This window comes from Schistocerca nitens, chromosome 11 (assembly GCF_023898315.1).
Source record: "Schistocerca nitens isolate TAMUIC-IGC-003100 chromosome 11, iqSchNite1.1, whole genome shotgun sequence".
NCBI lineage: Eukaryota > Metazoa > Arthropoda > Insecta > Orthoptera > Acrididae > Schistocerca > Schistocerca nitens.
Window position 1 is genome coordinate 61,715,179 of NC_064624.1, and position 72,089 is coordinate 61,787,267.

Consider the following 72,089-nt stretch of genomic DNA (forward strand, 5'->3'; position numbering starts at 1 on the left):
CCAGGCTGTGAGTCTTATAGTTGCCACAATATTAGCAGCATTGTAGCTAACAAGACACACGAGCTTTTCTTGAATGGCCCATCCCCTTGTGACATGTCGCAGTTCTTCGGAGAGTTTTTCTGACGTGTGCCTTTCGTCGTATTTAAAGCACTCTAGGAGGGAAGACGCCAGCTCCACGTCTTTAACGTAGTGTGCTGTCACCGACAAATAACTCTCATTTGTGGTTGAGGTCCACCCATCAATTGTCAGCACAACCGCTTCCGCAAAATTTATTTTGACTCTCACAATTTCTTTCATCATGGTGTACTGTTGTTGTACTAGTGTATTGGAAATGGTCTTCCGAGCTGGAATTCTGTAAGCAACTTTGGAAATGTTTGCTTTCCACTATGTTGAAGGGCAAATAATCCTTTACAACAATCTCCAGAAGTGTGAAATCTATCTCCTGATTTCTTTTGTTCGAAAGAGGTTTCGAAAAATAAGTAGGTAATGTCCTGTGTTATTGATGCCTGCTGTCTGATATTGAAGTGATACTGTTATTTTCTGACACCGATTGCTGTTCGCTTCTAACAATTACTGGTGTTGGTTCTGGATTGTCCGGGTCATTTGTCCAAGAAATATCGGAAGATGCAGCAGCAGGGGGCGCTAAGCGCCTGACTGACAATGACCCTGTTGGATGCAGCACTCGAACATGACGCGCTAGATTAAATGTATTTCCTCCTTTATATGAAACACACTTAGAACAACAGCTGCACTTTGATTTCCCATCACCTAAATCGGCAAAGAAACCCCGAATTCCACTGCTTTTACGTGATCGCGAGTTGCTAGCCATAGTATAAGAGAGTGTTGGGACGAGACGACGCCACCACTCGGCTGATAACCCGAGGAGAATTCGTCGAGTGACCCCTCGGTTTCCGGGCTCGCGCCCCACCGCCAGGCCCACCGGACTCAACAGTCTCAGCAAGCTGGAGAGAGCCTTTAATCTCCCCCTCACAGCCGACACAGCTGTAAGACTAGGCGACAGTGGTAAATGGTAGAATGGCGATGTTGAACAGCTGAAAAAAAATTTTTTGTCATAGTCTCTTTCATGGTTTCAGACCACTCTTTCTCCTCTTTCGCGCTGCATCTGTCATTTTCTCACTAACGTAAAATTTCCGCTCTAGTTTCCTGTTGCACTTTCTCTGGCTCGCTCTTTGGCCGGCTTGTGTCCTAATTCATTCGCAGGACTGCAGACTTTTACTTCTGATCATTCCAAGGTGAGGTGCCACTTCCCCTTGCGCAGTTCTCATTTATGCCCTTATTTATCTAAGAGTGCTGTAATTTTTCAGGGAATCCAGCGTAACTGGACTGTCTGTGCATATTTCTCGTGCGTCGTCCTGAGTTTCTGTGCCTATATCTGGAACAAGCAGCATTTTCTAAAATATATTTTCCAGTTCCTAAAATTATTCTCTGTTCCGTGGCTCGAAATGCCTCGATAATGCCCACGCGTAGCTCATACATGTCAACAGTCACAGTTACTTTCATCATTTCCAACGGAAGATAGCGATGGATTTGCAGGTATGTGTGCAAACTGAGGAAGTAACTTAATGAACCATGATCGCTGCACCTCAGAACTCTGACGATGCTGAAATGACGGTCGAGTGGAGGATGATTAAACTTTGCTATCAGCACACAAGTGACTGGCCTTTTCCACTACTATGGACATATTCGTAAGGTACAAAGAACGAAATACAAAAGGACTGACACGTCAAAAAGAGTGAGAGGTAAACTATTTAGTGCTCGTTCCACAGTATCGAACGCGACAAAGTTCATAAGGTATGCATTTTAGAACTTCGTTTACTGGACCGTTTCTCTCTGATCGCCCTTTGTAGAAGTGTCCTTCTTATTCTACTGAACTGGATAATGCGCTATATTGCAGTATCAGTAGCTTCAGAGACATTTAAGCTTGCCTCTCCATTACTTAGTACTTACGTATTCCACTTTTTTGCGTATTGTTTCTTTCTGACTAATGTTTCAAACTTCAGTCTACTCTTCACCACTACTAAATTGTGAGCTGAGTCTAGAACTGCTCCTGGGTATGCCTTACAATCCAGTACCTGATTTCGGAACCTCTGCCTAACTGTAATGTAATGTAACTGGAATCCTCCTGTATCTCTCGGCCAGCATGGTCTCCAGACATAAACCCTATCGAACATGGCTGGGACAGATTGAAAAGGGCTGTTAATGTGCGACGTGACCCACCAACCACTCTGAGGGATCTACGCCGAATCGCTGTTGAGGAGTGGGACAATCTGGACCAACAGTGCCTTGATGAACTTGTGGATAGCATGCCACGATGAATACAGGCATGCATCATTGCAAGAGGACGTGCTACTGCGTATTAGAGATACCGTTGTGCATCGAAATCTAGACCACCACCTCTGAACGTCTCGCTGTATGGTGGAACAATATGCAATGTGTGGTTTTCATGACCAATAAAAAGGGCGGAAATGATGTTTATCTTGATTCTATTCCAGGTTTCTGTACAGGTTCTGGATCTCTCGGAACCGATTTGATGTAATACATTTTGATGTGTGTATCTACAGGCAGATAGGATTTGCAAACCTTTTTAGCATCAAATGGTAAGCACTGTCCTAACAGAAAGCCTGAAGGTAGTACTATTGGACCTCCACTTACAAAATCAATACCGTCTTCAGTTGCTCATATCTCTGTTTTAAGTATGTGGGTATTTGCAAGTAACTTGAACCCTTTATAAGCTGTTTTAAATGTGTGTTTATATCGTCGAAATTTTTTGACACTGTACCATACTGGCTCTATTCACTCAATGAGTGAATATATTTACTGTATGTATGATTGAGGGTTTGCAGAATAGTATGACGTAATTATCATACCTGTAAATATCTTGCATAATATTTGTTTTGCACTGGTGCTCTTTCAATGAAAGACAAATACACATTTTAAATAACTTTGTTTATTAACGTTTTTTACATGCACAAAAAAAAGAATTGTTGACACATTTCTTAATATTAATTCTGTCTTATATCTCTACATTATTCTTTAAATAACTGGTTCTCTTATGCTATAAATTCTGCTTCCATTGTGTTCAATCCAACAGGAGCAACGACGTATCTCCATTCTCTGTCTGTAAGCCAGGCTCTACAGTTTCAATATTTATAGGATTATAGTAGCAGCCCTTGGTGCTGCAAGCATACATATGTTTACATATTGTTCTAAATCATCTTGTATGCAACATTCACTTACATAACATACAACATCGTTTAGTAACGCTTTCACATATATTTGCCACCCTATTTGTCTGTTGCAATCCGTAGTGCACTGCATAACCAATACAACTTCACGACACTTTTATACAGGTCGATGATGGTTGCCTTATTGCTACAGGTGTTCATGTGAAGAGGAAGTTGAAAAGGATCGTAGTCTGTTGTCATCAACCTCTCAGTTTGCTTCATCGGCAAACAATGCTCGCCCTAACTCGTATCCTTTAAATTGTGTTTTACATTACGATGGACATCCTCAGTTTCTGCTATAACTTCACACTCACGATGTCATGCTAATCCTACATTTACATATTTTGAACCATAAGTTAACATGTATGTAGTGGTAAATAGTAGCATTCTGAAATGAACTGATAATATCATAGAGCTGTATGGTTTATATACCTCTCTGCAGTATAGATGACCTCGAAATCCCAAGACTTAATGCAATAACATGCAAAATTATATAGCACGACGACAGGGCAGTTAACACACTTTCTAAGCAGTGAAGACATAGTGAAAATGACACTGTGCTACGACTCTCGTCGGTAAGTTCTATTTCAGTATCCACAGTCCAGTTCACTTCAGGGTACAGAGACCAAGACCGTGGGAGAAGCATAACAAATCATTTGTAATTATTTGATGAAATTATGACATACACCTCAGGATCCAGATGTCAGTCCCTGGGTAATTACATATCCTGATGATTAAGCATGCACATAATCGAATCAGCACGTGTGAGGATAAAGTGATCTCTGGAGTTAGCATTAGATTTGATCATCATGTGACGTCACAGCAGCGGGCAGGGCATGCAGCTGCCTCAAGCGTGTTGCAACATGTGACCCTGTTTCTGTTATGATAATACTGAGGCCATTGAAACTGGAATATTTAGAAAGCGACACTGAATTGTCTGTAAAATGAAAACACTCACCCCATGCTTAAGATAAGCACATCAGCCTTCTCCACTGCTAATCAATTTCAATATCCTCTACTGATGTCTGGGGAGACCGAATCCTGTCTGCATGAATGGGTCCTTGACTAGACGCTTGTTGACTATTGATGACGGATTCCACTGAATCTTCCGTAAATGGTTGACAATCAAAGAGAACACAACGAGGTTTTCTGCTGTGCCTTGATTTCAAGTGTTGATGTTCTGCCTGTGGAGCATCTAGATGACTGGCTAGCTGAGGATTCTTCAGAATGTTCTTCCAGACCTTTAGGAGAGCTGATTTCTTAGAGCTGGGGGTGGGGTGATGCTGAGAACAGGAAGTCTTAGAGCGATTGTACTCTGAATACATCTCGTAAGGTCTGATTCAGTTTGACATCTATAGGTATCATGGTGTAATGCAGTACAACGAGACTTGGTCTCTGAATCTGTCTTCTGGTGTGCACTCTGACTGTCTTCTGCATACACGTAATGTAGATACAATTATTTTCTGTGGATTTATGTGGAGCCACTATTTCTTGATGTATACATCTAAGACTTCCATATCAGTGGATAAAGAGGTTTCAGCATCAGAAACGTTGAGGATATGAGCCACGAAGCAAATGTCATCAGCATAAATCAATTTTTTGAAGAGGTTTTGGTAAGCTGTACATGTACAGACCAAAGAGTTAGTGGACTCAGAACAGACATTTGAAGTAAACTATCATTTGTTTTAAGTACCCTGCATCTGTCATTGTCAGAATAGGTATGAAATGATTTATTGCTTAACATGTTGTTAAGTAAGTCCTTAAATTTACGACACAATCGTGAATTTCTAAAGAAGTGCTTCTCACCAAGCGGTGTCGTAAAGAGCTGATAGGGCCAAAAAGGCAGCTACACTTATTAATTTCTGCTCATACTCATTTTCGATATAAGTAACTAGAGAGAGTGTCTCTTCCTTAAATTACTTTCGCTTCTTAAGCTGGGCTAGCGCCTTTATTCTTATTATCTGAAAGCAGTTTACTATTCACATTCACCCGATAGGTACTTTCCAATTACTTACACGGTTCCAAGATATGCTATTAGATGATGGGGCTCAAGCCTACAAAATTCATAGCCACATTGTATTTACCATGATTGGCATATCATCACGCAATACTACGTAACTTTGTTAAATTTGGTAAAATCTAAGGCAATTCCCTGTTTATTGTTTCTTTTACAAGCTAACAATAGTTGATTGGCTACCTACATGTGTAATGAATGGTAAAGCAATGTGTTTTTGCGATCAAGAACATTAAAAGGTTTCGTAATTAAGTTTTAATGTTTTAATAATACACTCCTGGAAATGGAAAAAAGAACACATTGACACCGGTGTGTCAGACCCACCATACTTGCTCCGGAAACTGCGAGAGGGCTGTACAAGCAATGATCACACGCACGGCACAGCGGACACACCAGGATCCGCGGTGTTGGCCGTCGAATGGCGCTAGCTGCGCAGCATTTGTGCACCGCCGCCGTCAGTGTCAGCCAGTTTGCCGTGGCATACGGAGCTCCATCGCAGTCTTTAACACTGGTAGCATGCCGCGACAGCGTGGACGTGAACCGTATGTGCAGTTGACGGACTTTGAGCGAGGGCGTATAGTGGGCATGCGGGAGGCCGGGTGGACGTACCGCCGAATTGCTCAACACGTGGGGCGTGAGGTCTCCACAGTACATCGATGTTAACGCCAGTGGTCGGCGGAAGGTGCACGTGCCCGTCGACCTGGGACCGGACCGCAGCGACGCACGGATGCACGCCAAGACCGTAGGATCCTACGCAGTGCCGTAGGGGACCGCACCGCCACTTCCCAGCAAATTAGAGACACTGTTGCTCCTGGGGTATCGGCGAGGACCATTCGTAACCGTCTCCATGAAGCTGGGCTACGGTCCCGCACACCGTTAGGCCGTCTCCCGCTCACGCCCCAACATCGTGCAGCCCGCCTCCAGTGGTGTCGCGACAGGCGTGAATGGAGGGACGAATGGAGACGTGTCGTCTTCAGCGATGAGAGTCGCTTCTGCCTTGGTGCCAATGATGGTCGTATGCGTGTTTGGCGCCGTGCAGGTGAGCGCCACAATCAGGACTGCATACGACCGAGGCACACAGGGCCAACACCCGGCATCATGGTGTGGGGAGCGATCTCCTACACTGGCCGTACACCACTGGTTATCGTCGAGGGGACACTGAATAGTGCACGGTACATCTAAACCGTCATCGAACCCATCGTTCTACCATTCCTAGACCGGCAAGGGAACTTGCTGTTCCAACAGGACAATGCACGTCCGCATGTATCCCGTGCCACCCAACGTGCTCTAGAAGGTGTAAGTCAACTACCCTGGCCAGCAAGATCTCCGGATCTGTCCCCCATTGAGCATGTTTGGGACTGGATGAAGCGTCGTCTCACGCGGTCTGCACGTCCAGCACGAACGCTGCTCCAACTGAGGCGCCAGGTGGAAATGGCATGGCAAGCCGTTCCACAGGACTACATCCAGCATCTCTACGATCGTCTCCATGGGAGAATAGCAGCCTGCATTGCTGCGAAAGGTGGATATACACTGTACTAGTGCCGACATTGTGCATGCTCTGTTGCCTGTGTCTATGTGCCTGTGGTTCTGTCAGTGTGATCATGTGATGTATCTGACCCCAGGAATGTGTCAATAAAGTTTCCCCTTCCTGGGACAATGAATTCACGGTGTTCTTAATTCAATTTCCAGGAGTGTAGATAAGATCACTTATCTGCAGCACCTGATAAGGCAGGTCTTAATAACATGTGATTAATTTCAAGATCATTTGTCGACTACTTCAGATTGACTTTGTTAAAGAATGTCTGTTTCTGAGTTGCAGATCCCAATTACAGTCACTGTTGACAGGGGAGAGATGAACATGAAAATATTTAAGTTTAGTACAAGCAGCAATGTGCCTTACCAAACGTGTTACTCTTTGAACGGATATGCGCTTAATGATGTAGTGACGCTGTTCATCTTTAATCTGAGGCTCTTATTTGGTTTGGACACAGCGTGTAATCCTGGCGGATTGGAGGACGATGGTATTCTTACAGCTGAGTCCTGGCATTCGCCTTATGAGTGGGTTAAAACCTTCCTTTAAAAAAGCATCACCTGCGATTGTTTGTCGATCGTTATGGCATTTTGTGTCCTGTTACATTGTACTAGTAGTCTTTAATGCTTAGGAACTAATCTCTAGTATGATACGAAGGGATTTGTAACATAACCGTGTAAGTCAGAGGTAAGTGCCATGTTATATAGAAGAAACGGGAGTCATTCTGAATGGTGTAGTGGTCTATGTCTTTGTATAGTCAGTAGGATAGCTACATCATATTTAGAATTTCTGCTGTCAAGACATCACATCGGTTTTGTTTTTTGCTAATGTAGTTATGTCAGATATATATCTTACTGAAGGTAATATTACAGATAGGGATGTGGTCATGGATGTAAATGGGGTGGGAGATGTAACTGTGCGAGATCAAATTTGACAGTATTCTGAAAGTCGAAACGAGGCCCAGGGAGTAAACAGTCTTCTGGCAGTATTACAGGCAGCCTCGGGAGAGTCGGCCACGGCGGAGCTCTCCCACCTGTTGTGCCCGGCGTATGAGAGAGGCGAAGTACCCACAGACCTTAAGAAGAATGTAATGTTATCAATTCCAAAGAAAGCAGTTGCTGGTAGGTGTGAAAATTACTGAACTATCGTTTTAATAACTCGTCGTTGTAAAATACTAGCACAAATTCTTTACAGAAGAATGAAAAAAACTGGTAGACGCTGACCTCAGGGAAGATAAGTTGGGATTACCGAGAAACGTGGGAACACGCGAGGCGCAACTTGACCAAATGGAGGGTCGGTTGGTAGGACACGTTCCGAGACGTCGACAGGTAACCAATTTAGTTTTGAAGTGAAGTGTGGGTGAAAATCGTAGAGGAAGACCAGGTAGTGAATACAGTAAGGAGATTGGGATGGATGTGGGCTGTACTTGGAGATGAAGAGGCCTGCAAGTTATACAGTAGAATGGAGAGCTATTTTTAAAACCAGTCTTCACACTGAGGGGCGCAACAACATCTCTCTGTGTTATAACATCTTATTTTCCAGTTGGTGTATTTCTTCATTGTTTGTAACTGACTGTCAGAGTACCTCTGAAGATAACGTGAAGAATGCATATTTATTTAAAGTAGGGGTAGTTGAAGATCACAGGTTGGCGATGAAGGATAGATTTCGTGGATCCACTGTATTTTAATCTACTCGACTTGCTTAGTGATGGTTCCTGCTTGTTTGTGAAGGGGCTGACCAGCTCGTTAATTCTGCCGCATGTCGGGCCGTGACAACAGTACGCAGTGTCGTCTGTGTACAGGGCTGTTGTTTCGATCCTCGACCTTTAGCGATGTCAGCCGTGTTGTTGGTGTGTAGCAGTGGAGACGTGACTGTCCCACGTGGCGTCTCTGCTTCTGGCTTAATACTTGTCGAATGGTGATCACCAAGCAGCGCTTGTACTTACCTATTTCCAGCAACATTTTTAGTAAACTGTACACTTTGGGGTGGGAAGTTCAAAAGTAACGTTTCAAAGAGCAGCCCAGCATGCCACAACCAATGGAAGGCGCGTTCGCCGTGCACGAGAAAGCGTGCTGGCGTTGCGCTTGCCGTGTTGCGTTCAGCCTGCGTCGCTCTGCTGCTCAGTCCTGGGACCGGGTCGCCTGTGCTGTGGTTGCCGCTGAACCCGGCTTGTCCTTGTGCCGTTATGTTGCTCTATTCCTTGAATATTTTTAGTCTGCCTCGAAAGCTTTCCCTGTCACTGGGAGCACTGTAACCTATGATTTGGTGTTGTTTTTTGGTCTTTCGGGTTGGGAAATCATCTTGCTTCCATTTTAGAGAGACTATTTTCAGTTTCATGGGCGCGATGAAGAAACGTCTGATGTGTTTGAGGCAGGTGTCTTGTGAAAGGAGTGATTTATTTTGTTATCTTCCAGTGCCTCCAGTCTCTGAGCTGCTTTCTTTCCATTTCATATTCGTCAGTCTTATAAAGTAGTGGATGTTAAGCGGTTGCACTCGGATTTTCGAGTATTAATTCTTCGTCGGTTTCTTCCAATTTTGGATACCGTGGATGACCGTGAATGTTTTTGTAGCACTTTGAGGAACTTTTTTGAGGTCGTCAGTAATGAATGACATTCTCATCTGCTGTTAAGGATGGCTGTTCGCAAATGGTGTGCTACGACCTGTTGGAACTTTTTTCCAAAAACTACTGCTATTTTGGGACCTAATTCTTGTGATTACCTCGCGCATCATTTGGTGGGTTTCTCTTCTTATTAGGTCATTGAAAACGTTCAAGCCAATCGTAGCATATCCATTTGGTTAGTGCCGTATGGTCTATAGAATTTCCCTACTGTTTAATTTTGTTTCTTATGTACGTCAGGAGTCTTTCTCTTTGTTATGTTATTTTCTTCTTAGGGTAGTTTTAGGTATAGCAGGTTGTATTGCTTCCACTTGTGTTTGGTGATTACATTATGTTATAAGGAGTGGTTTGAATAGTTGATTCGTTAGGTTTTGTGTTAAAACGCATCAATCTGAATTTTTTGACTATCCGATTTCGTGAGTTTATGATCGTTTTAAGTTTTTTCCTAATTTTTGTGGTTCACAGCAGTAGTTCATATAATAAATGGAAGGTATTCGTTAGCTATGCAGTCGCCAAATTCAGTATAGCTTCAGAATCTGGGTAGCTATGTTGTACGTAGTATATGTTGTAAGATACAAGTGCCATAGTGACTGATAAAAGGCGGCGAGTCATTTCTGAGTCTGGCGTGATTCAAATTGGCTACAACAAGTTTAATGTTTTTCTTGTTCAATTTTTCAGAAAATATCGTAGATCTAGCACTGAGTCTCGTGTTCCTTTAGATTGGCGAAATGAGGGTATGTAATTAACGAGATCAGTTGGCAGTTCCTCGGCCGGATACATCGTTATGGTGTTTTATATCAATGAAGCATCTATCTCAGCTTCTACTACGGTCTGGTTTGGGTTAATCAGGTCGGTGACAGATACACTTATCTAGATTGATTTCTCTACCTGCTCATGAGGTATGTGCTGCGACTATAATACCAACTTCTTTTTCTCTTACTATGCCTTTAGGGAGTTTGTTTTTAGAGCAGAAACCCAGTGTGTTGACAATGCAGATAGTGGCAATATCTTTCTTAGGCTTGAATGTGAAGGTTAATTCTTGTTTCCTGGTGTCTCAGGCTAGGTTGGGCATAGGCCTCCTTGTCTATCAATATGGCGATACAGACGTGGATCCGTGTTCGCCAAAGAACGTAGTAGGAGCTTTTTAGAAACTGCTGTTATTATGTCCCTTCTTTCAAATATCATGCTGCGAAGGGCTGTAGTGATGACTCAGAGTATGTTTCCTGTTTGATTGTTTTCGTGACATTCTTGGACGAAGGCCGCGATAGTTTGATCAGTGCGCTTAATGTTTTCAGTATTGTTTGCTGAGATAGGATGTTTTGGTCTTTCGTTGCAACTCTCGTCACTATTAACGTTATCAGTGTTGCAGCTCCTGCATTTTGGTGCTTCTTGTTTCGGGTCTATTTTGCAATTAAAAATTCCATGTGCTCGACCCCGTTCTTCACATTTCAATTTATATCGCAGCTTTTCGTGGCTTATTGGAAAGTGTTGCAATATGGACGTTGCTGTTATTGAGGAGGTAGTGTTTAAATAGTCCAACCTTGTGAGGTACACAGTGCATTCTGAAATGGTGAACAAGTAGCTTGTTAGTTGGTTCTTTGTAACTATAGATGACTGGAAGGAATAGCGGGGAATTTTGATTTAGTTTCCCGGTACCTTTAGATCCCCTTCAGTTTTTTCGTTTGTTGTACCACGGTCAAAATTGGTTATCACAAAGGCGAGCGTGAGTCTGCGTGGGTTCTCTTTTGCTTTGTGTTTGGCGTGCGGTGTGATTTCTATTACTGTTGCTTCAGATCGGTAAGTAACTCAAACTGTTCTCTCGGGTTTCGATATCTGATGGTTGTGTTGTGTTATTGGCAATTTTTTTCGGATTTTTTTGTGAACGACTTGGTGGCCCAGGCAACTGTTTTAGTGCAGGTTACAACGATTTGGTGGTTTCTTTGCCACCTTCTTAGTTTATAGTTTATTGTAGGGTTTGCTAAAGTGCCATAAGTTGTGTTAGATGTGCTTTAATTCCATCTGCATCCAACCAGTTGTAAACCTTGTTCTTCGTGAGATGTATTTGGATGAGTGTAAACTATTTGTAATTGGAGTATCGTGTTTGTAGCGGCTTTGCCTGTTTACTTCGGGTTTTTTGTCTGGGTTTTCGGCGTAGTGTTGCGTTTCTGGAGATCTGGTGGAGATAGAGTTCTCTACTTCAGTCTGGTGCACTGAAAACTGTTGTTGCATATCGGAAACAGGACGATCCATAGTCCCCACGCCCTGCTTGAGAACGCTCGCAGTCAGCGTTGAGATCTGTGCCTTTAGCCTCGGCAGATGCGAGTTGGTCGTCCCTGTCTCAAAGTGTGGCGGTTGTGCAGACTGCTGATCCCAAGTCAGCATCGCTCTGACAATGCTGCATTTGACGACAGTGGCGCGAGTTACGCATGATGCACTTTGCAGGGGACATCGTCTGAGTAACACGTGTGCTGTCGAACAACTACGTACATGTAACAACAGTTCAAGCAGTTTCGGCTGCAAGAATGCTTGCCTCCAGATATATCAGAGGAAAGCCCGTAATAGGTATATCGGTTGCAGAAGGTAATGCTTGATACCCCACGAGTGAGAGGGTTGTGACAGGTGATTCCCTGACCACCCATATCTGCTCGCTGGTTCGCCTTTTTGAAGATCAGAACGTGACAGCAGCGGCTGTAAGCAGCAGCAGGGAGTGGCCAGTGGTGGGGCTTGCAGTCCTCTGCTGCTCCTGATTGGCTGAAAGGCCCACGTGTAGAAGGATTTCGTGGAGAGGCTCGGAGCTCGGGGAATCGAAAGCTGGCCGTCGGCGCCCGTGTGGCCGACGTGGCGGGTCGCGGGCGCTCTGGAGCGGAGTTCGGTGTCGCGACGCACAGTGTCCTCGAGTTTCCAAACGCGTTCTCGTTTGCGCGCATCGATTACCGCTTAAGAACTTTCCTGTCGTTATCTGCGAATGTTGCATAGTAATTAGTGTGGGCGTTTACGGCGAATTGTAGCTCAGGGAAAACTCGGTGATGTTAGCTAAGTGGCAGTGGTGCTCCGACTCAAATGACTGACTTGGCTGGGGATAATTGGATAGCGATAATCTCAGTTTGTTATCCAAATCTGGGAGTAATGTTTTTTGAGTGACCCTCTTCCTGTTGAGTTTGAACTGTGTATTTCGTACAGCCAGTCGAAAGTAATTTCCTGGACTTGGCTGTGAATGTTCCCAGTGCTGCGGTCGGAACTCGGGATCTTGCCTGGGGGTAAGTAGGTAGCACGAGGGCCGTTAACTACTGGCTTTCGAGCGATGAGGATCGATACTTTCCAGCGGGTCGAGGCTCGGCTGGCGACCACTGTGTCGGACTGACTTTACGCGTGTCCCGGTGGTGGAGGACGCTTGTCTGGGTGGGCCGCTAAGCGCCCCCAGTGCGCCCCTTGTCGGCTCTGGCCACCACCACCTAAAGAGGAGGCCGCGGCGCGCTCTTGTGGCGTCACGCAAAGCGGGCCAGGGTTGGCTTGGCGCTGCGCTGACAGAATCGAGGCGCACGGCCTGCAAATCTTCGTCAAACGGTTTTACGGAATGTGTTGAGCTGCCGGCGACCCCCTGCGGCCAGGCGGGCTGCACCCGGCACCTGCCTCCCTCGTGTCGCTGCGGCCTCTGGTTCCACTGCGTCCAGTACGAAAATCGCGGTTAACACTGCGGGTGCCTGATAAATGCAAAATTCACGAAAATCACTCCACGTAGTACTATTTATCACAGGATTTTCAGTTGGGCTGGATACTAAATTCACACAGACACTCCTTTACTTTGCTCACTCAGGTTTTATTTGAACAAATGGGAGATCGTCTATTGATTACGAATCACAACAATTTCGGCGTACTGTCTGCTTCTAGTGAAGCTACTATGGCACATGTTTTCCAGGACTCACAGTACTGGCACAAGTTCATCCTTCCACAGTACTGTTTCTGTAAATACGCCTTTAAGTAATGTTCTTCCTTGCTCAAGAGTGGCACATGGAACATTAACTTTTAACATCTGCCATAGTACCCTCACAAACCTCTAGCGTAACAAATCACCATCTTGTCTCACAAACCCAATAATGCTAATCTCATATAACTCTTTCATTCGACACTTTGCGTTCACTTCAAGCCACATTTCACACAACAAGTCATGTGTTACTTTATTACTATACCTGTTTCAGCCACTCTATGTAATCGAACCACTAATAAACTCAAGAAATCCATTTACACTTTCATGCACACACCACTTCAGTCATTGGCCCCTCTCTTTTGATTTTATAAGTATCTGAATGTCTCTTGTCATGGTACTTGAATTACAAATTATGTAAAAGTACATCTTTCACACACATATGGAAAATTTCTTTGTTTCAGACATAATATGGTATATACTAATATCATACATTATACATTAATAAAACCGACAAACTGCAAAGACAGATCCTCGAAGGAAAACGGAGAAAAAACGTCCTACGAACATGTGACCAGAAATGCACCATCGCCACGGTAGATGACACTGACGAACGGGAATTCCTCCGACAACGTGCTGCGTTTTCCTTGTACACAACAGGCCGTGTGATTGACGCAGCCTATTGTATACCCGAAGCATTTCCCAACAATTTTAGTGAGTAGCCTCAGTCATTAGAATAGGTAGACAGAGGCTACCGCTCACAAATATGCACACAGTTATAAATGAAGGAGACGTTGGGAAGGATAAGTACTCGCTGTACGATATCAGATTTAATGACATTTAATATTATTTATTTCTGGGTTTAATGCAGTGTAGTGTGGAGACAGTTATTTGCGAAAAATACTGAAGGAGGCTACAGCGAGGATTCTGAAAAGGGAGACTGTTCATTGTTTCTCCTGGCCAGATTCCTCTCGGCTGCTGAACACAGCTCTAGACCTGCAGGGATGTTAGTTGGGTTCCACCAAAGAAGTATCCTGTTCTTCAGTACGGGGAGCGTCGTTCCATTGCAAACGAAACAGACGAAGAGCACTGGTCCTTGCATCATCGTAGCTAGATGCATATAGTACACAAACTGCGCTATTCCCTGAGCCTGGTGGAACCCAATTCTAATTAGAATACCTATTCCGCTTAAAATAATGGCTTTAACTGACATAAAAAGGCATTGCTTTTTTGAGGCAAATTTCTTGTTATCAACAATTTTGAGTTGCCGCATGGAGCACCGAGTACGTAGGTACATGTATCCAAGCAGTCCTAGACAAACAAAATTGAATGCCACAGACAATGAAATCCCTGCAAGGACTACTATGCGACTGTGGATCAGGTAATATTTCCTCGTCTTTTCCAAAGCAACAGCTGCCACACATACTATACTCCACGGTATAAACACACACAGCACCTCACGACGGAATAACTGGCTTACTTCAGCAGGTAGTAGCTGGTCAGGAAGCCTGAGATGGCGAACACAAGCATACATGTGGTAGCAGAATGAGTTCAGCCAGATACAGCTGAGAAGTGTGAGGGCGCTGTCTATCAGCACTGCTGTAGGTAAGTCAGGGACGCCTGCCATACGATACACGACCTCAGAACACAGGATCTGGGTTATGCACGTGACCTGATAGGACAAGAATATCTTTCCAGGCAAGTTACGTAACTGGGGAAGGTACATGTATACTCCGGCAGTCGAAAAACGGAAAATAATATTTACCAATATAAATGAGATTTCTAAAGGCTTCAAGCTGTCGATTTTGAAATCCTTGTATTTCAAGGTGGCGTTATTTAAACTGTTTTTGTAGTTCAGTGTTTCTTCTGTTAGCTTTTGATAGAGCATTTTGTTAGTACTACGGAATAATCCAAATCCGAAACTAGCGAACGTACAATTATGGGAAGTCCGAATAGCGGAAAAGTCGCGACACTTTAGCAACAGAATAGCTCTGGAAACTGAGCAGATGGCGTCTGTAGCGTTCGACTGCAGACATGATTGATCGTCAGGACTATCGAAATAGCAGCGAGCATCGTGCACGCACTGTATCATACTAAACGGGACGTCCTGACAAATGCCGTACGAGTTGACCGCCATCCAGGCCAGCAGACAGAGGTTGACGTTTATCCTCTGCGTGTAGGCCAGGTAGCTGGTGACGGGTGTGTGGGGCGACCTCTGCACCACGTCGTCCCACAGCTGCTCGCGGCACTGCTCGCGCTGCTTCACGGCCTCCAGTGGCAGGTCTTCCAGCGGACACGTGGGGTGGTCCAGGGCGTTCACCAACAGCTGCACGCAGTCAGTGTTCACGGAGAGCGTATCGTGGCTTCTGTCCTCCAGCTGCCACTCCTCGTCTGCAAGAAAACGACAGCAAGTAGGTGGTGGCCGTACACTGCAGGCAGCTGAATCCAAAGTCTTCTCTGGATGACGAGCCTGGGCGTTGTTTACCCACATTGTCCAGGTTCAGTTACCCAGAGCTATGTAAGGCGGCATGTCAACACAAAGTAAGAGTATTAACCAAGACAGATATCATGTTACTATGCACGTCTATTTCATCTACAGGGTGTCCAAGAAGTCCCTGCATCGCTCTTAACATAGTAAAAATGAGGAAGTAAATAGGTTTTCTTGATATTCCTGCATTGGAGATGGCAAAAAACAATGTTATCAGAATTATATTTTTGTTTCAGCACTCCAGTCTTTGAGTTCCGAATCCATCTTGTAAAGGAGAGTTTAGTGGCCGACTTCTGGGTGCATGAACATCCGCAGATAGGAAAAACTATGTAACGCATGATGAGACCATTTGCCTCAGTCCCCCTCGTAAAGTAGCCACGCCTGACTGAGATAAATGTCCTGTATTTTCAGGCTGTCTCAGACCACATATTGGAAGCAATAAAAAGTGACAGGAACGTGTGTCACCCACTCTTAATCAGATGAGCAGTCTCCAATGAAAACCATTTGCAAAAGAGCTGTTCGACTTCAAGCATCTTGTTCAACAATGCACGACCATATTGAAAAAATATGAATACGAAAGGATTTAGGCCCATGTTTGTTACTGAATTATCTGACAGTGGTGTGGAGCAACGATTTGTAACCTACCGTACTTTGTTGTGGCGACTTCTGCCATGTCTCGCTCAAGAGTGTTGTTTACGTATAAATGTGCCATATACCACTATTTGATCAGGAAAAAATTGTTTTCTTGTCTAAGGAAAGTACCCATATTACCAAGAGTTGGAAAGGAACCTACCTCACCTTATGTGGGATATTGTGTATCAGAATAGCTGTTAGGACCACATTATTTTGAAGCTTTCATGAATGGGAACTTCCATTTCTCTGTACAATAGAAGTTTTCAGTATCTCAGCTCCATGACAAGGCAATCACGGATCTTGTGTGGTTGTAGAAGCAAGGAGCTTGAGTCTCGTTTTGTTGTTCAGATGTGTGGGTTTCTTAATGAACAACTTATTCTCGGATTCTATTTGGTTCTGCAGCATTTAAAGCCACATTAAAATGGTTACCACGAAATCCCAACATTACCACCTCAACAACCTTTTGAAATCGTCGTGACAAACTTTTGATCTTAGCACGCAACTAACTGAATATGAAGAATAATAAAGCCTCATGTGGCTCAACGTTGAAAGATTAATGGAAAGTTGACACAAGTGTTGAGGAAGTCTTTCTAAGCAGAATTACTAGAACGATCCGCAATGAAGCAAGGGGGACAGCGAGACACATAGATATCTGAGGAAGGTGTGATCGTCCATACACTGATCCGTTGGATACGTATTTTTTTTTTATATCTAACTACGTCCATATAGAATATACTCTTTTCACATAACTTCATAGGCGTCCTGTACAAAGAAATAGGATGCAGGCTGAATTCTCGACTTTGTGATATTTCACTTTCCTCTGTGAACTTAGTGATCCCATCACGCAGTGTAAAAAAAAGTGATGGAGCATATTTGTCACCAGTTTCTTTCGTTAGCACGAGATTGTCGAGAAAAATCAGGACAAAATACAGTGACTGACGATTTTGGGAGTTCCTTTACCACAATGAACGATTTACTGTTAATATTCTGTTTGCATACATTCAAAACCACGCAGAAAAATGTAATTACTTTGTCTCACTCGTACCTTGTGTAATGATAATAATGCAACAATAAATGCAATTGGGACATATATGCCTCAGCTGCTGAGTGGATGAATGTGGGATTTCAACTCCAGAGATTTGGGATTCAGGCATTGCTCCCGAGATTCCTTCTGTCACTTATCTCTTCTTTCACCTCTGACATTGATTTATGGAAATCGAAAATGTTGGAACTGTAGAATTGTTCGGAGACCCAATAATTAACTTTGTTCCACAATTATTAACTGGGTAAGTTAGTTCAAAAGTAGGAAGACGGCGAGTGATACCAACCTGCAGTAGGACAATGGTTCGCGAAGCACTGTGGTGACCAAACCAGGCTTCAGCTTGATGACGGCTTTACCTACTGCACTCTGAGAAGTCCTGATGGTCGTTTTCCTCGAGCACTATTCCTGTTCAGAGTACAAATCAAAGGAGAATGATACTGATATGCTACACATCATCCAATGTATATAGTTCATTGGCGTGTTGAGCGCAAGTGTATACCCAGTAAGACGAATAAGTTCTGAAAGATTCTTATACACAGGCACATTCTGTGAAAGGCCGAATGTTCGACTTTGTCGTAAACACTCCATTTTCTTTGTTATTAATTCCACTCCCACCACATTATCCTGTGGTGCACAAGCTTTGGACACTTTGCTGCTCTTCAGCCTATCGAAGTTAGGCCAGTATAGCTTTTATGGGAGAATGAATAAAATGATAGGTTTCAAAAAATAAAAGCCATAGCGTCTCTACATAAACACATGTACATTGAAGCTGATGATGGTGCTATGGTGAAGATAAGGCTCGTGCTTCTGGCAAGTCACTGGCAGTCTGTTCCCAATGACCACTACGAGAGTAATACAGTATGATGCAGGTGCCGGCCAGGAAGGGTGTAGGTATTCAAGGTGTTGGAGTGGGTTGGGAAGTATGATTGACAAGTTGATGTGGGTAGAGGGAGGTGTGAGGGAGGGATTACAGTGGTCAGGAGGCTGGAAGCGGGATCATCTACACATTGAAGAGGCGTAGACTATAGGATTATAGCTGGTTGGAGGAGTAAGTGTCTACATACTATTCTGGAACAGGAAGAACCAGCCAGCTAAAGTTCCGCTCGAATAGGATACATAAGGGTGGCAAGTGGAGGGCGCACCAGAAGCCTAGGTATCCAGAGGATAGGCGAGAAAAATTGCTTTTGTTCCCCACGTTTATGGAACGTTTACAATTTGTGACAAAGTCTGAGGAACTTCAGAAGAGAGGGCAAATATGATACAGAGTGCAAGGTGTTCTAAGACTGTAAGGAATGGTAAATTTTTGAGAGAGCTGAGATCCAAGCTATATTGGCGGAAGTAACACTGGGGAAATTAAGGTTTTTGGAAAGACGAAGGAAGAAATAAGATCAGGGGTTAACGTCCTGTTGGTGAAACAGCTATTAGAGCATAACCCAGAATTGGGAAGAATGGGGAAGCAGGACAGCTGCGTCCATCCATAGGAACCGTCGTGTCATTCACCTTAAGCTGTGTAGGGACATCGCAGAGAAACTAAATATGGTCGAAAATCAAGTTTGGAGCCAACAGCTTACCATAGCATCGCCTCGTTCGGTGGGTTTTACCCAAGCACAGAGGATGGCTGAATGATGGAATCCCCACATTGTCGAGTTTCCTGTCTTCTAAATTTGAGTTTGTTGTAGGCTGGGCATGCGTGATTATTCCAAGATATGAGAAAGTGAGAGTCCTCTGCCCATGTCATCAGAGAGGAATGGAGCAGCAGATCCACCTCCTTACTTCAAGTGCTTATCTTCCTCCACGTAATTGGGCACTGTCCTTGCATTGTGAGAGAACTGTGACTCGGAGTTATCTGTTGAGTGTACGTGACTGTAATGGATGCGTTAAGAGCTTAACATCCACATCTGACACACATGTTGTTGTGTCATGCTTTTAATAAATTTACAAGTAGATAAATGAAACAGTCGATGATCAGAACGCCTTATTGTTTGGAAAGCAATACACTTATCTTTAGCTCCTCGTGGCTGTGGCTGTGTGAGCATGTGTGATATTAATTCGGGTCCAAATACACAGGAGCTGCTGAAAACAGCCGGCCGAAGTGGCCGTGCGGTTAAAGGCGCTGCAGTCTGGAACCGCAAGACCGCTACGGTCGCAGGTTCGAATCCTGCCTCGGGCATGGATGTTTGTGATGTCCTTAGGTTAGTTAGGTTTAACTAGTTCTAAGTTCTAGGGGACTAATGACCTCAGCAGTTGAGTCCCATAGTGCTCAGAGCCATTTGAACCATTTTTTTTGCTGAAAACACTGAGCGGCATTACAGTGCAAGTGTGCACATGATGAGCACTGAACGTTTACTACAGCTGTGCCAAATATGTGTCTGTTGTTGGCCCTCGACTCTCTGTACGTGCATGCTTGGCCTAGGCTTCACTGAGTGACGTTACGCCGACACTGCACTCTGAAGGCAGAAATTCGTCGCCTCTCTGCAGTCGTCATGGAACTGTTGATACCCTCGTAGACAGAACAGAACTCAGGCTGGAATCTGGCAGAACTAGTACCAGGCACTGGCAGAGCTGGAAATACTTGTCGTGTGTGGCGCCTCGCAGCTACAGGAAGAGTGGCTTACTACTTCTTTCTCATAGGCGGTGGCGATGCTGCTTAGGTGTACAGCATCTCTGCGGTGGTCGATTGACGATTTGCTGCAGGCGATTATCGTCGACACCACATGTGTCACCTTCAACAGTGTCACAGGCGTCATCAGTGTATCATGATACACTGAGGAGAGGTAATGTAATGTAGAACACTGACACGAGGTCTGGTGATGGGAAACTTTATGCTTCAATTCCCCCTCCCATTACTGGGGAAATACCAGCAATGCAAATTTCTTCCATCACCTGGATTCGAACCAGCTTACCTTTGAAGAGAGTACCACCACACAGTCATGTTTATGTGTGCCATTGTGGAAGTTAGGGAGAGAGAAATGATTGGTGGTATTTATTGTAATAATTCCTTGGGTTTTCAACATGAGTGATTTTGACGTAGCAGAGGCTACACCGAGAGGTGAAGTTATCGAGGCAGTTGGAGATATGCTGTTGAGTAAGATTTACAGTGACAAAAGAAGCATGGTGTGCAGACAAGGAGCTATACAGGAAACATAATTCATTGGGACACCTGGCACTTGCCAGTTTCCTCCCAGAGATCCGAATGTGCGACTAGTGCGGAGTATTTCGCCAATGGAGGAGTCATCATACCACTTTTCAATTATAGGCCACATGTCCTGTGGACAGACACCAGTGGTTCCCATTACCTTCTGCGTTCTCATGCCTTTGAGCACTGCTGACTCTTCAGGGTTTTAGGAGCAGGGGAAAAAAGTGCCTTGAAGCTCTATTCGCCCTCACAATCATATTCTGCACATCAAGATGCTTCATTCGAGCCCAAACTCGATAAGATAAAGTCAGTATTGTATGAATTCATGTAAGCGATATACAAATAACTAATAAATCGCAAGTTCACACCGTGGTTGAAATACTCGAGGCTGGCGTACACACATACATTCCAGACACGACGGTCACAGGAGCTTTTAGCTCGAGAGAGGCAACTGCACCCCAGGAGGCCGGTCCCAAGCTATCTACGTCGGCCAGTGACCGCCTGTAGAGCCGACAGCGTTAGCCCGAGTGAAAGGATGATCCTGTGTTCGGCTTAAAAGCAAATTACGCTACATTGTGTGGGAGCGGCCAGCCTACGCATTCTTTACACATAGCACGCAGTTTCAGAGATTTTCACAGTGAGACAGCAAACGCCAAACACCGATACTACAGATTTCCGTTTTAGAAGAGCAATGCTGATTGGCAGACGATATTTCTGATGCCTTGAGCTGAAGGAGTAATGGAAGAGATCGAAAGATATACCCCTTCACGTCTGGCGTGCAGAGGGGCCGTTCTGTTGTCGCTCTTGGAGCGAGAACACGTAACGAGAGCGTGCGCGCTCGTACATGTATTCAAAGAGCGAGGAACAAGTCTCTCCTCAGTACTTCACTGGGAGAGCACCTCTGTCGCACGCCAATAGACTAGGGGCGAACAGGAGTCCTTGACTTCATCAAGGCGTAGGGAGAGTTTGATTGGCGAAGGTCAATCCAGATAGAACGAGAGTTATCTTATTTGTCAGCAGCGAGCGGCGCAGACAGCAGTCATGACAGCTACAGCTCTTCGACCCCCACATTTCCTCCACAACAGTACCCTTCACTGCATATCACACGTGACAGCCTCGACTGTACCTAGCAACATTCTAACCGATAATTATTAAAGTTCATTAGGTGCGGCTCTCAGCCATTCTGCCAAGTCAATAACAATCGTAAACTTTGTATAGAAATTTCATTAGCGAATCCTATCCTTAAAAGGTAAGTTCACATTCTGAAAAAAACCCGCAAATAACGTGTTCAATTCATAACTAAAAGTGCTATTGTGATTTCTCAGAATTTTTGCAAAATAAATAATAATTTTCGTTACTTTCATGTTTTTCTTACACTAACTTACACTACTCCAGTACCCAAGTGGTGGTGGTTAGTGTTTAACGTCCCGTCGACAACGAGGCCATTAGAGACGGAGCGCAAGCTCGGATTAGGGGAGGATTGGGAAGGAAATCGGCCGTGCCCTTTCAAAGGAACCATCCCGGCATTTGCCTGAAACGATTTAGGGAAATCACGGAAAACCTAAATCACGATGGCCGGAGACGGGATTGAACCGTCGTCCTCCCGAATGAGTACCCAAGTATCCCACTAGTTACGTAAGACATTTTGTGAATTTTTGTGTCATTTCCTTACAGTGGACGACTCCAGAAGGTATTTATTGCTGAAAGTTTTTCAGGCATTTCTCTTTAGAACGTTAAGACTGTCCATCTGACTTCTGTAGTAGTGTGGGGGTGGAAATTGCATCTTGCAGGGGCCAAAGGGTAAAGGGTACATATCAGATTAATCTGTTGCGCAGAATGACAGAATAGCACCACCCCACACGCTCACAAAATGTGTGGCTTTATAGTCTTGTGTTGTAAATGCCATATTTAATTCGTTTTGTGGCGTTATAGACAGGTATTTTAAACTGGGACCAAGAGATATGGTGGTCGTATTTGTGTGACATTGTATGTACCGAATTGTCGAGCAGTCATTAGATACAGTCAGTATATCTTTAAGATATGAAGCACTGAGTCTGGCTTGTTGAGGTTGTTTGGTAACGTGTGGTTGTTAGGGATGAGAGGAGAATGAATCCTTTTTCAATAGATTGTTCAGTTTGTGGAAAATGTGGCAGTGTTTTTGTTCATGTGTATCACCAATCCCAGGGTTTCTGATCTGCAGAATGAGGTGCTGGTATCAGGATATCTCACAAGCACCCATTGGCAGTACCATCTGATTGTATGTTGTAGCAATTATCTGTGCTTTGTAGAGTGTAGAGTGACTGGGACTGTGTTACGAGACTGTAACAATTTTCATTAAAGTATAGTTGTAGCATTGAGATAACATGTGAATGATGAAGATCTCGTTGGAGCTGAGGGAACAGACATATGGATGGAATGCTATGCTGCTGCTTTGTCTTGATGTTTTATGTGGCGAAACAAGGTTAGGTATAGGTTTTAAGTTGATGTTTTGGTGTGGCTGAAGATAAAGTTGGATTGCTTTTTGGAATAGGTGACTTGGATGTTAAAATGGAAGGTGACTGTGGCTGTTATCGTCATCTGTTGGACGATATGTGGACGTTGAAAGAGAGTGAATGTTGTGGGAAACAGTGGTTCTAAACTGGATGTCTTTCATGTTAGGGATGCGATACAAGAAACTGTTGGGATGATGACGGTGAGCTTGACTGACGGTGTAGAAAACTGTGGATCTGAGCTCAATATCTTTGATGGTGAGGATGCAATGCATGTAGTTGTTGGGATGCGGAATGTAAGTTTAGTGTCGTGAATAATGCGTTTACTTTATATTTATCAGATCATTCGAGTTGAGGCTGTGCAGATGATGCAGTTGTGCTAGGATTGTACATTTGGCATAGTTAACATGGGTGGTTTTAGGAACTTCCAGTATGCTGCAGTAGTTTGGGTCAGCAACTTCTGGTAATCAGTGAACGAAAAACCATTCCAAGTTTTTGTTCATTCGATGAGCTATCTGTATGCGCTGTAAATATTCATTGCACGTTATTGACATCTTCGGAAATGCCATTTTCGACTATGTTATGGTGATTTGAAAATGGGTCTCGGTCCGAAACAAGTCATCGAATGAATAAAAAATAAAAATTTGCAACTTGCACTGGTCTTGTTTGTAATTGGGATAGGCCAGGTGGTTCTGCGATACTGGGTCAGATAGTCGTCACACAGGAAGTATTTTTGACATCTGTAGTCTTGGATTTGCGATTTAGGTGATTTTACACAATGGCAGCGACAGCAAATCAGGACTCAGTTCCTGATACGTTGGTCTGTTGTGGGCAAGCATCTAGTTCTGCTGGACAGTGATGCGTAAAACAGCCGAAAGTAAAGGACCACGGTTTTAATAGTAGCGAGGGCAACTCTTTCAGACAGGGCTGTTGTAGCAGCCTGCTGGATGTCACAAGCCATCTCCAACATCGCCACGTGCTCAGAAGAGATTCGCACCCGTTTCTTCTTTCCCCCCCCCCCCCCTCCCTATCTCGACGGAACTGCCACGATCTCTCTGGATTATCATGACAACTTTCCCCTGAAGACATCTTCAATGTCGGGCTTAAAGTTAGCTTCTAGACAAACGGCTAGTTGTCCACAACTCTGTAAGCTCTTGTCGCTGCTCAATATTTAATATCTTGTCTCTACTCGCGAGGAATAGAAACATCAACTTCAGCTCACACGTTTGTTCTCGGTGTCCATTACAGTTTCAGTCATACTTATAGACTTGCTGCCGAGTGCAGCTGAGTCTAGAAACAGATGGGGTAAGAGTCTGCTTGTTTGGTAACTTGCTAACAATGCGTATTTTCGTTTATGTGCCACTATTATTCTTATGAGTGTCTGCAGTAAATTATCGGCTGCAGCCGAAATTTTGTAAAGGCCGTTCTTCGCAGTATTACAGTCCCTGGTTCTAATATACGCATATTCTTATGACAACTTACTTCTTTATCTGTTGTAACCCTTTTCGACCACCTTAGTTTCTTAATTAGTCGGTTTACTACCAATAAAAGCCCTGCAAGTTCGATTGCCTGAAGCGGTCAAGAGTGTCAACGGCAGGCATAAATAATTTTTCCGCAGAGGGAGCACAAGCTCAATGTCCCCCCTTACTCTCATTTAAGTGGAGTTACCCCCTACCGAACAAGAAGCTATCAGACAGTTACAAAGAAAGAAATGAACGATTACAGCTCGTTTCATGTCTGGTGCACGATAGATAGATGACCGAGTAAGAGATAAAGTCCAGCAACGAGAATAAAATAATAAATTTAAAAAAATATAGTGATTCGAACAAATATAGTTGTTTAGCAGACAGGTGCGATAGCTGTGTTTCCTCAGTCCTACTACAGTTCATAGTATTAACACTTCTAAGGATAATATTAATAGTGTACCTCATACAATTAACTGTTCAGTTACAAATCAAAATATTGTTCGTCAAAGAAAATTAGTAAATACGGACAGTATCGTGCTAGGATCACACATGAGAAATTTAGATCACTACACCAGTTACAGTATTGACAGAAAATTAGCTTGTCTGTAGCCGTTATGTTGCAGAAACCATTCGCCATTTTTAAAAAGCCTTAGACTAGGTCTGAAAAAACTAAATGTACAGAATTTTAGAGTGTTTATAGAAGATAAAAAGGAACACTTTTTTATATGAGGCACGTGTCGCGCACGTATGAAGGTCTTATCTGCACTGGCGTTCAGAGACGGTGTTCAAAGTGCTGTGGGATGGGCACTGTTTTAGAGGTGTTGCGTGCCTCCTACGGGAGGGAGACGAGTTGTTCAGTGTACCAGACACTGGCAGACACCCCAGGTGAGGTGGTTGCCTGTTAGGCTGAGGCTGCAAACATTATTTGTGAGACACCCACTTGTTTCGATTGTGTTAGCGCCCAGCTGGCAATTCAGTAACGTCTCTAAAACATCACACAGCCTCTGTACATCGCTGGCGTCGAAACCTTCATGGGCCACGAGCAGGTGGAGGGTACACCTGTGACATTTGTGTCACATAAAATTTGTTCTTTTTAATCTTCTGTAAACAATTCAAAATTTTGTGTACGTAGTATTTTTTTAGTCCCTGCATAATGAAGAAGTCAATAATACATCGAAATGAAGTAGTTAGCTTGTCATAGATCCAGACGGAGAGTTGCCGAGGAATCTAAAAACTGAATTTGGAAAGAGCACCAGAGATCATGCGTGGCGTGCAAAATCACGCAAAAGCTAAAACTACATATTCAGAAGGGTATTTGAATCTCATTCCTCGAACAACTGAACAGATGTCAGCGCATAACCGTGAAGTGGCCGGGTCCCAGTATTAAACTTACCTACAATCTTGAAATCATCTTCGTAGTATGAATAGATGTAGTCAGCTGCATTGTACCAGGAGACACGAAGGAAGGCGTACAGATCGTCAGCGTGACTGAACATTTGCGACGCCTCTGGCTGCCGCTCCTTGCACAGCGCACTGAAGTCGTCGTCAGAGGAGAGGCTCCACGGCTGATAGCGCAGCAGGCGTTCACTCAACAGCGGCCGCCTGTAGCACACAAGTTGCGAGGTTAAAAGTTAAAAACCTAGCATGTATAGTTTATGCAAGAACGTACAAGTATTCAGAACGGATTTCCACTCAGCAGTGGATTGGAAACTTCCTGGCAGATGAGTACTGTGTGCCACACTGGGACACAAACCTGGAACTTTTTCATTCTTTAAAGGATGCATAGTAACACAGCAAACAATCGCAAATCCATTGGTCTTTTTAGCATTTTAGCGCATCGAGATTTCATCTTTAGATTTCAGAGCACTTGAGTGAGACACCGATTATAACTATTTCTTGCAGATCATCCACTCCGTTCTGTGCTGCTTTATCGTTTTAACTGGTTTCAGACACATCAAACAGCAGAACTGCAGCGCTTCCCGCAGATACCTCTTTTCTTTAAAGAAGAATTTCGTATGCATTGCAAGAGAGTGAACATGTGATATTTATGTTAAGGATATGAATGACTTGTTCAAATTTGTTATAGATGATTTTAGACGCTGACATGTAGACATGTCTGCCATGAGCTGACGCAAAATCTTCCGCATTACCACTTAAAATGGCTCAAAAGGCCGAAACTGCAATTGTAAAACAATTTTTATAGTCAATGGCGAATATGACGCCCTTAAGAAGATAGACATCGAGCTGGGCAGGCAGGAACCGAGAGCCGCCGTCACAGCCTTACTTCCGCCAGTAGCTCAGCCGCTGCCCTCCAGCCGTCACAGAAGCTCCCCTGCACGGCTGGCGGGACCAGCGCTCCCGGAAGGATGGGCACTGCAGTGACCGGAGGCCTCGGGAGTTGCTTCCTGGACGAATCTGCGGTGGAGAGTGCAGTCACTTGAAACGTCGGGGATCCGTCACACGGCTCTGACCTGCCAGGGAGTTTCCTATGTGCATTAGGTGATGTGACATCTGCGATAATTTTCCGTAAAGACTGTAAGACAGCTGAAAGCAGAACTCTCACAGGAAGATGAGTTCAATGGACAAACGTGAGTGTACCGTCAAGCAGGTCCACTTATTCAGTCCCTTTCAGCTAATCCAACGGCTAAGGACAGCGCGATACGATGACAAGCTATTTCAAATCCGTCTTTGCAAATACCAAACTTCTGTTTTTATTTCACAATACGTGTTTTGCTTTACTCATTATACCCTTATCAGTTGTGGCATTTTTATAGTGTTTCCGCTTACGTCCGGCAGTGCGCATCCCAGCATCTCACACTTGTATGCTTGACGTGCAGAAGTACATGTCTGCTGACGTAAAACTTGACAAAATGACGCTTCACTATTGCATACAAATGTTTGTTTACTTGGCTCTGAAGCATTCGCCCGGTCTCGTTTCGTGATTGGTTGGTGCGGGTCTCTAGTTTGGCAGTGAAAATTATCATACAGAAATTGTTGGCCGTAAAACTCTGTCCCAAGGTCAGTGTTCGGTACATCGATTCGATGCATCTGTGTCAGGTACATGTTATGATGAGAATGGAGCCCTCAGAATCGGGTAAGAGACAATTTCTTCCTGATTAATCTACGACCGCATTCCCTATAGCCCATCAACGATGGAAAGTTTCCATACTGCCAGATACAATGCAGAACAATCAGAACTCCCGGTACTCCTTGTAGTATGGTCCTTGGTTACCACTGTTTACTTGACAACGACGTTGCCAATTAAAGCATGAAGCTGCATCATAATGAGTTCCGTGTGATGTCTGGGTCCCCAGTTTGACCGGAAAGCAGTCCCTCCCATAAGACATGTGGTGCCATGGTGCTAAGGCTCGCAAATCATTTCCACGTGACGTACAGCAGCACGCTGTTCTGCTTGGAGGTACACTAGCAGACCTACTCCACTGACAAGCTGGGACTCAGAACCCGTGCCGTGAAGAAAATCATCATTTCTACGCCCCAGATGGAGGATGTACGTGCATACTGACAATGATCTGAATAAACATTATACGGAGATTTGGTTGGGGAAGAATTTCGGGAAAGGGCTGCTTTTAACATAATGGAGCCGTTCATTCCATAAGCAACGAAAGAACGGATTTAAATGCAGCAAGGAAGTGAACAAACAATATCCACTGAAACAAGCTCTAAAGAAAATCTTGAAAGTTCTGGACAGTTGCGAATGTACTACACAGCTATAATGATACAACACTGACTGCCATATTCAGTTTAGGAGCAAGTGCGTTGCAACACATAGTGGCAAATCAACAGAGGACGCAATAAATACTCGCCACATGGAGCTGGAGTGTCGACAAGCGGGGCAGACCGCTGCCACGGAAGGCAATCGTCATCAATTAGGGTACAGAGGCAGGGTCAGTGTGCTATAGGCGGCTTTGGCCTGTAGTGCTGGAGCCATTACTGAAGGTATCATGCGAGTCCAGTAATGAAGTGGATTGGCGGAATTTAGAAATGGCCGACTGTAAATGGCGATACGTGAACTACAGAAGAGACACGAAATGGTGCGCTGCCTGGACTAGGAGGGCGGTACCTAAGCTGCACCACTGCTGCTGGAGCTCTGTGACCACGCCCTCCCCTCTTGCATCACCGGTTTTCGACTTTGTACAGGCATCCAACAGAAGATAAACACGCTGGGTCGTATGAATAAACAAGACGACGTTCTCTGGAGAAGATTCTCCGAGCAAAAGAACATTCTCTGAGAAAGCTCTTACGAGCAAAACATTCGAAGCCATAATCTGTGACGAGAGGGTTCCTTTTTTCTCACTACCTTTGCTCCCTGCTGAGTTCTCGGTGTGTGTGGTCTGCCGTGTCCGGCTCAGAAAGCACGCGCAGTGTCACGTTTCATTCAGCTCGCTCAAACGGGCGACATGTCTGGAACCGGCACCAGTGTGTTCAGGCAGAGTTGCACTACGTTTCATTTTGTTTATTTTATGTGCGGCAACAAATTATTAAGACAATTACGCACAGCTTCTGAAAATGCATTTTCTTGAGATGTTACCGAATTTACAACATGCGGAAAACTTTTCAGTTATAGAAGTTAGGCGAACATTATGCGAACGATATCTTAAGATTACATGACTTTTTATCTACTCCAAGCCGGAACTCTGTCACAGTTCTCTAACACGAGATAATTTTGGTTAAATACGGCGCACAACTGTCTACTCGCGTGGCAAGCACGTAAGCGCCCCACCATGCGTTCGTTACGAGTAACAGGTCGCTAGGTTTGCAATAAACCAGTTATTAATTTTTCTGGTAACCCTACTTATTTCTAACATCACACTATATAAGACTTATGCTGTGAGAAGACATGATGGTGAACGTCTGGAAAAGTCAGCGACACGGTTGTTTGGTGTAGCCCTACAGCTAAATGTTCTCGCACGTCAGTCTGAAAACTTGGGTCTACTAAATAGCAATAAAATTGTTTCAATTTTCACTTCTTTTGAGAGGTAGTCCGCAGATGATGTTCTTATTGTAAAAGCGATGTAAACTTCTACACCTCCTCAATTCAGCACTTCGTTGGGCTATATATTTCTTTTTTTGCCTCCCAAGCAATATGAATTCTGCCATCATTGTCAAAATGTAGGTAAAACTTAACAGAACTTACTCAGCCCGAAGAATGCTACAGATCTCGCTTCAATATTTTCCGGTTGTGAGAAGCTCCTCTAGTTTTGTTCACACGAAATCGGAGAACGTTCTTTGTTTTGAGCAACATCCGTCACCCTTTTACTCGCGATGAGCACATTGTCGGATGGAGTATATTCTCTGACTCGCTTTACTCAAGTGAACCTCAAAATGTCCTCCCAAAATTTCCAGTACGAAGTATATCCTCCGTTTTACTAATACGTCCCACCATACTTCGCCAGCACCTCAGCTCTCACCTGGACTCTCCCAGTGGTTCTTCGCCGATCATCTCCCACCCTTCGCCGTCGTCTTCATTGCTTCACCACTCACAGAGAGCCGTAGTCTGGCAGCTCCTTCGCCACTGCCTCCGTCAAATGCTCCACCACCGTCGCCGCCACCTGCGCCACCGTCGACTCCCTCTCCAGCAGCGTCGCTGCCTCTGTCGCCAACACCGTCGCCAGCGCCAAACCGCGGCCCGCCCCATCACCCCCACCACTGCCGGAGCCAGAAGTTCCAACCACATCCACCACCACTGCAGCTTCGTCACCGCCGTCATAAACTCCTGTCAATGTCCTTATCTTCACGCAACTGTGACCACCTATTACACCACAACCCTCATGCATGCAGTCATAAGACCAAACAAATGAAACAGAATAGATAAAACTTCACGATTCCAAATGAAACCAAGCCAAAAATGATTTCACTAAATTTACGAACATGAAACCAATAATTCCTCTCAACTATCGTCCTTTGTATCTACATCTACATACATAATCTGCAAGCCACGGTGCGATGCGTGGCGGAGGCTACCCTGTTCCACAACTAGTCGTTTCCTTTCCTGTTCCGCTCGCTGACAGAGCGAGGGACAGACGCCTGTCTATATGCCTCCTTAGGAGCCGTAATTCCTCGTATCTCGTCTTCGTGGTCCCTACCAGAAATTTATGCTGGCGTCATTAGGATCGTTCTGCAGCCAGGTTCTCTACACTTTCTCGGTTGTTTTCTTCGAAATGAGTGTCTTCTTCCCTCCAACAATTCCCTGCTGAGCTGCCGAAGAATATACGTAACACTTGCATGCTGATCGAAACTCCAGTAAGAAATATACCTGCTCCCCCTGAATTGTTTCGGTGTCTTCTTTCTATCCGACCTGGTGCAGATCCCAAACACTCGAGCAATGCTGAACAAGAAGTCGCTCTGGCGTCCTATACGGGGTCTCCCTTACACACGAATCACACTTTCACAAAACTCTCCCAATAAACCCAAGTCGACCGTTCGCCTTCCCTGCCAGAATCCTCACACGTTTATTCCATTTCATCTCGCTTCGCAACATTACGCCCAGATATTTAAACGAACTGTGGTAAGCAGGACACTTGGAATGCCGTATCCGGATATTATGGGTTCGTTTTTGCTACTCATCCGCTTTCTTCTACAGCAAGAGCCACCTGCCATTCATCACACCAACTAGAAATTTTGTCGACGTCGTCTTGTGTCAACCTGCAGTAACTCAACTCATTCCATATGCTCGTTCTTCCGTTAGCACCCCGCAATGGGACACCGTGTCAAAAGCTTTCGAGAAATCTAGAAATATGGAATCTGCCTGTTGCCCTTCATCCGTAGCTCTCAGTACATAATGCGAGAAAAGGAAAAAGTGAGTTTCACAGAAGCGATGCTTACCAAAACCGTGTTGATTTGTGCACATAAGCACCTTAGTCTAAAGAAAGTTGATTATGTTCGAACTGAGAATATGTTCAACGATTCTGCAGGAAACAGGTGTTAGGGATATTGGTCTGTAATTTTGTGGGTCCATTCTTTTACCTTTCTTGCACTTTTTTCCATTCGCTTGGTTATTAGCGCTGATCGCAAGATTCGCGGTAAATGCAAGCTAAGTAAGGGGCCAATGCCGTGCACTACTCTTTGTAAAACCAAACTGGCATTCCATCTAGGCATTGCCACTTATTTATTTTCAGCTGTTTCTCTACGCCAACGGTACTCATTACTATGGTTTCCATACGGGACTCTGTGCGATGGTCAAACGACGGCACGTTTGTACAATTCTCCTGCGTGAACGATTTCTTAAACGAGGGATTTTTAACTTTTTTTTTGTCCCGAATAGGACGAGGACACGCTCACATTTCGTGTCAGGTTCCACATCATTGTTTCCACAAATTATGAAAAGTTCGGAAGTATCTGTAACCACCAATACTTTCTCTAGTAAAAGCAGTAACATCAGTTATTGTGTCGGTTTCCTCTGCTTGTCTCTTACGTAATACGTGGCACATTTTAAGGCACAATACGAGTCAAAATATCGAAGGCTAAACGGAGTCAAAAGCTTTGTAAATCACGAGTTTCTGTAACCATGTCCTTCACTACTGTCTCTTAATGCTAGTTCTTTACTCCATTCTGAAATAAATGATCCCTGTGTTTTCTATAACTGTAATGAATACTTCCATGGATAAAAGTGAGATAAACTCCCATAAACCATAGTGAGTACGACAGACATTTGAGTGTCCACTGGTTTATACCTGAGTATCACGTGCCCTGGCCTGTCCTTGTCTTCTTCCATCTCGTAGTGCTCCACCTGTTTGCTGGAGAATTGCAAGTCCTGAACCCATCCGGTTAATTTCGTGTGCAGCATGTCTTTCACACGTTCCATGTCCTTAATCCAACCGTGGAGTTGCTGATCACTTGCGTGGTTACCCTGAGACACACAGAAAATAGTTCAAATTACTTTCATAACATCCACAAGCAGCAGCCTGTCTTAATATACAGTTACATGTAGTACTATTACATGACTCTGAAATTACTGCCAGTGCACGAGTGTAGTACATTCAGTTTTGTACAGGCATAAAAACATTAATGCACAGCAGATGCCTAGTGGGATTTTATTAAATAAATACATTTCTCAAACTGTGACATCAGATAAGAGAGGTGCAGATATTTCTTGGTAGTTGACATTACAGACGTCTGAATGTATGAATGTATACTCCCGTGACGATGTATCCAACTTAAATGTTCTGCAACTGCCAGCAGCGTCGAGTTCCTATGTGTGAAGGCACATGGGGTGGCTGGAACTCTGAGGAGATTCTATTCAAACTTTTGAACGATTTTCGAAAATAGAATGGCCAGACTGTTGACAAATCCGTCAAAACCCTACTCGTTACCAACGCTGTGAGAAATCTTAACACATGTTATGACCTTGTACAAACGCAATGATAGACATCAGCGGCTCCATATCTGAAACATTATCTGAGTTAATTGTGCACACACGAAATGTCAGTTTGACTCAAAATTTTGTAGCGTTTTGCCTGGCTGATCGCTTTTGCCGAAAATTTGCGTTTGTTGCTAGTCATCTGACACGATGTCGTCTGTATCTGAACACGTCTCGAATATTGCAGATTTGAAGGAATGTATTGACTGTCCGAGTGTTTAGATCATTTTTTCTGGACCTTTTTGGGGTACAAAGTTCCCATTTGTGTCACATCTTAAGGTCTATGCTCCTTTGGCGTTGTACAAATTCTAGGCTTGAATGCAATAAAGATATGGCCATTTAATTACACATTTTCATACTTGAAAAATCACTCACAAAAATCTATAAGGTGCTCCCTGTTGATTTACAATCATGACATTTTGGAAGAAGCCAGATTTCACAGTGCAAATAAAGGAAAAAATCTTTAACTCCATAATTGGTACCTATATAACTCTAGAAAATACTTTTCGTATTATTTTTTATCACTCTGTCTACTTGTCTGTCCATCTGTTGGGAATCTTTTTCTCTGGATCAGTTCTGGGTATCATGTTCAAATTATGTCACATACAAAGGTATACGGACCCTTGGCGGCGTAAAAATTGTAAGCTTATAACTGACTCCAGTCAACAGATACGGCCGTTTATGTCTCGTGTTTTGATAATCGAAAACTCACTCATCGAAACCTATAGGGTGCCCTCCATTGACTTGGAATCATGAGATTTGGCAACAACTAAGTTTTCCGGTGCAAGTAAAGCAAAAAATTTGAAACCTGTTAACTTGTAATTGTATCACATAAAAAGGTCGTTTTCGATTTGGACATACATTGTATTGATCACCTGTTGAAAGTATAACATACGAGCATTACTGCATCCAAAAATAAATGGTATGTTGTATTCATGATTTAGTACGTAAACAGAAATGTGTTATTAAATCTTCTCTGCATACATACATAAGCTAAGGTCCTATGCTTGCTTGTTCTCGTTTGTTTGGGCTGGGCTGAGGAAATAACGTAGAATTTTTGACCCGATCTTGGTATTCCTGGGACCAGTATCTTGCCAGTAAAGTTACAAAGTGTCGATAACAGGCAAAAATTATTGGGAATCTCGATTCCCAGAATGGGGAGTTTGTACAGAACCCTTAGTGCGTGAGTCCCTCTCGCAATTGCCCATTCTGTTTTCCTTTCTTCTATCTACCCTAGCATCACCCAGTATGTTGTTCTGGAAGGTGAGTGCTCACCACAGACATGGGTGCCGTCGGGAGAGTCTGAGGGAAGTGGGACAGAACTGCTCTTGTTCTCTGGGGGTCCCCAATCCTTTTGGGTCACACTGAAACAGGTGACAGTGGTTCCACAATAGATTATATTGAGATAGGGAACCAACACTCGAAAGTACATATTTATTGTGTTAAGGACATACACAGCAATAGATTATATTGAGATAGGGAACCAATACTCGAAAGTGCATATTTATTGTGTTAAGGACATACACAGCATACACCACCTAACAACAATGTAGCTCATAGCAATTCTTCAAAGCAACGACTGTCAGTCTGAATGAACGCATGTATTGCAATTATGCCTGCAGTTCTTCACACTCTTGCAAAGATCTCGGGTGTCCGTTGTGCACCGAACGGTAGCATCTGATAAACAGTGTACACACCTGACCACCAAACGGACCCACTGTACACAACTAGGCTCGTAGTACTCAAGCATCGCAGTGGCGCATTAACCTGTGCCGCAAGCACACCACTGACACTGCTGTCCATTGCATCAGATAGCTTGTGTCGTGTTCATGGTCAGGTGTGTTGCTGTGTACAGTGCACAATGAGTAATCAAAGGTGAAATGTGCAAGCACTGGGACAAACGGATTTTGAGCCCTATGTCTGCTTGTGGCAATCCAGTATCGTTCACAGCGCTGTACTGTCCAACTTCATACAGTTTGTATTGTTTGTGGATGAGGCCTCATTCATCCGTGATGTTTTCAAAAGCCAAACAGGCAGATCTAGAATGAGGACAACACCCACGCCACCCATATCGGAGGCCAACAGCAAAGATTCTCAGTCAAGGTATTTTAGGGCATTATCGAAGATCATTCCACTTTTATGTTAATGTTTGCAAGCATACTGAAGAATACTCACACTCATTGTAGGACTGGAAGGGCGGGGTCCTCTCTGATGGCCATTGCGATCGCTGGATCTTACAACCCTTGACTTAATTCTCTGAGATTATGCCAAGATGTAGGTGTACGAAACACCTGTAGATACAGCTGAAGACCTGCTTGCCAGGGTCCAAGCTGCCTGCCTCCTGGTACAACATTGTTGCTCACAGGCGAGGCCTCCACGACGAGTGCGGCCGCTTCATGTTTAAAGATGATTAAAGGTGCGGCTGTTGTCACACGCATCGACTCAGTCTGTGTTTCGACAAGTTTCTACACAGTTGTAACTTCTGCCCAGCTGCTCAGAACAATGAAGTGTGACATGTCTTGGAAGACAGTAGCGTGATTGGCTCGATTCCACTATCGCAGTAGCCGCCACGATACAGGAATGACCTGTGAGGATATGCTGACATACGGAACGCCGTGCTGTATCCCAACGGCCTCGTATCACTAGCAGTCGAGATGACAGGTATCTTATACGCAGGGCTGTAATGGATCGTGCAGCCATGTCCAGACGGGGACGTTTGCAAGACAACAATCATCTGCACGAACAGTTCGATGACGTTTGCAGCAGCATGGACTATCAACTCTGAGACTGTGGCTGCGGTTACCCTTGACGCTGCATCACAGACAGGAGCGCCTGCTATGGTGTAGTCAACGACGAACCTGGGTGCACGAATGACAAAAAAGTCATTTTTTCGGATGAATCCAGGCTCTGTTTACAGCATTGCGATGGTCGCATCCGTGTTTGGCGACATCGCGGTGAACGCACATTGGAAGCGTGTATTCGTCATCGCCATACTGGCGTATCACCCGGCGTGATGGTATGGCGTGCCATTGGTTACAAGTCTCGGTCACCTCTTGTTCGCACTGACGGCACTTTGAACAGTGGACGTTACGTTGCAGATGTCTTACGACCCGTGGCTCTACCTTCATTCGATCCCTGCGAAATCCTACATTTCAGCAGGACAATTCCTGACCGCATGTTGCAGGTCCTGTACGGGCCTTTCTGGATACAGAAAATGTTCGACTGCTGCCCTGGCCAGCACATTCTCCAGATCTCTCACCAATTGAAAACGTCTACTCAATGGTGGCCGAGCAACTGGATCGTCACAATACGCCAGTCACTACTCTTGATGAACTGTGGTATCGTGTTCAGGCTGCATGGGCAGCTGTACCTGTACACGCCATCAAAGCTCTGTTTGACTCAATGCCCAGACGTATCAAGGCCGTTATTACGGCCAGAGGTGGTTGTTCTGGGTACTGATTTCTCAGGATCTATGCACCGAAATTCCATGAAAATGTAATCACTGTCAGTTCTAGAATAATATATTTGTCCAATGAATACCCGTTTATCATCTGCACTTCTTCTTGGTGTAGCAATTTTAATGGCTAGTAGTGTAAGTGATTCTTATGGGTACTACTTCTTCTTTTCTAGGTGTGAGCAGGCGTTACTCGCTGTGGGATCTGAACCCAGCAGCTGATAATGATGATGACGATGATGATGATCTCTGGGGAACGACTTCGATTGTTCAGAGGCAGATATCGCTTATTCTACAGTATTAAATATTTTGTTTGTTATTTTTGAGATGCTCTAGTTTGTAGATGTTCTCAATGGGAATATCGGTGTTTAGACACGACCACCAGCTACTAGTTCTTTTGCACCTGTGTTTTCGTTTGGGTTTGTCCGTATTCTTTCAGACACATTCCCCTGCCGACGTCATACACCTCCTCTAGTACCCATGCTGGATATGCGTTTAATGACAAACATGCCCACTGATGATGAGTTGCTGGAAGTGTATTCCAGTAATGAACACAACAACAGTTTCACTTGTAAGTACTCAGAATTTATTATTATTATTATACGAATACGGATTTTTATTTCTCCTTCCTTAGATACTTATCAACTGCGTCGGTTTCTCCTTCTCGTGTGCAGAGTTATTAGGAGTTGGACGTGTTGTTGGGGGGAAGAGCATTGTCCAAGTTAGGGGGAGAGCTGTCGTGACATCATGGGGTGAGTCGATACCAGAGTGGTCATACTGAGTCACTTTTCTGAGGTGCAGGAAAGGGAGTCCTGTAAGACACTCAGCTGTATGCTCTACCTTGATTTATATTCATAAGATTTTGATCAACTTATTGTTTCCGACTTTGATAACGGTCATACAGATACACAACAAACACCAGATGTCCACTGACGTTCTAATTTCTCGTTTATGGCCGAATGTAGGAAAGCCATAAGAAGAAGACAAACATTAACACGCTGTGTGGCACATCGACAAAGAAGTCGACAGTAAATTAGGTGGTCCCCTCTTCTTGTCCATATTAGCCGAGAAACATCCAAAAAGTGTAGACCTGCTGCTAATCTCTGAAGACGATAAGCAACACAACGTTTCGATAAAATGCATGTCCCACCTACGTTCCTCTGAAATGAAAACAAAAAAGGTGCAAGATATTTTTGCTGTAGATGTCTCAAGTCGTTTACCAAGAGCATGTATCTCGCAAGATACCTGATTGACTGCTAGAGCCAGGAAATAATGGTGTGGAAATGCTTATCAAGGATAAACGGTTCTCGAAGTTTAAGAACGCCTCTCACCAACACTTCTGTCCCTTCGTCGTTTACGTCGATTTAGAGCGCCTCCTAGCTCCTGTGGTACAGTGTGAACGTGGTGCCTCTGCCTCCCGTATCACTGCCACAAAATGATGATTGTGACATGTGGCTACCCATCAAGTTCTGTGCACGTATAACTCTAAAATTAAAATCTTATGTCAAGGGAATAGTGCGACATGGTTGCTCACTGAGCTTGAAAGTCCTGTACGGGATGTTTATAACATTTATAGTGAAAACGTCCTCATGACAAGCAGGCAGCTGATCGTTATACCTGGGGACTGTGACTGGACAGAGGTGAGGAAGCTCCCTGTAGAGACAGTTGCCACGTAACGGGGAAGTCCCAGAGTGCAGCTGACAACCCATGTAACTTTAAGTACTAACTGCCACAGCACACAGCCATCTTTTCCACAATTTCAGTGAGCATGATGCCCGCTTTCTAGTTCAGCACTTTGACGAGTCTGGGTAGTAGGATGATAAGATCAGTGTCATTGCTGACACCGTTGACAAATACATGCCGCTTCAAAGAGGATCACACCACTTCCTGGATTCACAACGCTTCATGCTCACGTCTCTTTAGAAATTTGCTGAACCAACGCGTCCTGAAGATATTCGTAGCAATGGGAGCCACTTATCTCGATCATGTAGAGTTTCAGCTTGTGATGGAGAAGGGGTCTTTCCATACGAAATCTGGACTCTCTAGTAAAATAAGAGGCATTTCCATAATGAATGCAAAGAACGGGCACTTGGTGAATGAATGGCAGGACGGCATCTCTGATTTATCAGAACATGTAAAATGATGAACGCCAATGGACATCTGACCGCCAACATCTTCGAGAAGTTTTGTAGCATATGGCTGAGATTTCGTGGGATGCCATGTTAAGAAAGACACAAGCCAGCAGCGAATTCTTGACCAACGTTGAGATGCATGTCTTCCTCGAACATGCGGTCCACGAGTGACTTTGCAAATGTGTGCGCAGGTATGCCAAGGCAAATAACTTGCAAATAATCGAGGGAGAGTACAGGTTGTCTGACGATTTCAGTATCATCCTTTACCTGGATGTAAACTGTCTCTACAGGCAAACCATGCAACAAAGTCTCCCTTTTCAAGGGCTCTCATGGATGTCCAAAGGGGAAATCACAAGACTGAGGAAAGAGATCAAATATGTGGCTGCTGATGCTGTTGAGGGATATGTCCTAGAGGTAGAGCTGGACTATCCCACAAGTCTGCATGACAGACAGGGTGATTTGCACAGCCTGAAAGACTTTCACGTTCAGGTGCCTCCTCTAGGGCATTGGCGCTGCACCACAAATGCTTATCAGGAGACCTTTCGATTGAGGTTATATACTGCAATTCCAGCTGGAAGCAGGGGTGTCCTATCACGATCACAAGTGGTTCATCGGGGGTCATAGGTGTGGAAATCTGCTGCACCCAGACTATTTACTGATGTGTCTGGGTGGGTTTATTTGTTAGTAAAAAGGTAAAAAGGTGTTCCACTTGACTGGGTGTGTGTGGAATACTTTGATGAGCTGTTTGTCACAGTTCTGAGTGCATGTTTGAGATTATGAGATTATGAATGTTTCATTGCACACTGCATGCGTCCATGTGTGTGTGCGTGCGTGCGTGTGTGTGTGTGTGAGAGAGAGAGAGAGAGAGAGACAGAGTATATACGAGGGCAGTTCAATAAGTAATGCAACACATTTTTTTTCTCGGCCAATTTTAGTTGAAAAAACCGGAAATTTCTTGTGGAATATTTTCAAACATTCCCGCTTCGTCTCGTATAGTTTCTTGACTTCCGACAGGTGGCAGCGCTGTACGGAGCTGTTAAAATGGTGTCTGTAACGGATGTGCGCTGCAAACAACGGGCAGTGATCGTGTTTCTTTTGGCGGAAAACCAGGGCATCTCAGATATTCATAGGCGCTTGCAGAATGTCTACGGTGATCTGGCAGTGGACAAAAGCACGGTGAGTCGTTGGGCAAAGCGTGTGTCATCATCGCCGCAAGGTCAAGCAAGACTGTCTGATCTCCCGCGTGCGGGCCGGCCGTGCACAGCTGTGACTCCTGCAATGGCGGAGCGTGCGAACACACTCGTTCGAGATGATCGACGGATCACCATCAAACAACTCAGTGCTCAACTTGACATCTCTGTTGGTAGTGCTGTCACAATTGTTCACCAGTTGGGATATTCAAAGGTTTGTTCCCGCTGGGTCCCTCGTTGTCTAACCGAACACCATAAAGAGCAAAGGAGAACCATCTGTGCGGAATTGCTTGCTCGTCATGTGGCTGAGGGTGACAATTTCTTGTCAAAGATTGTTACAGGCGATGAAACATGGGTTCATCACTTCGAACCTGAAACAAAACGGCAATCAATGGAGTGGCGCCACACCCACTCCCCTACCAAGAAAAAGTTTAAAGCCATACCCTCAGCCGGTAAAGTCATGGTTACAGTCTTCTGGGACGCTGAAGGCGTTATTCTGTTCGATGTCCCTCCCCATGGTCAAACGATCAACTCTGAAGTGTATTGTGCTACTCTTCAGAAATTGAAGAAACGACTTCAGCGTGTTCGTAGGCACAAAAATCAGAACGAACTTTTCCTTCTTCATGACAACGCAAGCCCTCACACAAGTCTTCGCACCCGAGAGGAGCTCTCAAAACTTCAGTGGACTGTTCTTCCTCATGCACCCTACAGCCCCGATCTCGCACCGTCGGATTTCCATATGTTTGGCCCAATGAAGGACGCAATCCGTGGGACGCACTACGCGGATGATGAAGAAGTTATTGATGCAGTACGACGTTGGCTCCGACATCGACCAGTGGAATGGTACCGTGCAGGCATACAGGCCCTCATTTCAAGGTGGCGTAAGGCCGTAGCATTGAATGGAGATTACGCTGAAAAATAGTGTTGTGTAGCTAAAAGATTGGGGAATAACCTGGTGTATTTCAATGCTGAATAAAACAACCCCTGTTTCAGAAAAAAAATGTGTTGCATTACTTATTGAACTGCCCTCGTATTTCGTGTGGAACATGTACAATATGCATCCGTGTAAAGAAAGTATTTTATATGTTTATGGTGCGTGTGTGTGTGTGTGTGTGTGTGTGTGTGTGTGTGTATTGTTTTTGAGCTGCCATTGCTGTTGCTATTCTAAATATGTACACACTGAAAACATCTCTCTCTCTCTCTCTCTGAGTTACTTATAAGTGTTTAATAGACATTGGAAATTAAAAAATTACCTTATTCACAAAAGAATGTGTATATTGTAATGAATCAATTACGAAATAACAAAACTGTTACGTACATCACAAATACGAGAAAAATGAAAATTAAAAAGCTTCCGTTGTTTTCACAATACAGTTGTTCTTCTTTTTCACATTTTTTGAATGAAATACCTCCTTTATCAGTTTTATATTGATGTCAGGTGCCAGAGAAAAAAGAAATCCTTTTCGAATACAATATTTTGTAAATTTACATACATACATACATGGCCGGCCGGTTCTAGGCGGGATCGCGATTTATCGCCTCCAATTCGTATTTGCGTAAGTAGAGCTTTGCGGATGTGCGCCAGGAATACAGCACACGTTTACGTATGTGTGTGTGGGGAACGTGTGTCACGTCCTCGCTGTGACAGCATTCGGTTAGCGGTCAGCGGGCAGCTAACATCCCATTTACGGTCTGAGCCGCTTCCCACTTCCGACAGCCCGGCTGTGGGCGTCGCAACAACACAGGGCGAGGGAGGCCAGCGACCGACACGGGCCGAGTCCACACAGTAGGGGGCCCGGCGTATGTACCGACCCAAAATCACTGTAGTGGTGACACGTGGCAGCAGTCGGCTCTTACCCGTACGTCGATAAGCAGTATAGAAAACAAAAAATAAAATTCAGAATTTCCCTCGTTGTGCAGGAGCAGTGAATTGAAAGGTGCTGCACACTTTTGAATCGGCACCTTCCAAAACGTTGAATCCGTCGTCCTTGCGATGGCACCACTGCGCTTTCTGCCATCCAGACCTAATCTATGCCGGCCGGTGTGGCCGAGCGGTTCTAAGCGCTTCAGTCTGGAAGCGCGCGACTGCTACGGTTGCAGGTTCGAATCCTGCCTCTGGAATGGATGTGTGTGATGTCCTTAGGTTAGTTCGTTTTAAGTAGTTCTAAGTTCTAGGGGACTGATGACCTGATAAGTCCCATAGTGCTCAGAGCCATTTGAACTATTCTGAACATACATACATCCATACATATTTGTACACAGTATTACGTGAGAGCCCAGTTACCAGGGGCACATGGTCAAAATCGTAAGCTGCGTCGTTACCCGGGCCACAGCACGCTTTGCCATACTACTCTGCAGGGCTGTAGTGATGAACCACGAGAGGAATTATCTCGAATACGAATACCTCAAGACTGCTGCAGCTGTTTGAAGACTTAAGTTTCATTCAGAAAGCAAAGTGTGTCTTTAAATCGAAACTATCTGTACAACATTGGTTTCACGGAATGACTTTTCGCAATTACACTTTTCCTAAACAGGTGCAGTGTATGATCAACGAAGCGTAGCTGCACCGCAAATGTAATAAAGAAGTCGTCCTTTAAACATTCTCGGAACCTGTGAGGTACTAACTCTACAAAATATTGGATACGTATCAGGTAAATGGCCTTTGCTGCAGTGAAATGCATGGATGGTGGTATCGAAAACAAGATGCAATGACAGGGAATGATACGATGTTGGCAGAAACCATTCTTAATTACGGAACCCGCAACTATCAATCTTTGAAATTACCATCCAGCAAACATCCGTAATATTTATAGGAAAAAGATATAATGTACCCAGAGCCTTTTCAGTTCACTAAAACAGGTATCGCCTAATTCTCTTCTCAAAGGATCCAAAATGAGGCTCACACGATACTTTAGGGACTGGCACGTTGCTACATACCCCACAAAAAGTTACAAAAAGACACAGATCATACTGCGTCTTTTTGCTTTCCATGTATACTACTGTCAGAATCCAAACAGTCATAATGCACAGTGGCCATTCTATGTGTTAAGGTTGGGTTGTTTGGGGAAGGAGACCAGACAGCGAGGTCATCGGTCTCATCAGATTAGGGAAGGATGGGGAAGGAAGTCGGCGATGCCCTAAATCAGAATGGCCGGACACGGGATTGAACCGTCGTCCTCCCGAATGCGAGTCCAGTGTATGTGTTAAGACCACATAGCTTTTATTCTCGGTAGTGGGAAAATCACTGGTGGTAGTGTTCATAAATCATAGACAGAGAATTCAGACTCGATAATGGTTCGAGTTAGGCCACGAGACACGTGCAGAAAGGCTAACGACTAACATGAATGCTCTCAGAAAGCAGCATCCGGTTTCACGTTAGTCTGGCACAGATTTTCATTGGCCTTGACGCATTCACTAGATATTCCGCTTGTGACTGTAGTAGCACAATGCCTTTAACAAAGCCACTCGCTGACGCAACACGCGCTAACTGGTGGACCTCAACTGCAGGTTTTCGTTATTGACGCGCGTCCTCTGTGGCTGCGGCGGCTGGGGCATTCTCGTGTCACACGGACAGTGCTGGCTGGCAGTGGTGAGCACAGGGGGCCACCAATGGCGTCGAGCCACAAGTGTCAGCTGCGCTATCGTCTGGTCATGGAGTCGTGGGAAATGGTCACGTGAATGTTAAGGTGGGAAGATGTTGAACAGTTGTGTCGAAATGAATGGATTATGTGGTATGTATACAGGTTAATAAGGAGATTTGAAGTTGACGAACCTCCATGTTGGGCAGAAGTAATTTTATAGGCCTTCCATATGGAGTAGAGATTCTTAGGAAGAGAAGATGCTGATGGAGACTTGAAATGCCACACTGAGACTCTAGACCACTCTCCACTAAATATGAAGCTAACATGCTTCAGCTTGTAAAGCAGGACTGGATGCAAAGTTATCTGTGTTAAAGAAGTAGCTAGCAAATACGATAAAAGAAAGATACAGACGATTTTTTTCGATCTCTAACCATTCCGAGCTTAGCCTCCCTGTATCATAGCTCCAAAAGGCTCACAGAAGTAGAGGTCGGTTCAGAATTTTTCCAGATGGTTAGTATTAGAACTGGAGAGCCAAAGATAGCTACAGTGTGAAGAAGGTAAACTGGGAAACACTCTCCAAGAACTGACCAGGTGGTGTGTGTCATTTTCTCACCCCCTGTACGTATAGTACAGTTTATAAGAGGAGGAAAAAACTCCACTTACCATACGTTCGAATGCGAGGGGAACCAACAGCTGCGAGGCGTGCGTCGCACCGAGTGAGAGCAGCTGCGCCAAGTCCCGCCAGTAGCTGGAGTGGCGATCCTGGAAAACAGCCGCCTGGGCCTGCAGTTCTGCACAAAACGGGAGACGACAGACTGGTGAACAAGCCAGTGGATCAGATTTCCATAGGAGCACAGCTTTCCATTTCTGCCCCCACAAAGTGTATGCAGGTAGCATTTACCTTTTGAAACTAGATCAATATACAATGTGAGTAATCGTATGAGTTACAGCACGGACATCTTGACCGGACGTTACAAAGCTCATATTCCAGCGACAAATTTAAAAAGCACATCTGGCAAAGAGAGAGGAGTACCATCACACAACGTAAATCAAGTCATAAAAATTCTTGATACATTCCCTAAGGGTAGATGTATCAAAATATCTGAAGAAGTGGAAATATACAACTATTTTAAAAATGACCCACACGACTTTCCCAGCAATAAGACAGATTTAAGAAATAAGGGATCTCGAGATAAATTCCAGTAAGTTTTATGTGCTAATAATAGAAAGTAACACAAATGAGGATGTATAGTTTGGCTATTTAGTCTTGACTTACTGACAAGCATAGGACATAACGATTTGCACAGAATCGTGTCTATGCTAGTTTTATAATATGAGTAGTCTTTACAACGTTTCCCGTGAGTTGTATGATATGTAAGGAAATGAGGAAGAATTATGTCCACTCATCAACGTTTATATATTTAGCATGTATTTATTTTAACATAAGTACACTGCTGGCCACCGTAAATGCAACACCAAGAAAGACAAGAGGTAGCACAACAAAATTTATTTTGTAGGTAACATGTTGACAAACTATCAAATGATTACGTTTACAGGCGTCTGTGACATGTGGTTCCTGCCAGAATCAGTAGCCAGAGTAGCCGCCATTGTTGGAGATCACCGCTGCCACACGTCTCGGCATTGAGTCAAAGAGACGTTGGATGTGTTCCTGGGGTACAGCAGCCCAAGCAGCTTCCACACGTTGCCAAAGATCATCTGGTGTGGCAGCTGGGGATGTGATCTGGGTCACTCGTTGAGCAACCATGGACCACATGTTTTCTATCGGCGAAAGATCCGGAGAGCGAGCCGGCGAGGGAAGCAATTGAATCTGGTTATTGACGAAGAACCTTTGGACAATGCGTGCCACGTGTGGTCGCGCATTATCCTGTTGAAATATGGCTGTGGCCGAGCCCTGAAGGTAAGGAAGGACAACTGGCTCCAGCACCTCGGATATGTAGCGCCGGCTATTTAAAGTACCGGCAATGCGTACTAGAGGCGTGCGAGAGTAATATCCAATACCGCCCCATACCATAGTACCCGGTGCAAGACCAGTGTGGCGGTGCATAATGCAGCTGTCCAGCATCCTCTTTCCACGGTGTCTCCACACTCGAATCCGACCATCGTGGTGCTGCAGACAGAAGCGTGCCTCGTCAGTAAAGACAACGTCATTCCATTCTGCCGTCCACATCTGTCTGTCATCACACCATTGGCGACGGAGACGTCTGTGGTTCTGCGTCAATGGTAGACGAAGCAATGGACGTCTTGCGGACAGACCACTCTGCTGTAAACGGCGTCGAACGGTACGCGCAGACACCGTATGATGCGTTTCAGACGCAATGTGCTGTGCTACGGTTCGGGATGTCACTGAGCGATCCGTCACTGCCATGCACACAATTTGCCTATCAGCACGTGCAGTGGTGCACCGAGGTGAATGCGATCGACCACGTCGGTCCGTCGTACCCTCCTGCATCCAACGGTCACATATCCGCATTACAGTTGTTTGGTTTCGTCCAACACGACTAGCGATTTCTCTGTATGACAATCCACAATCTCGGTAAGCCACTATCCTTCCTCTGTCGAACTCGGATACTTGATCAAAAGATGTTCGCTGTTGTCTACGAGGCATAACTGATCGTCTTGTGAAACAACCACAAGGTAAACACACGTGCCGAACGTACTCTCGTCGAAATCGCCAAGCCTTAAATGGCGCTATGAGGTGGCGCCACAGGCGCGCGTGATGTGCGTCTGCGCTGAAATTCTAATCAGTTGCATATCTCATCGCTGCAAACCCATGGTGTAAATTTCACTTGATTCGGATGCTTCCTTCAGGGTGTTGCATTTACGGTGGCCAGCAGTGTAATATATTTTAGTAATTCAGTAAAAAATTGAATAAGGTGTTTTGCAAGTGTAGCTGAAAAAGCCATTCTCTGCCTAAACTTTCTATGGAAATGTATGACTACATTTGTACTGGTACAGTACCTTGCATATTAACAGTACATTTTACAATTACATGATGATACACATAATGTTCTGTAATTTGTGACAAGTATCCCATCACAAGTTTTTATCTCACTTTTTGTACTCCTTTTTCTTTTTATTTGTCCATCGGATCAATTCATGTACGAAAGTTGTGAATGCGATTTATACTTTTGTGATGTTAATGTGGTACAAAGAATACACATGTAAAATTATATATATATATATATATATATATATATATATATATATATATATATATATATATATATATGATTATTACTGCCATGTTTTTATGAGCAGCCAATTTACTGTAAGCCTTTGACGATGGATACCATATGTACTATTACGCACTATCACAATAAAGAAATGTCTTATCTTATTTCTTTACATCAAATGCTTGTATCGTAAACAGAATGCCAAATTTTGTTAACAAATGTAAACACGATATTAAGATACTCTGGTATAAAACGTTTACTGTGGCATGTACAATCACTGCTAAGGGCAAAGAAGAAACGACTTGTAAGTATGTTCCCCACCAACCGCCTCAGTTGTCGTACGAGTTGCATTCAAGTTCTAAGGCCTCCGATTTTTTTTCTAATTAACTACTCACCCGAAATCGATGAAACTGGCGTTACTTCTCGACGTAATCGCCCTGCAGACGTACACAATTCCATGGCAGCGGCGAAGGCTTCTTTAGGAGTCTGTTTTGACCACTGGACAATCGCTGAGGCAATAGCAGCACAGCTGGTGAATGTGCGGCCACGGAGAGTGTCTTTCATTGTTGGAAAAAGCCAAAAGTCACTAGGAGCCAGGTCAGGTGAGTAGGGAGCATGAGGAATCACTCCAAAGTTGTTATCACGAAGAAACTGTTGCGTAGCGTTAGCTCGATGCGCGGGTGCGTTGTCTCGGTGGAACAGCACACGCGCAGCCCTTCCCGGACGTTTTTGTTGCAGTGCAGGAAGTAAATTCTTCTTCAAAACATTTTCGTAGGATGCACCTGTTACCGTAGTGCCCTTTTGAACGCAATGGGTAAGGATTACGCCCTCGCTGTCCCAGAACATGGACACCATCATTTTTTCAGCACTGGCGGTTACCCGAAATTTTTTTGGTGGCGGTGAATCTGTGTGCTTCCATTGAGCTGACTGGCGCTTTGTTTCTAGATTGAAAAATGGCATCCACGTCTCATCCACTGTCACAACCGACGAAAAGAAAGTCCCATTCATGCTGTCGTTGCGCGTCAACATCGCTTGGCAACATGCCACACGGGCAGCCATGTGGTCGTCCGTCAGCATTCGTGGCACCCACCTGGATGACACATTTCGCATTTTCAGGTCGTCACGCAGGATTGTGTGCACAGAACCCACAGAAATGCCAACTCTGGAGACGATCTGTTCAACAGTCATTCGGCGATGCCCCAAAACAATTCTCTCCACTTTCTCGATCGTGTCGTCAGACCGGCTTGTGCGAGCCCAAGGTTGTTTCGGTTTGTTTTCACACGATGTTCTGCCTTCATTAAACTGTCGCACCCACGAACGCACTTTCGACACATCCATAACTCCATCACCACTGTCGATGAATTTCAATTGGTTTCACACCACGCAACTTCAGAAAACGAATGATTGCACGCTGTTCAGGTAAGGAAAACGTCGCCATTTTATGTATTTAAAACAGTTCTAATTCTCGCCGCTGGCGGTAAAATTCCATCTGCCGTACGGTGCTGCCATCTCTGGGACGTATTGACAATGAACGCGGCCTCATTTTAAAACAATGCGCATGTTTCTATCTCTTTCCAGTCCGGAGAAAAAAAATCGGAGGCCTTAGAACTTGATTGCACCTCGTATAAACAACATGAACAGTGATTTGAGGAGATTCATGTTATTGATGTTAACAATAAATTTACCTTATGCCATTGCTATGATCCTTACGCTCATCTAAAGTAGATGCACACTCGCAGTTAGGAGACTCAACATACAGAGACAACAGTGAGATATACACACGTCAGAAGATTTGTAACTTTTGACACCTCCAGTGGCCCAATGCAAGTGACGTACAGTTTTTAGCATTTGTTGTAATATAACTGCCTCATGCATGGGAGGATAGTGGCGTTCTATACATGCCATCTGCCCTTCATTTTTCGGTTATTGCTGTATACCTGTATAAAGGGCATAGGATCGAAAATATAGTCGTGAAAACAAATAATGTTTCAGTTATTGGCAGACACAACGTCTTTAAGAAAAATAATGCATTATTTTTATGCCTGTGCCAGATTTTTGGCATTTCGTTCTTATGCGAGCCTATTTTCAGTACAAAAAAGACATTACTACAGATGGAGAATGATGTGTGTACACAATGTTTGTTCTGTTCCTAATGTTATTGGAATTACTCATCGCAAATCGCAAAAGAGAAAGTCCAAAGAACGTGCATCTTAATGACTTTGTAAAAAAACGAATCATCGGCATGAGGGACTTGAGAGCATCGTACCGACACATTACACTGGCATCTGGCTGTAGGGCAACGACTGCAGAATGTATAGCAACGGGTTGGGAGAAGTTCACCAGCCATCACAGACAGACCGATGTAACCTGGGTTGAGATCTGTGGCTACCACTGACACCACACCACAAGCAGCACAGTGTAGGGCCAGAGTCAGCTGGGGAACTGAGCGGCGTTCTGTGGTGTTCAGTGACGGGAGTCGCTTTTGCGTGTGGCGGTCAGGTCGACGCTGCTCTGTCCTCAGGTGGCCTCGTGAGACGTCACGGGAAGCAGCGGTTGTCGAGATGCCTACCTCTGCAGCCCACTGAAACAAACGGGGGTCAGGAGGACTCGCGATCAAATCGTGTGGAAGGCATATGGAACAGTTCTTAGGAATTTCGAAAATTGTTCAGAAATTTGGAAGCCAAATTATTATTCAAACTGGTTCTCCAGATAAACAATCAGTATCTCTTGAAAATATCATTCACATAGTCCTGTATGTTCAAGGACACATAAGTGCGAGGACATCTGCACAATTACCTAAAGAGCTCTCACACTCAAGTTGCTGACAAGAATATGTACATAAGAGGGAAAAGTAGATTGAGGAAGTGCTAGATGACGATCAATTTGGTTTCAGGAAAGATAAAGACATCAGCGATGGACTTCTCAGTTGGCGATTGATGATTAAAGCGAGACTTCAGGAAAATCTAGGCATGTCCGTAGGATTTGTAGTTAGATACAATCTAATGGGTAGACTCTATGAATTAAGACTAAACCAAAGAAAGATTAAATTAATGATGTCTAGCAGAAATCAGATCAGTGTTCAACTTGTCAGAATTGTAGACGAGGATCAAGACGAACTGAAAGAATTCTGCTACCTTGAGGACAAAGTAGCCGGCTGAAGTGGCCGTGCGGTTCTAGGCGGTGCAGTCTGGAACTGCGAGACTGCTACGGTTGCAGGTTCGAATCCTGCCTCGGGCATGGATGTGTGTGTGTGATGTCCTTAGGTTAGTTAGGTTTAACTAGTTCTACGTTCTAGGGGACTAATGACCTCAGAAGTTGAGTCTCATAGTGCTCAGAGCCATTTTAACCAAGGACAAACCAACTCATAATGGAAAAATGAAAGAGAACATAAAGAGTAGAGAAGAACATTCAAAGAGGATGTTGCTGACAAGAATATGTACATAAGAGGGAAAAGTAGATTGAGGAAGTGCTAGATGACGATCAATTTGGTTTCAGGAAAGATAAAGACATCAGCGAAGGACTTCTCAGTTGGCGATTGATGATTAAAGCGAGACTTCAGGAAAATCTAGGCATGTCCGTAGGATTTGTAGTTAGATACAATCTAATGGGTAGACTCTATGAATTATGACTAAACCAAAGAAAGATTAAATTAATGATGTCTAGCAGAAATCAGATCAGTGTTCAACTTGTCAGAATTGTAGACGAGGATCAAGACGAACTGAAAGAATTCTGCTACCTTGAGGACAAAGTAGCCGGCTGAAGTGGCCGTGCGGTTCTAGGCGGTGCAGTCTGGAACTGCGAGACTGCTACGGTCGCAGGTTCGAATCCTGCCTCGGGCATGGATGTGTGTGTGTGATGTCCTTAGGTTAGTTAGGTTTAACTAGTTCTACGTTCTAGGGGACTAATGACCTCAGAAGTTGAGTCTCATAGTGCTCACAGCCATTTTAACCAAGGACAAACCAACTCATAATGGAAAAATGAAAGAGAACATAAAGAGTAGAGAAGAACATTCAAAGAGGATGTTCATGGCCAAACGAAGTCAACTAACATCAACTGTCAGTTTTGTAACAACGAAATCAAACAATCATTGATAAAATTATTTAATAGGATAGATAAAAGAATCGACTCACGAAGCAGCGGCAGAAGACACATAGAAACTGTTGTGATTGGCAAGCTTTCGGAGCCAGTGGCTCCTTCTGCAGGTAAAAGGGTTGAAACAGAAGGTAGAAGGGTTAAGGAAAAGGACTGGACAGGTCTAGGAAAAGGGGGAAAAGTCTCAGCCTCACAGGAGATGTCTGGCTCCAGCGTGTGGACAGCGGCGGTCTCAACGTCCCTGCGATCTGGCGGCTCTACGGGACCTGTTGAGTGACGTCAGCTGAACACGACACAACTGGAGAGACTCGTGGACTCTCCTTGTCGGCGAACTCAGGCCCTTGTCTAGGCTAGAGGCGGTGTGCTCTACTCCTGTGTCAGCATGATCTCTCATTATCTGACATCGAATGAAATCTGTCCTCAACCTTCATGTTTATTACTTGTAACCTTCCACATAAACATAACTAACTCGACCTTCTTTTGTAAGGAGAAAAACGTACACTTGCAAGATCTCAACAGTAGATACCAAATACCCGCCCTCTCTTAAAATAAATGGCCATACTTAAGATAATACTCATTTTAGACGTCTTGAATGCAGAGTTTTTAAAGTTCTGTAGGTGCTGGTTGCCTGCCACTGGCTCCGCCCCACTGCAGCTGCCTGACGCACGAGTGCAGAGTACTGTGCAGCGGGGTGACGTCCAGAGCCCTCAGACCCGCTTCATGTCGCAAGTGTGGGAAGACGTGCGTGGAGCCGGTCACGTCTGCCCTATGTGTTTCGAAACTTTGTTCTTCAAGTAGAACACATGTGATTTAACATGAAAAACGGGTAAGCAATATGAGCAGATAGTATTTCAATGCCATGCACATATATGGTCAACACTGTTTAGCAATATTTTAGGACATATTCTGCAGCAGTTTTTTATAAAACTCACGCACACATACACACATATCTCTGTTACGGACAGAGGCAAGGTGAAACCTGACAATATTACCTCTTCAAAGCAAGCTTCCTAAACAGTCAGTTCGTGATTTTACGTCTCCGTCGCATTGTGCCAATGAAGTTGTTTGACGAAAATGATCGTGGTGAAAGGGTATCATCATTGTCACCACCATCCTCTCATAAAGAATAGTCTAACGTCAATCAACTATTCATCTCTCCATTTAACGGGTCTTCTCTATGACTGCCGCAACTAAATCGCAAGGTACAAATAGTAACACAAATAATCGCTCATAGAGCTTCTTTTGCCTCGTGTAAGAGTTAGTCGAATAGCCACATATAACGACGCTTACCGGTCACAACTGTCGCGAGCTTTGACGTTTAAACGTGGCAATTTGACCGTCACTGTATACTGCTCCCGGAGGTGCCACACTGTCGCTTGTCGGTTCACCGGCACTATAAACGCGAACCTCTTACTCACCGTACCGTACAGTAGTTCGAGCTCCGACAATGGGCGACCGCAGCGGAGCGTGCCAGAAACAAGTGGTACACGGGCGTTAAAAAGCTATGTGGTCAGAAGGTCTTAACTGCGTACATTCATAATCATGGTCCAAATCTCCGCGCGACATAGACAGCTGGGGCTCACACCTGGCAAGTGTGCGTTTTGTATGTGAGACCAGGTTGGTGATCTCTTGTTAGATGCAATAGGTTGTGATTAGATAACTGTTTCTTTTCTTCAGTGTGATTATTATTTACTTCAGATGTTTTTACTTCTATGCACTGTTATGAGGACTGAATTTTCAAATGTGGTGCAACTCCATCATCATGTGTTCATAAGCCTCGACGAGAGTTTTTATAGGATACCTAAATGAGCACATTACACTTTATTTAACAATAACGAACTTCCAAATAATATACTCACCAGTTTTATTCCTCCACTTAAACTGAACAAGACGCCACCTCTGACATCTCATCCTGCTGACCGTGGCTCTTGTGATGCGCCGAACAGCATGTGCTGACTGGGACAGGATTGGATGCCTCAGATCATCCGTTTGCAGCGTTGTCATGTCCATGTTGTTCAGCCTTTCAAAATAAAATGGAGTCAGCTTATGTGACAGATGATATTCTGAAACTTGACTGTATTTTGTAGAATAGAATAGTGAAAACTAAACTCAACTTGCCTTTCTCCAGATTTTACGTTTCCCATTGATAGAGGTCGCCAGCCCATTAGAGGCGAATCGAGGTGTCAGACAGGAATTCTGGCGTAAATTATGGCTGGTATGCGAGTGTGCTAACATATTCTGGCGAACTGATCGTTTCTGATGAAATACAAGCATTTACATACAAACATGCAGCCAGAACTCTGATTGGACAAGCACGGCAGACCGCCTTCAAAGGCATGGAGTGGGCACTCCCCCACAACATGGCTCACCGTCTGCTCCTTGGCGCCATAGTCACGAGCAGCACTTCCACTATAATAGCACGTTTTCAAGACGCTGCCATGTCTCTCCTGTGCCGTTTGGATGAGGTTGAATCTTGGTCTTTCTTGACAAGAAAGACCATGCTGCGCTACTTGGCTCAGTTAGACTGATTTCTTATAGCACTCTGTCTTAGGAATTAGTACCTTGGTATCCTTGATTGTGAGATTAGCAGGGACAAAATTTGACAGAACGTGCAACCCCTACGTGGGAGCTGTTGTAGCAATGTCATTAATAGTCAACATGGCTCCTTAACGCTTTAGCACAATATGCAACAGCTCAATAACCAAGGCAAATTGCAGCGTTGTCTTTTTGGCTGCATTTGCTCCCCAGTTTTTTGCAGGAATGTAGTGTAGTTGATTTAGAATAGTACCAAACGACTTTCACAGGTCCGTGCAGTGCTGCATAAATGACAGTGACAGGAAGAGGGAGGCACCAAGATAATTAAGGAAGTAGCTGCAGGAAATTTTGGTCCTATCCAGGGGCACATATGACTGCCTGTGTGCCCCTGTATCATGGAGGTAGAACTCTGTGGGCTCAGTTCCGCTTGTGTTTTGCTGGAGTCTCTATCTGTAAAAGTACTCCCTCAGTTTGGTGTCAACTCGGAGGCTCGTCGACACAGTCTGTAAGTAGCCAGTTTCACTCGATGAATTTCGTCACTAGGCGACCACTACGAACAACAATAACAAACTACCTAGTACCTTGGAGTGCGAAGAAATTGCCTAAGGGGACACGTGAAACGGAACTTGGATCAGTGGAGTGGGCTTGTATTCACCGGCGAGCACAGGTTTCGAACGTCGACTGGGGATCGTCGTACAAGGCTGTGTAGGTGACCAGGCCCCGGTGCAGGTCTCTATCCATGGGTTCTGCTGTGGGGCGGGACTGTCGTATTTTGGCTTGCTATTATGGTAATATCAACAGTAGCAGGAAACAGTATAACGGGAGTAGGATTCTTTAGGAAGGTAGAGCAGAGAGTGTGCTACAGTGAACAGTTCAGTGATACAGTTACGCTTATCACAATCGACAGCAAACCAACACCATGTAGTTCAGATACTACATGCCGACGTCGGAAGCTTAAGATGAAGAGACAGAAAAAAGTATATGAAGGTATTGAAAGGGTAATACAGGACGTAAAGGGAGATGAAACTCCATTACTCATGGGAGACTGGAATGCAGTTGTAAGGGAAAACGTGGAAGAAATGGTTACTGGAGAATATGGGGTTGGGGTAGGGAATGAGAGAGAAGAAAGACTCAGTCCTGTAATAAATTTCGGATAGTAATAGCGAATACTCTTAATCGCAAGAGGAGGATGTATAATTGGAAAAGGCTGGGTGACATGGGGAACTACAGTTAGATTACATCATGGTCCGACAGAGATTCCGAAAAGATGTAGTGGATTGTAAGGCATACGCAGGAGCAGATATAGACTCATATCACAATGTAGTAATGATAAACAGTACGTTGAAGTTTAAAAGACAAGTCAGAAAGAATCTATACGCAAATGTGTCAGATACAGAAGTACTAAGGAATGACGAGATACTCTTGAAGATCTGCAAGGCCATGGATACAGCAACAAGGAATATCCCAGTAGGCAGTCCACTTGAAGAGGAATGGATATCTCTGAAAAGGACAATAATAAAAGTTGGAAAGAAAAACATAGGTACAGAGAAAGTAACTGCGAAGAAACCATGGGAAATAAAAAAAAATAACTGAAGTATTTCTTTTATTACCCATGATGAAAGAAGGAAGTTCAAAAATGTTCAGGGAAATTCAGGAGTACAGAAATGCAAGTCCTGAGGGATGAAATAGACAGGATGTGTAGGAAAGCTAAGACGAAATGGCTGCCTGAAAAATGCGAAGAAATCGAAAAAGAAATGATTGTTGGAAGGACTGAGTCAGCGCATAAGAAAGTCAAAGCAACCTTTAGTGAAATTGTTAGCAAAGGGTGGTAACATTAAGAGTGCCGTGGGAATTTTACCGTCAAAAAAGGAGGAGGAAGTGGATATATTCGAAAGAGTACATTGAAGGCCTCCACGAGGAGGGAAGATTTGTCTGATGAGATAGAAGAAGAAAGAAGAGTCGATTTAGAAGAGATAGGAGATCCAGTAATAGAATCAGAATTTAAAAGAGCTATGGAGGACAAGATCAAATAAGGCAGAAGGGATAGATAAATTTCCATCAAGATGTCTAAAATCATTGGGGGGAACTGGCGACAAAGCGACCATGTTGGTGTATAAAATGTATGAGTACGCCGACATACCATCTAGCTTTCAGAAAAATATCATCCACACAACTCCTAAGACTGCAAGAGCTGACAAGTGCGACAACTATCCAACAGTCTGCTTAACAGCTCATGCATCCAAATTGCTGACAAGAATAATATATTGGGGAATGGAAAAGAAAATTGAGGATGAGTTAGATGACTATCAATTTGGCCTTAGGAAAGAGAGGTACAAACACTGCATCAATACTATGTATTCCTCGTACTCTGATCATGTGAACCATGACTGCTTTTACGAATGGGAGTAAATCTTTGTTTCTTCTTCACGAGAAGCTCCATACCTTTATGGACTTATTGCCCTATTTATCTCTTTCTCAGATTAATGATTTCTTCTGAATGTAGTGTTTAAATGGTCGGAGCGTTCCTCCAACGACTCTGGTGACACATTATTTAAGCCAAGCCCACCAGTGTTCTCATTACTGCTCTTTTCAGTTTGTGGCAATGACTGGAATTTTTGTGAATGTATCCACATGTGTGAGTGAGGTTTTTGCAGACCTTCTGTGCCTAACATCTGTGGATTTTCTTACTAGCCCTACATTTTAAAATATTTCAACTTCTTTCTCTTTTTCTATACTGGATTTTATATTATAACTAATATCATTCGGAAAGTTTAGAAATTCTGTGTTCTTTTTGTCCATGAGGCTATATAACGAAGTATGAGTGTCATCAATATAACAAAACCAACAATAGTTATTTTTCTTGCTGGGCTGATGAGCTGTTCCTTCCAGTTTTACATATAAAACTCCTTTGTAACTGTGCTGAGTGTGTTTCCTGTAATGTTGTAATGAATACAGTTTCAGAAAACTGGATCATTTATTCGAGAGCCCCACAAACTGAGCGAAGTCAGTAATGCTTTGGTCCGCCTCAGTTATTCGGCTTCGCATCTACTGGCAGAGCTGTTGAATGTCCTTCTGAGGGACATCGTTGGAAATCATGTCCAGCTGGCAGGTTAAGTCATGAAAACCCTGAGATGGTTGGAGTGCCCTGCCCAGTATGCTCAAACGTTGTCAGTTGGGAAGAGGTTTGGCGCCCTTCCTAGTCAAGGTATGTTTGGCGAGCAATAGAAACTCTCGCTCTGAGTGTGGGCGGGCATTACCTTGTTGATATGTAAGGCCAGTATGGCTTGCCATGACGGGCAACAAAACTGGACGTGGACATATCGCTCTGCTGTGTGGGTGACTACTAAAGTGGTCCTGCTATGAAAGTGAACGGCACCCCAGACCATCACTCCCGGTTGTTGGGACTTATGGTGGGCGACAGGTTGATACCCCCCCCCCAGTCTCCAAGGCATCTCCAGACACATCTTTGCTGGACATTGGGGCTCAATTAGAAGTGAGGCTCATCATAGAAGACTGTTACAGTCAATGAGATTCCTGGCCGAAGTCGCGTCTAGAGATGCCCCAGATGGTCGTGGGATACCAATCTTACTGTCGTCCGCTATGTGGTCTGACCACCTGGATTGATGCTCAGGGGTGTCATTTGTTTTCACAGCACGACCTCTTTGGTTGTCATCTGTGGCACCCTTACAGCACACCAGTTCGCCTATGGTGTTCTACACCCTATTTTGCTGCCCTTCTAGGTTAGCCATCATTGGCTAATTTTTTTCCAAGATAACGCCCACTCACAAATAGAGAGAGTTTCTACTATTTGTCTTTGCACTTGCCAAACCCTAGCTTGGCCAATAACTTTGCCAGACCTCTTCCCAATTGAGAATAATTGGAGCAAATATGCAGGGACCTCCTACCAGGTCGAGATTCTGAGGATCTAACGCACCATTTGGACAAAATATGGCATGATGTTCCTCAGGGGGACATCCAACAACTCTGTCAATCAATGCGAAGCTGAAAAATTATTTACATCAGGATGCATTGCTTACATAAGGACGCATTATTGACTTGCTTAATCTGTGAAGCTTCTCTCTCGAATAAGTCATCCACTTGTCTGTCTGTTCATGTACGGAACATCTATTAGTTTCTGGACCTTTCAGATAGTTCCTTTTTTTTTTGCCTAAGAGTGTAATTTCTATATGTGACATCGTGCTCCCTCTACGATTTTTACCCTCCTCGCTGCCCTCCAATACTAAACTGGTGATCCCTTGATGCCTCAGAATATGTCCTGGCAACCGATCCCTTCTTCTAGTAAGCAGTGGTAGAATGTTTAAATAGGCTAATATGTGATGGGCTCAGCATGAAGCAGTCTATTTTTTGCATAAATGAACTAAACCGTTTATATGTGTTTTTTTGCTACAGAGGACTGTAGAAGACTTGCTAAGTGCTTGGCAGCCATGCTTGTCGAACAGTCCATAGCGCTAACAACTGGTCTTAATGGAATGATGGGTTTGTGAATTTTTGGTGCACCACACAATCTTGGTGGGACCAGATCTGATTTAAAAAGACATTTATAGTCTGTGGGAGAAATCGAGGAGGCTTTCACTAGCTGATGCATTTCCCAAAGTATTGCTGTTGGAGGATTGCTTTTCAACTCCCTGTACCTTCCTGGTTGTTATACAACGCCAGTTATACTGCAGTAGGTTCGTTATTTCATTAGCATTGTAGCGTTGCCCGTATCTGCTGGAAGCTCTAGAATACATAAAAATTGAAATCTCGGACAGGTTTCTTTTCACGTTTCGTTAAGGCACTGATGTCTCAGTGCTTATTGCCTCTGGTAGTGTCTCTGGTGGTGCCTCAAAATTTAGGGGACGAAGTCTTTGGCACAGAAATACGCTATGGAACGTGGTCTAATACCCATTAATGAAAATTGACCAGCAGGTTGTATTTTAATTATTTATCAGTACAAGTACATGTGTTAGTGTTTGTAGGAATTACGAAAGAAATGAGGAGAGTAGAAATGGGAGAAATCTTTAGAGAAGGGGTGGCCAAGACATCAGCTCACGGGCCATTCCCAGGCACAAGTGCATTTGGCTCATTATATACATCTCCCCAATTAACATTTCTTAAATTTTCTCTGAAGTACTCAATAAACACTGGATTGAGCAATCTTACAGTTTTATTTCATGGTTTCTGAACTGTACACCTTGCTATGTTTCCTAATTTAATCAATTGTACATCATGGGCTGATAATCCATTTATCAATGGCAAAGCATATGTTAGTTTTACACCCCCTTGCTGTACAAATACATAATCTATTAGAGCGCTACTGTCTTGAGCTACATGTGTAGGGAAATTGATAGCTGATTCTATATGTAATTAATAACACTTACAATTTTCCCATCTGAACTAGGTAGAATGTTTACATAGAAATCATCACAGATTAATAACTTCCTGTTTTTGTCTGATGGACAGCGTAATAGGTAGTCAAACTTTTTTATGAGTAGCTCCCAATCTCCTAATGGGGACCTGTACACTGTTGCTAGCATCAACACTACATTATCTAGCTGTAGTTTATATGCACAAACTTCAAAGTGCTGATCAATGCAGAATTTGCTTACTTCTCCAGATTTGTATTTATATCCCTGTTTTTGTAAACGGCAACCACTCCTTTATCCATGCTATATCTGGAAGTGTAAGATGCTAAATTATACTAATTTATACTGACACTATCCATCACCACAGTTACATGGTGTTCACACAAAGTATATCAATCTCATTGTTATTTGTGAGGTCATCTACACATACTAACAGATCATCTACTTTATTTTTTATTCCCCTGATATTCTGAGGAAGTAAGTTGATACTACCCTTAGCTCATCCCTATTTACTGTACATGGAGCTTCTTTTATTCTATTTTTTTTTAGTGTTGCCTGTTTGGACTTTGATCTTAACATAAAAAACCTGTCTACCTGGTGCCATTAACCACAGGGGTCACCCTTGTGTGACTGAGGCTCCCCCTTACAGTGTCTGCTAATAGAGAAGCTGACTTATCTTTCCCCTTCCTATTTAGGTGCAGGCCATGCGTAGTGTGTCCTCACCTACCAGTAGTGTCAACAGAAACATCGCATATGTGTGGTTTTGGCGGTATATGGAACATCACGTTCCTCCACTACTTCAGATAGCAAGCCAAAGTGTTAACACGCCTTACTGCAGTGTTTACGCAGGACCGAACATGGCGCTGAAAGACCTCCACAGACACCACATTTGTGTGGCCAGTTCATGTTCCTATTTCATCCAAGTCTCTCGCAATAGTACAGCTTGGATTCATACCGCAGGCTGTTTCCTGCTGCCCCAACTGTAATTACCTGGTCTCCCAAGCATTTGTTTTCACAAAACTTGTGACCTGGTACGCTGCACCTAATTCGTCCTGAAGCTCCTGGCCCTGACTGTTAACTAGAAGCAATAATTTTCTTTTCCTATTCTGATTTGGTCCCTACGTATCTTTTTTTCTTGAAGCTAATATTCTGCTTCAAAATACATTCAACTACATCTGGATGAGGCCCTTCCTCCACTACTTCTGATAGCAAGCCAAACTGATTTACTAACTGAATTTCGAAGTTTTTTCAACAGTTTCTCTTTTTGCTTCTTTCCCGTCCCTGTTTCTTCCCTTAGCCTACATAATTCCAAGTCCTCATTTTCTAATTCAGCCTTAAGGGCACAAATTTTTGCCTCCTTTTCAGCGACTTTTCTGTCCTTTCTACATAACGTACATTGCCATGGAGAGCGTCTTATCTACCCAGTTTCCTCGCCGCTACATTCGCCCCAATAAACCATAACCTACACAGTCTTCACACCCCCGCCTTCAGATTTCTACAGCAAACATCACATTTGCTAGACATGTTTTGACAGAAATATTTACACAAAGGAAGAGCATAACTTGGCACAAGAGCACTGATGTTATGTAACCTGTATTCATACGCAATGAAGTGCTAATGTAAATAAACTTTTCAAAATCTCAAAAACTTTATAAAGCTACGCTTGTAATTCTTTCTAGACCACAACGTATTCTTCAAACTCCGTATTTCCTTTAACACCACTGATCTTAGGGAACACGACTGTCTTTGTCAGTATGTGTCCGTTCCAGAAACGCGATTTTCTTTTTAAATGCATCTCATGAGGAATAAGTTAGCTCGCAGTGCATTACTGTGGGCAGTGAGCAGTCAAGTCCAGTTAAAATATGAAATCTGCTCTAGATTGTACATGTTTTAATTTTAGTTCCTGCATTCCTTTTTCCGTCAAAAAATTAAACTCTTGCTCCAGGTATGTCTCTCGACATAACCTACAATCTTTGCAGTACGATATGAAGTCTCCATAGGAATCGTTCAGTTTCACTGAAAACCGATCCATATTATTAACGTCGATATCCAGTAGAATTTTGGAACATATATTGCGTGTGAGGACTATGAATTACCTCGAAGAAAACGGTCTATTGACACACAGTAAAGACGGATTCAGAAAACATCATTCTTGTGAAGCGCGAAGTGTTGAATGCTATCGACAAGGATTTCGAAAAGGCCTTTGACACTGTACCACACAAGCGGCTTGTACTGAAATTGGGTGCTTATGGAATATCATCTAAGTTAGCTAACTGGGTTCGTGGTATCCTGTCAGAGAGGTCACAGTTCCTTATAACTGACAGTCATCGAGTGAAACAGAAGTGATTTCTGGCCTTCCCCAACGTAGTGTTATAGGCCCACTGCTGTTCCTTATCTATATAAATGATTTCGTAACAATCTGAGGAACAACCTGAGATCAAAAAATGCAAAACGATTTAGAAAATATATCTGTATATTTTGGAAAGTGGCAATTGATCCTAGATAATGAAGTCCTCCATATGAGTGCTAAAAGGAATCTGTTAAACTTCGATTACACGATAAATCACTAAATCTAAAGCCCGCAAATTCAACTAAAACCCTAGGAATTACAATTACGAGCCACTTAAAAGGGCAAGAACACATAATGTTGAGGGGGAGGCAACGCAAAGACTGCGATTCATTATCAGAATATTTAGAAAATGAAACAAATCTACTAAAGAGACTGCCTACGCTACGCTTGTATGCCCTCTTTTGGAGTACCGCTGCACAGTGTGGGATCCTCACCAGATAGGGTTAATGGAGTACATTAGAAAGTTCAAAGAAGAGCTGCACATTCTGTATTACCCCGAAATAGGGGAAACAGTGTTACTGACATGTTACAGAATTTGGGGTGGACATCAAAAAGGCGTTTTTCATTGCGGCAGTATCATCTCACGAAATGTCAGTCACCAACTTTCTCCTCCGAATGCGAAAATATTTTGCTAACGCAGACATACTTACGGAGAAACGATCGTCGTAATAAAATAAAGGAAACGGCAGCTATCAGGGAAAGGTATGGGCATTCGTTTTTTCCTCGCACTGTTCGATATTGGAATAATCGAGAATTGTTGTGAAGGTCATTCGATGAACCCTCCGCCAGGCACTTAGATGTGATCTGCAGAGCATCCATGTACATGTACATCTAATATCGTTTCACAGTAGATATGCACTACCTGTAACGTATATGAATTGAGAAACCTCTTCGCTCTCTTCTGTCACTGCCACTCATTTTAAAGAATCGCGACGGCAGATCGCTCGACTGCCTCCTTCGTGCAAACAGCCACTGGCCCAGTGAACCTCCATCGTACCGAGATCACACAGCGAAGGGTAGACAGCGCTGACAGCGCGAGTCTGCCGAACTCGAGAGACTTGTGCCGGCCGGAAGACGCTGCACCGCGACGCCGGATGAAGCGCGGCCCTTTTCCGGGCGCCTCCGAGAAGGACCGAGCGGAGCCGAGCGGCAGGCAGGCCGGGCCCGCGCCGCCTGTGGGCCAGACACGCTGCACGCGTGACTTGTGGCACGGCGCGGCCGCCCCTACCCAGCTGCGGCGAAGTCATTCAGTCAACTCCTGAGGCGTCACCGGTGGCCACGGGTTGGATGTAAGATGTAATACTTCACATATGTTCGTTCCATATTTTTCAGGAAAAAGATGTCCATTTTTACAAGTGACAAACAGCAAGTGTGTAAAACACAATGCATCAGAATAACACATATTAAAAGCATAATATTACCAAGGAATACAGCAGTATCAAGAGCCATCACTTAGAGATAATTACAGAGAACACTGCAATATATTGAGAAATGTCATTAGACCAGCTGATAGTATCAGCTGTGAGAGTAATATGTACAAATCTCAGAATAACATCAAATTACGCTGGTATATAACGAGGACAATGCCGGGCGAGCAGCGGAAATCTTCGGCTATCTGTTTACTGAATGTCGTAGTGTGAAGACGTTACTAACGTTAACGGGATTTGCAAAAGTTTAAATAATAAAGTCTTGTACGTCGAAGAAAGTTCAAACTCCTGCGCCTCACTCACTCAAATTGCTTGTAACACTATTTTTAATGTTGGCAACTAAAGGTAAAGCTGAAGGATGCAAACTGTAAGGAAATGGAAGCAGTAATTACACAATAAATAAGGGTGCATGTGCTTGAGATTATATATTATTTGGGACATTATATTTTTCTATATCATGCACTACCGCTTTTGCGTGTCACCTAGCTCATGAAATTTATTTTTTCCTGTGCGAAAGTAAATATTCAGTCATAAGGCTGTAAAAATAACATGTTGGTAGTATCTAAATAAACTTCCACTTCCATACTCTGGAAACCGCTGCGAAGTGCGTGGTAGAGGGTTTTTCCTGCAGTAGCGCATACTGGACCGTCTCCCCGGTCACTTCGCTCCTGTGCGCCCTGTAATTAGTGTGACCTCGTCTTTGCCGGCCATACGAGAGCGACAGCCAGGCGTCCGTCTTGTATCCTCAGATTCTTCGCTTCATACAGCTTCTTGGAATGTTGTGAGTAGGTATTCATCTTGAGGTGATTTCTCGACATGAAATCTCAGTTTCTTTATCTCGTCTTTGATTTAAGAACAAAAATTTGAAAAGATTCAACCTTGAACAAACACGGTTTCTTCTCTTTTTTACCGACACGTATTTCGGCCATATTTCATTATCACCAGCGGGTTTCCTTTATTCTTCTGCAGAGTAAAGAGTAAACTGTCGCATTGGGATACGCATATTTTTGGGAATGTGTTATTTTTGCTCAGAACGTTATAACAGACATGTATACCACAGTAGCACATGCCGTTGTTCATGTCGCTGCACGTCATCTGCAATACCGAGATACCAGCCAGACTGGAAATAGCAGACACGGACATCAGCAACAGCATATGCCATTAATGCATACATCTTTCTGAGAGCGTTTTGAATGCAAATGTACAATTCTAAAATTATACGTTTCCCAGTGTAACAATATATTCTTTCTAGAATGAAATTTTCACTTTACAGCGGAGTGTGCACTGATATGAAACTTCCTGGCAGATTAAAACTGTGTGCTGGACCGAGACTCGAACTCAAGACTTTTTCCTTTTGCGGGCAAGTGCTTTACCACCTTGTTATTATTTTCTTTTTTTATGAAGAGGAAAAGAAAATTTTTCGCATCCACCCACGCGCGAACCCATGAGCTTCCGTATCCTATTCCCGCGCGCAAACTTTTTTTTTTTTTATGAAGGTCACAGAGCGTCGTGGTACACGCCGCACTGGCAGTGTGGTCTCTTCACGGCACTGCTACTGCGTCGAGGCCCAAACCCCTCCTACCCCTTTTTTCATGTTCCCTGTTGATTCATAGCACTAAGTGTGCAGAAATCTTAACACAAAATTCGCATTCTCCGATGTCAGAAAACAAAGAAACCTCTTCTCTGAGTAGAAACTGAACACTTTTAAAAACTTAACAATTCTTCTTGAATCACACAGATACTTTGAAAGTCGTACACAAGTAATTCTGAACAAAGTGTTTTGAGAAGACTCTTTGTGTAACATAGAAGTTTCGGAAGCAAGATAATAGTAAATAATAATAAGAACACATGTGACTTAATTATCTTCTGTTCGTTCTCGTTCAAGGTGTTGTAGTGGTGCCACATATTTAACCTACACCCATTCCTTCAAAAATGATCTTCAGCATGTTGCCGTCGTGCTTCTTGTGGTTGCGATACGTGCTGATTTTGGCGTCTTCACACTTCATGTAAACGCGGAATTCTATCTCGTTCTCTGACCCAAGTTTGTTGATGACATAACTAACATATTTTCCCAGTAACCAGCTAATGGCGGTCGTTTTTAATTTCGGAATGTATGTCATGTCTGGTCTCAGGAGGAGCGATTGCGTTATATATTCTGCCGAGGATCTGGCGAGAAAGGCGATTTGTTGCCTGATCCAATTCCAGTTATTCACACTGCCGCCACAGGTGAATCTGTGGATGAGTGTATCCACCAGACTGCGTTTTCCACAAAGGTGTGTCTGGTTTAAACCGATCCCATACAGTCTCTCATTGGTGCTGATGACATTGTTAACTGTTTTGTACCATGCGGAAATAGCGTCTGCAGATAGCCCGGCATAGTTGATGTTCCGCCATACAGCTTTCCAGTCACAAATAGGGAATTTCTTTTCAATTTTGTTTCTGCCCTCATTTAACTTCCTTTAAAGTATGATGTCGCGCGTTGTGATACATGTGTTGCTTCTGATTTCGTCACTAAGGTACCTTGCTTCGAGGAAAAAGTTCCTCACATACTGCAGACGGGCATTAATCCTTCGCACATCAATCGGTGCTTGCAGGCTATGGGGTGTCACAGCCTCAAAGAGCTTTGCGGTTATACATTGTGGAAGTTCTCTGAGTACATGGAAAGTCCGTTTGAGGAACAGAGCATGGAAGTGATCTTGTCCCCAATTATAGACCAGTAGCGGGCATAAAAATTCACAGGGAGGTGAGTTACGCACTGCCTCATGCACTTCATCTTTAGTAATAGGTGACAGGATGTCAGCGTTTTCTGTTACCGACAACTGTGGACCTAAAATAGTGAGAAAGTCCTCGAGAGCTGCATCGTCCACTGTGGTAGGGGCACATAAGTTGTCATAGTACCTGTGGAATTGGTCCAGTATTTCTTTCTGGCATGTGAGTCTTGTACCAGTATGCGTCTGGACTTCAGCAATAAAAGTTTGACGTCTGTTTTTAGCATGCCGCACCAAGTGATACAGAGAAGCAGTTTCCTCAGCTACTACTTATGTGGCTTTCTATTTAATTTTTAGTCCCTCCATCTGTTGCTGTTTAATGCTTAATAACTTGGCTTTTATTTTTTGATATCATTCGGCCGGCCGAAGTGGCCATGCGGTTAAAGGCGCTGCAGTCTGGAACCGCAAGACCGCTACGGTCGCAGGTTCGAATCCTGCCTCGGGCCTGGATGTTTGTGATGTCCTTAGGTTAGTTAGGTTTAACTAGTTCTAAGTTCTAGGGGACTAATGACCTCAGCAGTTGAGTCCCATAGTGCTCAGAGCCATTTGAACCATTTTTGATATCATTCGGACGAATTACGTCATCATGTCCCTCTTGATATAAGTCTCTTAAAACTTCATAATAAAACTCCATTGTATTCCTCAACTCCCTGCGCCTCGCTACACTACATGACAACTTTCAGCAGCCTTGGTTTAGCCCTCCTAGTCCACCAGTCAATGACTGTTGGGTGCTTGTCTGTTGTGCGGAGGCACATAGTCCACGCTACTCTTATTTCCTGTTCCAGTTCTTCGTCAGTTAAAACAGATATATTCAAATGCCATTGGCCTCTGAATCGACGGGTTGGCTGTACACTTAAATTAAAGCAAGTTAAAAGTGTACTGTGATCGCTAAAATACACGGGAACAGTTTCAACGTTTAATAAAAATTTTTGCAAATTTGGTGACACATAAATTCTAGCTAGTCTGCTGCGGGAGTGGCTGGTTATATACGTGAACTCGACTGATGTCGGGTGCTGAAGTTCCTATACATCTTTGAGTTGTAGATCACTTACTAACTTTTTTAACTGTGGCGAGTAGTTGAAATTGGGTTGTTGATCTTTCTGGTTTAAAACACAATTAATATGTCCACCTAATATAAGAGAACACGGATTTTTCCTCAATAAATAAATTAGTTCATCTTGAAAAAACATCGCACCATCCAATTTATGGGAATTCCCTGATGGGGCGTAAAGGTTCAGCACGGTCATATCGAAAATTTTTATGCCTACGGCTCTTCCTGATTCTAGTCGTTCGATTTCAGTCACCGGAATGCCTTCCCCTATAAGAATGGCTGTACCGATATGGCTTCCGTAGAAACACTAACAATTCCAAAAAAGCCTGGGATCCGAAATGCCGTCATCTCAACTTCTTGTAGCAACGCCATATCTGTCCCAGACTGGTACAAGAATTCTTCTGATTCTGCCAATTTGAAGGGTGACTGTATTTTATTAATGTTAATAGTAGTACTGCTATAAACTTGCATCACATACATACCAGAAGAAGCTATTTGGGATGAGGATCGGTATGATTATAGCAGCAACGCGCTTTACAAGTCACGATCTTTACAAGCTGTGTGCCCATTACATGCACTAACTCCATAGAAAAATTTTTACTGCTTTTAAACAAAGTGCTTTAAAAGAAAATTATCCTGAAATCCTGACAATGCATTGCTATAAGTCACTGTGGTCTTTCTCTTTCTCCTCGTCAGTGTTGGCCCTGATGACTTCATATTTTATATTCTTTTTCTTGATGTCTTTCTTCTCTGGTGTGGTTTTCGCTTTATGACGCGTGACAGCAAGACCTGGTTTCGGTCGCAGCCTCCGACGGTGGCCGTCTTGCGCAACGGCGGTGGCTTGCGAGTCGTCAATATTTGGCTCCGGGGTGTTGTCGGTTGCGTAGTCTTGCTGGCGAGGCGGTGATGCTTGTTTATTTCCTCCTTCGGCGCGGTGTTGCGCTTCGGAGCCAGCAGGTTGTTTACTTGGTACTTCATCGTACTGTTTGCACTGTATGGGCTGTGCACTCGATGCGATTATCGCAGCTGTGACCTCAGTCTCAGGGTCGCATTTCTGTGAAAGGCCACTACCAGCTGCGTCACTATCTGTTCGTGGCGGTATAATTCCTTGTGCGGAAGTGGGAGCCACATCGAGCTGCATTTCATCTCCTTTTACCACTTCCAACAGGACTTGGTTTCGGCTTCCTGGCAACGGGTGTTTCACAGGAAGAGTCCTCATCAACATTTTTTTTCAGTGTCCTCTAGAGGACGCTTTTTAGTGGGAGTCTCGCTGTCACGGGACGGAATTTCAGCAGTTAATGCAGGTTTTTAAAGACGGAAAGTCATTAACATTAAGTGCAACATTTTCGGAGGTAGTAACAGGATCCACGACAGCCGCCGCCTCTGTTGTATTACTGGCTGGCAATGATTCGTTGAGTTTTGATTTCCGGCGTTGCGTGAGGTCATTTGTTAGCACAAAAACACGGCAAGGGCAGTCCTGACGGAGGTGACCAGACTTGTTACATACATGACATGTAGGGGTTTGCCCGGAGTAAATAACATGCGCCTTGGGCCCGTCAACAACGATGTGGGAGGGAATGTTTGCCTTCACTTCCATCTCCACGGAGCGAATGCCGTTAAAGCACTGCTGCTTGAAATGCGAAGCCCACCTTTCGTTGACTATTTGCCTGACAACCCCACACTTTGAAAGGACATCTTTAATTTTCGAGTTGTCTACTTCTATGGGAATATTCAAAACTCTAACATTTCTAATTACAGACTCGGAATTCCTGAGTTTTACAGTACTTTTAGTATATCACGGTGTATAAATTCCGTTTCATAACAAAATTTTTCCAGAAAGCGGTCTACACTCACGAAATCGTTAAACTTTACAAAAATGCAGTATTCATCAGAGTCTAGCTGCATGGTATGAGCAGATTCAGGATGAAGCCCAAATACCTCGGTAATATAGTCGTGTATTTCAAGTGCAGAGGGCTGTACTGGACGGGTGTACTTGTCGAAGGTGAAAATCACGGTGTTTTTCCTCACGGAGTTTGCCATGGTGTTCTGCAGCGAAGAAATTTCGGACAACGCTGAAATCCCAACAGCACTACGTAGGAAGACATGAACGAAGACCAATAGCTCAATTTATAACACTTAATTCACGTGCAAAAAGCCGATAAACAGTCACGAAACACGAAAACACTGGCGTAAACACTGAACGTTCACGGAGCAAACTTGGGGAGCGTGCGATCGCGGCGACAGCTAAAGCCAGACTGCTGGCCACGCGAACTGAGCTACCCAAGCACGACTCACGCCCCGTCCTCACGGCTTTCATTCCGCCAGTACCTCGTCTCCTACCTTCCAAACTTTACAGAAGTTCTCCTGCGAACATTGCAGAAACTAGCACTTATGGAAAAAAGGATATTGCGGAGACATGGATTACCCACAGCTAGGGGGATGTTTCTAGAGCGAAATTTTCACTTTACAGCGGAGCGTGTGCTGATATGAAACTTCCTGGCAGATTAAAACTGTATGCCGGACCTAGAGTCGAACTCAGGACCTTCGCCTTTTGCGAGCAAGCGCTCTACCAACTGAGCTACCCAAACACGACTCAACGAGGTACTGGCGGAATTAAAGCTGTGAGGACGAGGCGTGAGTCGTGCTTGGGTGGCTGAGTTGGTAGAGCACTTGCCTGCGAAATGCGGAAGTCCCGAGTTCGAGTCTCGGTCCGGCACACAGTTTTAATCTGCCAGGAAGTTTGAATATATCCTTTGTTCGGCAGAAAAATGAAGGGAACCTCTCATGACGGTATAGCTTCGCCGAAACATGTATGGGTGAAAAAGAAGAAACTGTGTTTTGTTGATGGCAGGTCGTTTTCAAATAACTTTTATTTACAGGTAGGCTTTAAGGGAATATTTGCGACTGCCAGTACAGGTTTCTGTGTTTCGTACATCTACGTGTTTCTGTAAACCGACTGATTCCAAATATTACTCACTGGTATGGCAGGTCTAGGATAACTATTATCTGCTTATTTTTTAAGTGCACAGTTTTACGTTTACAAACTAGTAAAGGAAGTTTTCAGTTTTCACTGCAGTTTAACTCTCGATTGAGCGCAACTATGCATAAAACGCGCCAACCGCAAATGGCATTGTCTTGTCCAATTCTCTGCATAATAAATAAAAAAATTGCATTGATGTTATAAAATTGCCAGCCGTACCTATACCTTCATTATAGCTTCAGCTAGCTCAGTGGTAAGTTGTGTTGTCACATGTCCAAGTGAGCAGCAGAAACGTAAAATAAACAACGCGTGTGCCGTCGTAGAATACAAGGTACACAACGCGCCCAGTCGTGTAAGTGGCGTTCCTTTCACTCTCATCTCGTTACCTTTTGTCCAGAAGCGGGCCCTGCCACCCTGTACAGGCCACAACAAAGCTGGCCGACAACGACGAGGCTGCGTGGCCACTCGACGAGGATCCAGGGTTCGACACCGAATCAGGCAAGAAAATTGGCGATGAGGAAGAAGAGGAACAGTTTGCCACACGGCGTGACCGAGGTTCGGATCCCGAACGGGAACACAATTCAGACGACGACCGCGAACAGTCGCTCTCCGCTGTTTATATTTTTATTAGGAAAGAGAAAAATGAAAATGGAATCAATTATGCGCTAATGTTGTCATAAAGACAAAAAGAAAGAATATTCTAAAAATATTTCCTGGGTCAGAAAGTGTATCCAGAAAGGTCATAAGTGAAATGGACAGTACTTAGGCTGGCCGCGGTGGTCTAGCGGTTCTAGGCGCGCAGTCCGGAACCGCGCGACTGCTACGGTCGCAGGTTCGAATCCTGCCTCGGGCATGGATGTGTATGATGTCCTTAGGTTAGTTAGGTTTAAGTAGTTCTAAGTTCTAGGGGAGTAATGGCCACAGATGTTAAGTCCCATAGTGCTCAGAACCTTTTGAACCATTTGACAGTACGATTGACAAAATATTAAGTATACACTCTTCTGTACTCAGTCTAAGAAAGAAAGTGTACAGTATTCAAGAGAAAGGGATGCTACAAACACTACAGAAGAAGAAATAATGGCATTACTGGGATTGCCTTACCTCTTTGGGATTACGCAAGCCAGCCACACTAATGTTGTCGAACTGTGGAAAGCAGATGGCAGAAATATGGAGATTACGGGAGCTGTGATGAGCTATAGAAGACTGCTGTTCCTTTTACGTTGCATCCGTTTTGACGACAAAAGCTCAAGACAACAAGGGAGAGCAACTGATAAACTTGTTGCAATAAGGCAGTTATTACAATGTGACAAATGGAGGGGTCTACATAGTCGATCAACTGGGAAGAGCGTATTCCATAGCATGGGTCACAAGAAGATGGCCACTGGTCGTATCCTATTCTGTAATTGATACAGCTGGAAAAAGAGCTCAAATCATTTTCGACGCAAATGAGGTAAATCCAGAAAAGGAGCATTTTACTTGAAAGACTTAGCATTTTCCCTTGCGAGGCTTCAGCTAGTCAAAACGGATAAGGTTGCTTAACTTCCTGTCAAAGTAGCAACTTTCCTAGAGAAATTCAAAGATCCGTGGGTTGAAACAATTGGGTAGCCTGCCACCAAGAAAAGAGGACGGTGTGTGACATGTGGACGAGAGAAAAAGGAAAAGCTCTTCTACTACCTCAAGTTGCAGCTCAGACCGCAGCTTTCTTTAGCAAAAGGCATGGGAGAACGGCGCTTACATGTGAAAAGTTTCAAGTAGTTCTCGAAAATGCGTAAGACAGTTAACAATGCATATAGAAAGAAATTTGTGATAAATGACACTGTCCAGCTCGAAGGTTAAGATCTTATCCAGATGTGATTAGGTACATGCGGTGCTTTTGCTTTGAGGTAGTACTTTTGGACGTGCTGATAGCCAGTAAAGGAATATTTTAGTGAAATTGTTTAAAGAATTTTCTTCAAAGGCCCAATGAAATCTTTAGAAGTTTTCTCCCAGAGCAACTTACGCTGTGCCTACGTGACAGAAGTAGCCTGCCTGTGGCAGTTCTGTCCAGTTGAAGCCGCTGACAAGAGACGCCTTGAGCCCTGTGCTGAGACTGCTAGTGGATTCACGCCATCGGTTTTACCCAGTAGCGTGTGTGGGATACAGGTCACGTGTGTGGACACTGGAGCACTCTGCAATGCAGAACACGGTTGCTTCCCTCTCTCGTGATCCAGACCTCGAGCAGAACAGACGTCTTTCTTGGGAGACGTTCCATGAACGGCCACCAACATCAGTTAATGTGCATCGCCTCCCCTTCCGTTGCCATCTTCAGTTAGTAGATTGGGCTCCTAGAATGGCCTAAACCTGGTAACTTCCGTCTCTGGGCGCGCTCCTTGCACAGTGTGCACTGAAATATATCTTCATTTTAGCTGTTTTCATGTACTGTCATTCGACGGCAGCCTCGGATGCCCAGTTATAAATCGTGACTGCGCGACCTCCTGTGCGTTGTCGTCGCGAGCAGAATCCAACATGTGCCCTCCTTCCCTGACCATGTTCACTTTGTTACAGACAACTACACCGTCTGTGCAGTGACTGTTAACTACGTCTGCCAGATCATTAATGTCCGACATGTGCAGCAGGAGCGCCGCAGCTCCCCCGCGACACGCCTGCCCGTGACCCTCGTCGTGCTGCCCACACACTGGCCGAGCCGTCGCTCCTCGGGCCTGTACCGCCACAGTCCTGGAAGGCGGCCCTCGCGAGCTCACGTGACGAGTGTGGAGAGGGTTCTGACACCATCAGCCGGTCTGAGCACCCTCGTCCCGGTTCGTGTAGCCGGTGTAGTGCAATTTTATTCCTTCGAGGATCCATCTTTGATGAAAACTGGGCATCTATTGCTTCACAGGTTGACAACTGAAAACATGTATATAGAGGCATGTGGACACCCATTAGTTTAACGAGGATGAGCAGACAGTTGGCCGTGAGGTCATGGAAGGTATCATCTGGGCATTTGCCTGACGTAATTTAGGAAGATCA

At 44.1% G+C, this 72,089-nt stretch overlaps 1 protein-coding gene across 1 annotated transcript; it reads right to left on the minus strand.

The window, feature by feature from the left end:
- Positions 1–13,203: 13,203 nt before the first annotated feature.
- Positions 13,204–44,410, minus strand: LOC126213492 (uncharacterized). The gene is made up of 4 exons (XM_049941318.1): positions 43,981–44,410; positions 32,275–32,450; positions 25,977–26,185; positions 13,204–15,720 (listed from the first exon to the last, which is right to left on the minus strand). The coding sequence occupies exons 1-4, from the start codon at positions 44,212–44,214 to the stop codon at positions 14,243–14,245; spliced, it is 2,097 nt and encodes a 698-aa protein (XP_049797275.1). The 5' UTR covers positions 44,215–44,410; the 3' UTR covers positions 13,204–14,242.
- Positions 44,411–72,089: the final 27,679 nt, after the last annotated feature.

Excerpts from the sequence above, each read along its gene's own strand:
- LOC126213492 (XM_049941318.1), bottom strand. The coding sequence starts at position 44,214 with ATGCTACCTGCATACACTTTGTGGGGGCAGAAATGGAAAGCTGTGCTC. Across the intron at positions 26,186-32,274 it reads CCAGGGCACGTGATACTCAG|GCGGCCGCTGTTGAGTGAAC; the intron begins GTATAAACCAGT and ends TGTGTGCTACAG. Across the intron at positions 15,721-25,976 it reads AGATGATTTCAAGATTGTAG|ACGAGGAGTGGCAGCTGGAG; the intron begins GTAAGTTTAATA and ends GTTTTCTTGCAG.